Genomic DNA, 72,089 nt, shown 5'->3' with positions numbered 1-72,089 from the left:
AAACTGGAAGGAAGGTTGATTTTCAGAAATAGAGAGGACCCCCCATCACCAGTTTGTTGCCCTACTGCTATCACTGTCACGTCTGGGATTTGGTTGTTCTGGAAGTGGAATTCTACTTGGTCAGATTTTTGTTCAACCATGTGGCAGGTGCCGTTTAAACTAACATGTTTGACACTCTGTTTTAATTTTATGGGTCGGCTAGTCTGGGTCCAGAGGACCTTGTTTACAAAGTCTATTAGGGGTGACAACCTTCGTAGGAGGTCATTCCCTAGTAAACAAGGGGTGCCCTCTGGAGTTACAACTATAACCGGGTGCTTCACCTTCACCGGTACTATAACCGGGTGTCGCCCAATTTTAATGTCCAAATCCGCAGTCCCCTCGACAGGAATTTCCTTCCCGTCAAAGTTCTTAAGTTGTCCAGGAAGAGGGGTGAGAGGAATTTGTTAATCGTCCCCCCGTGTTGAATTCAGTTTATCAAAGGCCTTTTTGGACAGAAGGGTAGCTTGGGATCCAGTGTCCACCAGTGCCAAAATTGTACCCTGCCCCTGTATTTGGACCGGGGCATAGAATCTTCCCTCCTTCTCCTCAAAGGGGCACAGATAATGTACATTTATGGACAACTGGTGGGTTAATTTCCTAGTTTCCGACCCTGATAGGGAGGTGATTTGGGCAGAATATTGTGGGGAGTCTTGGGAATCTGCAAAGAAAAGGTGACAACTAGATATGGGAGAAGTTTTGGGTTCCCCTGGTTCTGGTGCTGGGCTGCCCCACCCCCCCCCCTTTCTGGAGGCAGTCGCCAGGATGGGTTTGAACCAGGGGATTTTCCTGCTGTTGGTTCTGGGGTTGTATGATGGGCGGCGCTAGCTCATTCCCCACATCTATCCAGTCTGGATTTGAATTCTTTGGGACCCGTTTTTCTTTGGGAGGAGTTCCCCCATCTCTAAAGGAGAAGATCCTATTCCCAGAATCCTCCGAGGACCCCTCTCCTTCAAATTGGAAGATTTGTACCTCCTCCTCAAAATGGGTCTGTTTGGGTCCTTTGTTTCTCCTGCCCCCCCTTTGCTCCTTGGGAGGCAGACTTTCAGGGGCAGGATATTTTGGTTCCAGTTCCTGGGTTTCCAGGGTCTTCCTACAAGTGGGGAAGGAAGCTTCCTCCAAGGCTTTACACCCCCCTACCCTTGTGCCTCCTCCCTGGGAACCGGTGGGTTGTCGGGGTTCTGTCCCCGTCATTGCTCTGGAGCACCAGGTCCGGAGTTTGAGGCATTCTACACCGGCATGCTCATCTGAGGATTCCGCTGAGCCCTCAGCATGCAACCCAGAACATGTGCCACATTCTGGGCCTGGCGCTCTAGCTGTGACACCCGCTCAGGCTGATACGGGGTCCTGTTGTCTCCCCTGGGCTGATCCCGGGAAGGGTAGCTATCCCTTCTCTGAAAATACCCTGGGTTTGGAAAATGTTGGTACTCCTCTGCCCTTGGCCTCCCCTCTCCTGGATTGGGTTGTCTGGGCTCAGGAAAGTGGGGAAAGAAGGATGGATGGTTTTGGGGTTGGAAGTTTTGTGGGTACCTGGGGAAGAAGTTCTGTCCAGGATTTGGGGAATTTCTGCCCTCCTGGGGGAAGTGAGGAGGGAAGTTTCCTGGGTTACCTGCTGTTTGGTTGGATCCACCCCTTGGGCTGGAGGAGTCCACACATAACCCAGGATGGGTCGGTTCCCCTTGTAGCGGGGACTTATGTAGTCAGGAGAGTGAGGGATCCCAGTTTTGGGACTACCTCCTTGGCTCCCTGTCTGTGACTTGCCCGAGGGCCTTCTGGGCTTGGGATTATTCTGCTGTGCAGGCAGGTTTTTAGGCCCCCTATCTCCAAATCTAAAACAGGGGCAACCTTCACCTCTGCCACCTTAGCAGCAGCAGGGGTGTTGGTTGGTTTGGGACTTTTAGGATTAGACTTGTTTTCTATGGGCTTTTGGACCTCATAAACTCGTGTGGCCTGTTCAATGACCCAGTCTAGTGATCTTTTCTCATGAAAATCTCTCACTAGCTGGGTCATGATGTACTTTGGTGGAGCGAGGAAAAAAGTATTCACAAATTCTTTGCTGTCCGTCCGCACTCTTCTGGTGATCTGCGCAAAGGCATGTTTTAATTCATGCACAAATTCTTGTGGGGCCTGATCCTCCCCACATTGTAAGTTGTAGGATGCCTTGCGAGCCTCCTGAGGATTTCTGTGCACAGAAAAATGCTTCAAGATGGCTGCCCTATAGGTGGACCATCTAGAATGATTTTGGTCCTCCAGCCCAGCAAAGAAGCTGGAGTATTCTGGTGAGAAGGTCCATTTCACGTATTGAATAGAGCTTTGGCTGTCCTTCAAATGGAAAGTTTCCATCATCTGCTCAAGGAGCTCTAAGTGCTCCCAAACAGAATACTTAGCGTTCTTATGATAGGGCGTGATGACGCTCCTTATTGCTTTGATTTGCTTTAAGAGGTCCTTAAGCAAGGCCCTTTTTGCCTTATTGGCCTTTTTGGTTTGGGTAACCCTGGTCCACTCCTCCTCTGACTCAGAGGCACTGCTCCCAGAGGTGCCTGTCTAGTCTTTTAGGCTCTCCCGGATTCTGCGAGCCTGGGAATGGCTGGCAGAATGTGGGGACCTAGTCTCCTGTGTCCTGGGACGCTCAGAGGAGTCGTCTGATTCCTCCTTGCTCCCAGGATTTGATGGGTACCCCCCTCCCCCTCACTGTCCTAGCTGGCCAGAGGTTTTCAGGATGCCCTTAGTGGGCCTATTCTCATGGAGTTCCCCACTAAATTTCACAGTACCTGGGTACCTATACCCAGATGCCCGCCCATCCATTCCTGGGAGGTGCTGGTCTATGAGCCCCATATTTCTGATTGGATTGAAATCTGCCATCCCCGTGGCCCTTGGCTCATGTGCGCCAGTGGACATGTGGATGGCAGAGTCCAGGGTTTGGAAGAGGTGAAGGCCTCTGGTACTAGGGTTCCTGAGGTAATGCGCAGGTCTTTCCCTTTCCCAGCGAACCTCATCTCTGTCAGCCCCTGCTCCCTGTTGCCATGCAAGAATCTGAGCTTTCTGTTCCTCAATCAAGGCCTTGCTAGTTTCTATCAATCTCTCTTGCATGGCTACCTGCCTGTGGAGCTTGTCTTTGTTCTCACAGAGAGCCTCATTTTCTCTCTGTGCTTCTTGTGTTGTTTTAGAGTACCGGGCCAGTCTTTGCTGCAGGAGGGTTACCTCCTGAGTCCTGTCCATACTGGCCTGGTCCTTCCTTGCTAGAGCATCTTCCACCCTCCTGGTGTGCTCTAACAATTTTTGATGGTCTTTTTGGAGATCACCTAGTCCCTGAAGGGCCAGGTGATTTTCTTCCAGCTTCTCTTTTAAATGACAGACTTCCTGGCCTAAGGTGTCCCTTTCCTGAGCAAGAGCATGCCTCTGTGCCGCCAGGTCGTCCCTCTGTCTTTGAAGCGCACCAGCTTTCTGGCGCTCTTCATCAAATTCTGCCTGGGTGTCCAGGTCTTTCAGGATTGATGTATTACTCTCTTCTTTCTCTCTGTTTAAGTGGCTTGGCAGGGTGACTACCTGCTCTGCGCATGCCCTGTTGAAATGTATTTGTTGCTCCAGCTTTGTCTGGCTCTGCAGTAGGGAGTCCAAACTTTCTTGGTACTCCTTCTGCAGGGCCAGCATTCTGGTATCCTGTTCTGTCTTTTCCTGCTGCAGGATACCCATGTCCTCTTTCATTTTGATTATTTACTGCCTACTTTCATTTTCTGACTCCTGTCTCCTCTGTAGCCTCTGTTCAGAAGAGTCCAGGTCAGTTTGGGCCTTTTCTAATGCCTGCAGTTGCCTGTTTGGCAGATCTTGGCCCTCGGCATATTTATCCTGTATGCCTCCAATATATAGGTATAGATATGCCACTATTTTGGCAATCTTGTTTTGCTCTTCCTTTGCCTTAGGGGCCATATATAGTTCATACAGGGCCATATGTAATGGACCCTGATCTTGCTATATATCTAATCCTGTTGCAGTGATCTGTTCTGTGATTGCCTGCAACCACACATTCTGATCCTGCTCAGTCCATTCACCTCTTACAAATAGTTTATGCAATAGGTGTTCTCTAGCCATATTGCTCTCTACCAAAATTGCCATTCTGGAAATATTGATTTCCTTCCTGACTTACAGAAGTTTATTTTATTTTTGAAAAACAGACCGTTTCCTTAGAGCGTTCCTACTGAAGGGTGCTTTTCACAGTGCAACACAGCGTGGTAGCCCCACAGGGTTTATGTATCCTGTCAGTTAGCACACTGTATTAGACTGTCACAAGTGGTATATCTAATTCAGAAATCCTGCGACGAGCCTCCAATGTTGTAAGTGATTTCAACCCAGCACTCCACCTAAGTCAATGCCTAGCGTGTGATGCACAACTGGAACCCTTAATTATATATTTCTGTCTATAAGTTATTTTATTTCTGAATGATGTACCCTTATATCACGCCCCTCTCTTTGAATCCCCCCCGGTCTCACTGAACCAAGAAGAAGGTTGTTTTGCAAAGTTAAAAGATTTATTTTATGGATATGCACAATATATATATCACACTATTTAATATGTATACAATAATCACCAATGGCTGATATTACAATCAACAATCTCTTTAATCAGTAGGAGTATGGATGGGAAGAATAATCTAGCATAGAATAAAACTTTGTATGGGTTCAGTAAAATGCAATGATAGGGATTTAATGCAGCACAGAAACAATACATTTGTGTGTTCAATCAAATGCAATGTAATCACTCTTTCCCCCTGATACTACTCAATCCCCCCTAAAATGCAATAGAGAGATGGAAGGAGAGAAAACAGGTTTCAGGGATATACAATCAACAAATGCAGTTTCAATCCCAAATCCCCCAGCAAGCAGAGAGAAACAGGAATTATTTCAGAACAGGTCAAATGCTTTTGAATGTGGTTTTGAATGAATGGGAAAAACACTGAAAAATTGATTTAATTCTCTAAATTGGATTCAAAACTAGTGGGAGCCGCTTTGTATAGTTTCAGGTAAACACTAGCAATGATGATTGAATAACTAGCAGATTGAAAACTGAATTCTGAGGTCGGATGCAAAGAATAGCTGTTTTACACGTGATGAAATTGAGCCAAATGCAAATCCGCTACAAAATGTTCAGCTTGCGAGGAACGCGATTACAGAAAAACTACAAGGAGTTAGGAATATATTTGTTAGAAAGCTGGGGATGTCATCTTCAATCTGACACTTAAATTACGTTTCTAGCATGTATGGTTCAGAAGTTATGAAGGCTTTAGTAGAGGTTGATTTTTCAGAAAGAGTCAAGATTTTCAAATGAAAGATGTGCTTTTGAAATTTCAAAAAGGATTTTTCTTTACACAAGGGAGTCTATGAAGCCACAAGCTACACGACAGAACAGCCACCGATCCAGTGACGCCCCCGGATGGTTTCTATCTGCCGAGACGCTTGCCTTTCTCCAGCAAATATATTAGCGCAAAGATTAATTTATCACTACAATTAATAAAGGACTATATGGATGAGGGAAAGATTCAGAAAAGACAAAAGAGATTCTACAATGCAGTTCTGGATATGATAGAATGGTTTTGGAATAGGTCCGTCAAAGATCTGGTCAAAGGTTTTGGACTGGAATTCTGCTAGCCCACCGGACAGGATTCAGGCACCCGGTTCTGCACTCAGCACAGCACTGGGGGCCTCTGTACGGCCTCTGAACTGGATCTGACGGGTTGGTTCTGGGTTACAGCTATCTGGTTACAGCTCTGCTCTACTGGTTTGGATCTCTGGGTTCTAGCAAGAGTTCTTGGCAAGAAAGCAGAAACAGCACAGCCAGGCTGTTCAATTTTGGTGTGCACCTTGGAAATCTGGGGTTAAAATCACGTTGCAAGATTTTAAAGGCTAAGCTGAGAAGGGTTCAGCTTTGGAATTGGGCCTCTTCTGCTTTCAAATTCTGGAGTCTTGGATTTGGGTTCTCCTGCAGAGTGCTTCGCCAGTAAATCAGTTGATGGGTGAATCTGTGTGTCTCTAGGTCCTAAACTGTCCCTCTTTATGTATTTCCCAAAGGGGTGGGTAGGCTACATTATACTAGGCACACCCTCTAGGAACCCTATTGGTTAGATTATTTCCCCTCTACTGATTTGAGAAGGAAATCCAGTGTCATAGTGATGCTGCATTTCACAATCCAGGGAGTACCTCCCCTTTGTTTCAGTACAGTAAATCTATTTTTCATATAAATCATATTTGCAATATCACCAACTTGCTAATAATACATATTCACATCACAGATTTAATAGAGCATGTATCCGTCCGAGTTCCATTTTAGTGAGAGCTTCGGTTCAAATTTTACAGTTTTTCGCGCTTTTGGTGGGGTATCCAGTGTCCGATCTGTCCACATTTGTCTCCATACATGCTGTCATGCCCGCACCACTGGCGCACGCATTGGCAACCATCATGGACTACTTGGTACTCATTTATCCTCCTAATACTCCTTGAACAACTCCTTTTCACGCCTTGGTGTTTTATTTCCATTTGCTCAACTTTGGTTCTTTCTTATTTTATTCAATTAACTACATTTACCATAATGCACCTGGCTGCAGTCCTCAATTCCTGGCTATTCTCATACCTCGTTATTGGGACCACAATCCCCAGAAGCCCTAGCAGCCAGTGCTGCTTCCACCTGCTCAGGACCAGAGAGGGAGGAGGCAGATTGGCTTCAGGTGTTCTGCTACAGGTGCTGTCAATTAGCCTGCATCATTACAGGGCAGGGCTGTATATAAGCAGCTGCCTGCAAGAGCACAGTGTCTTGCATCTTGAGTTCTCCCCGCTCCTGTTTGCCTTGACCCTTTACTTTGTATGCTGTTCCTGTTGCTGCCATACCCTATTTTGTTCCAGTGCGCTTTCCGGGCTCCCTGCCTTGCAGCCGATCACGCTCCGCTGCCTTCTACCTACAGCCCTTATCCTCTGGGCTTCCTGCCTTGCAGCCTATTACAGTCCTCTGCAATCCTCTACAGTCAGCGGCTCTGCACCTCTTCGCTGCCTACCCTGCCTCACTCCGGCTGCCTACAGTCCTTGTCCTCTGGGCTCCCTGCCCTGCAGCCTGCCTCACTCCGGCTGCCTACAATCCTTGTCCTCTGGGCTCCCTGCCCTGCAGCCTGCATCACTCCGGCTGCCTACCGTCCTTGTCTGCTTGGCTCCCTGCCCTGCAGCCTGCCTCACTCCGGCTGCCTACAGCCCTTGTCCTCTGGGCTCCATCCTTGCAGCCTGCTCCCTCTGCTGCCTTCAGCCCGTGTCCTCTGGGCTTCTTCCTTGCAGCCTGTCTCCCTCCGCTGCCTACAGCCCTGCTCCTCTGGGCTCCTTACCTCGCGGCCCTATTCTTTTGGGCTCTCTGTCTGTCGCCTACTACTAATCTCTCTCTGTCCTGTTCTTCTGGACTCCCTGCCTTGCAGCCTACTACAGTCCTCCACCGTCCAATACAGTTTGCCTGCACCTAGTGCCACTCTTGACTGCAGACCTGCTTCCTACTTTGCAGCCCTTCTGTTTTCCTGACTGCTGCTCCTTGTTCTCTTCCTTGAGTCCTCTTAGGTTATCTATTTCAGTCTAACTGCCTTTCCTTCATTTCCTTCTGCTAGATTTCTCATTGACTTCCTTTTCGCTGGATATTTCTGTTCTTGTCTTCTCATGTGTCTTATGTAATCCCTTTGTACAGAGCTTGCCTGTTGGGTTCCAGCAGGCAACCTCTGCCCCTTCCTTTGTCACGTTTTCAGTGTTACAGACACCCACTGCTGTTGTTCCCATCCATGAGCATACAGCGTGGGCCTCTGTTATAGCAATCTGTGCAGAAGGCTGGAGTTTCCTAAGGTTCGTGGAACACTCTTTCCCATTTCAGCATACACCCCAAGAGGGAATCCGGTTTGTTTGTACCTTTGTATCTTTTGCCCCTTTTGGCTCACAGCTACTGTTTCCTACTCTTCTTTCTTGTTGAACTTCCTGCTGTGTGTACTTATCTGCTACCTTTCTTCAGCACAGCCACCCAAACCCTACCTGGGTACCCTGTGCCACTCTTGACAGAGTGCCATTCCTGACAGAATGCAAGACCAAAAAGATTCTTGTTCCGTGGGCAGGAAGGGCACACACAGACCAAAGATGCTTTCTTTTCGGTTCAAGAAACCTCTGCAAAAATCTAAAGTTTTCTTAAGGACTGCAAACAAAAACCATAGTTTAAAAGACAGACTCGCCCTAGTAAACAAAGGTTTACAAGCACAGTACTACACTCACTGGCTCGCTGACCCTTCCATGTGTAACTACTATGACATTTGCAACTATGATCCGCAGTCTCTATCTATAGAAGAGCTACAGCAAGAAAATGAATTCCTGCAGATTTTGTTAGCCCAACCAGTGGAAAACACTCATGTGGTTTCTGGCATTTCTTCTGACACTACATTCGACATTCATCCGGTACACAAACCTTGCATTCCTTTATCCCAGGCTACCCTGCCTCAGGACCAATGTCGTAACACTGATACAGCCAAGGATATTGCACTCATTGTGGCAGACTCTCAACCAGAGTACGCTGTTGCCAAAGTGATATGCTCAAGATCAGCTTGGCAAGCTACACAACCTCCCCTGACTGCTGTAAACACTCATTTAACCGGACAAGGCATTTAGTATCCTGAGGTTAGTGCAGCTGGTCCTGGGTACAAAAGACCAATACTGACCATCGGTTGTCTTAATGCTTCCCCAGTAAAAACTAACCATGATAACTCTAAGGTCAGTCTTCCTATTGCAACACCCGAATTTTCTGATACACCAGATTCTGAAGCTGTAGAACAGGCTAATGGAACATACCTGTTACAAGAACAACTCTTAAGCCTTAAAAGACAAACCAAAGATCTCTATGATGAATTTGTGTATCTGCATTATAAGAATCTAGCTAAGGGACACAATTTATCAGACCATCTGACACTATGTCCAACACCCAACATCCTGTCTTTAAAGTTTAACAGATTAAGGCCTGTACTGCTAACACAGAAGAGGATACAGACTTATACAGAGCAGTTGGAAGACCTGAACTTGGCATATACATACCAGTTAAAGCTTGACACCGCTCATTCACTTACTAGCCACAGTAACACAGGCTGTCGTTCAGATAGTGAATAATGGACTCCTCCAGTGGGCCAGATCGCTCACACGGCCATTACACCAAAGATCAAGTGTAATCATCTGACTAGACATTCCGCTGAGTCAAAGGATTGTTCCATTCTTGCCCTTGATGCCAGTCCTTTACTCCCACTTACAGCCTCTACTGAAGTGACCAGATCTGAGATGTATTCTGCTTCTATGAACATTGGCACTCCTGACCATGAGTCAGATCCTGAAACATACCCAGTACCTGTCTGGAATCCAGCTTTGCCTACTATCAATACCCCATGTATCAACTTGGGCACACAAGACTTTGCAGGCCAGCCTTCGGAAGGCTTACCCTTTCCTGGTCCTACATCCACCATGCTACTTGTTACAAGATCTGCTAGCCCAATCTCTGCTGCTCCCCCTGCTAGTACTCCTGAATCTGCTACTGGTGCCTCATCCCAGATCACTCCTACTGCAGTCGAAGCACCCCCTTCCTCTCTGCCTGCAAGGACAGTACCTGTTGCAAAGCCAGTTAAAAGTTCTCCTATTAAGGCTACAGCTCTGGTAGATCCTGTTGGTGCCTCTGCAGCACCTAAAGTACCAGTCACAACGCCATCCGTCTCAGTTGGGTCCCTGTCGGCTGGTGCTCCTGTGACACCTATACTTCCAGCTGTTACAGCATCTGAACTTCCTACTGCCATTCCTGATCTTCCTGCAACTCATGGTATTCCTGCAACATTTGTTACTCCTGAAGTCTCTGTCGCAAATCTTCATGTTGCCATTGCTGCTTCTGACTATGTGGACAACCGTCCTAGAGCAACCAATTCAGCTGAATCTCTGGTTCCACCTTTCAGCACTGTACCATTGCCAGTCCTAAGGAAGACCACTTCTTTCAAAGCAATATATGCCACGGAGTCTGCAGCACATCTCCACAGTTCCTCAGTTCATGAACGCATTGTTGGTTTTTTGGTCCCTAAGAAGTTGTCTTTTCTGAATTATACCTCAAAGGTTCGAAACATTGGTAATGTCTCCTCCCTTCAAGACTCTCACCTTGCAGCATTAAACAGTTTTTGGTGCTTCATGATGTGCCTTTTTGGTATAAGACTCTCTCGCGGTGTGACAGGCCTTGGACGTGCTCTTCTTGTTGGTCAGTCTTCAGGGGGCCTGGAGAGGGGGATGGAGAGGGGCATACTGTCATGCCCGCGCCGCTGGCACACGCATTGGCAACCATCATGGACTACTTGGTACTCATTTATCCTCCTAATACTCCTTGAACAACTCCTTGTCACGCCTTGGTCTTTTATTTCCATTTGCTCAACTTTGGTTCTTTCTTATTTTATTCAATTAACTACATTTACCATAATGCACCTGGCTGCAGTCCTCAATTCCTGGCTATTCTCATACCTCGTTATTGGGACCACAATCCCCAGAAGCCCTAGCAGCCAATGCTGCTTCCACCTGCTCAGGACCAGAGAGGGAGGAGGCAGATTGGCTTCAGGCGTGCTGCTACAGGTGCTGTCAATTAGCCTGCCTCATTACAGGGCAGGGCTGTATATAAGCAGCTGCCTGCAAGAGCACAGTGTCTTGCATCTTGAGTTCTCCCCGCTCCTGTTTGCCTTGACCCTTTACTTTGTATGCTGTTCCTGTTGCTGCCATATCCTGTTTTGTTCCAGTGCCCTTTCCGGGCTCCCTGCCTTGCAGCCGATCGCGCTCCGCTGCCTTCTACCTACAGCCCTTATCCTCTGGGCTTCCTGCCTTTCAGCCTATTACAGTCCTCTGCAGTCCTCTACAGTCAGCGCCTCTGCACCTCTTCGCTGCCTACCCTGCCTCACTCCGGCTGCCTACAGTCCTTGTCCTCTGGGCTCCCTGCCCTGCAGCCTGCCTCACTCCGGCTGCCTACAGTCCTAATCCTCTGCAGCCCGCCTTGCAGCCTGCCTCACTCCGGCTGCCTACAGTCCTTGTCCTCTGGGCTCCCTGCCCTGGAGCCTGCCTCACTCCGGCTGCCTACAATCCTTGTCCTCTGGGCTCCCTGCCCTGCAGCCTGCCTCACTCCGGCTGCCTACAATCCTTGTCCTCTGGGCTCCCTGCCCTGCAGCCTGCATCACTCCGGCTGCCTACCGTCCTTGTCTGCTTGGCTCCCTGCCCTGCAGCCTGCCTCACTCCGGCTGCCTACAGCCCTTGTCCTCTGGGCTCCTTCCTTGCAGCCTGCTCCCTATGCTGCCTTCAGCCCGTGTCCTCTGGGCTCCTTCCTTGCAGCCTGTCTCCCTCCGCTGCCTACAGCCCTGCTCCTCTGGGCTCCTTACCTCGCGGCCCTATTCTTTTGGGCTCTCTGTCTGTCGCCTACTACTAATCTCTCTCTGTCCTGTTCTTCTGGACTCCCTGCCTTGCAGCCTACTACAGTCCTCTGCCGTCCAATACAGTTTGCAGGCACCTAGTGCGACTCTTGACTGCAGACCTGCTTCCTACTTTGCAGCCCTTTTGTTTTCCTGACTGCTGCTCCTTGTTCTCTTCCTTGAGTCCTCTCAGATTATCTATTTCAGTCTAACTGCCTTTCCTTCATTTCCTTCTGCTAGATTTCTCATTGACTTCCTTTTCGCTGGATATTTCTATTCGTGTCTTCTCATGTGTCTTATGTAATCCCTTTGTACAGAGCTTGCCTGTTGGGTTCCAGCAGGCAACCTCTGCCCCTTCATTTGTCGCGTTTTCAGTGTTACAGACACCCACTGCTGTTGTTCCCAGCCATGAGCATACAGCGTGGTCCTCTGTTATAGCAATCTGTGCAGAAGGCTGGAGTTTCCTAAGGTTCGTGGAACACTCTTTGCCATTTCAGCATACACCCCAAGAGGGAATCCGGTTTGTTTGTACCTTTGTATCTTTTGCCCCTTTTGGCTTACAGCTACTGTTTCCTACTCTTCTTTCTTGTTGAACTTCCTGCTGTGTGTGCTTATCTGCTACCTTTCTTCAGCACAGCCACCCAAACCCTACCTGGGTACCCTGTGCCACTCTTGACAGAGTGCCATTCCTGACACATGCGCATAACATCTGGGTATAATCCTGTGAAGTTTCATATTACTAGCATTATCACACTTGCTATAACATCAACATTTCGGTAGTCCTGTCTCTGAACATCGCACAGTGTTCAGAGTAGTTTCAAACTTTGAGCAGCATTTTCATATTAACAACCTATAAATTACAGATTTTCATAAATTTGGCACAGTTTTCTGAGTCATTTTCAAAAAAGATATTTTCTACAGTTTCAGATACACAAATCTGTCTGGTCCCGCCTCCATGGTTTGCTGGGCCCAGAGCACTCCCAGGCTTTCTTCCTGCTAGCATTTGTTTTCTGTTGACAGTTGAATCCGCATATCTTTTCAATCAAGGGAGTCCTTTGTCTCTCCTCAGAGCAACAGGCCAAAATCTCCTCCCACCTCCATTAACAACTCAATGACAGTTCCTGAGCAGAGATCAGGGGGAAGATGCCTTTGAAGTACTGTGGCTAACATTATTTCACTTTTAAAACCCCTTGTTAAAATTGTCTTTTCTAAATAAACTTACATTTTCAACAAATATACCCACAGATCTCATAATTCCAGTCTTTTTCAAACATAGAGATTGAATTATAGCAACCTATATTGCTTTTGATGGCAAGTCTCTGCTTTTCCACAATTTGATTTTAAGACACAAGTTTTAAACTGCCAGTATAAGTAAATGACAGCCCTGACACAGGCGAGCGGCGCTACTGCGCCCACGTCTGACAGAATTTTCCAGGCAAGCACCCTTTTGAATAGGGATTTTCTTATGATGAAATGTGCTTCTCCTGACATTGTGCTTAGGTGGATTCTTTAAATAAAGTGATGTTTAACACCCAGCAAGGATGTTGGATCTTTTCTGATGTTTGGGGACCATGATTTTGCACTTTCAACCACCAAGGAAAAACGGATTTTAAAGCACTTTGGGGTTTTCCTGTCAATGCAGCCCTGCCTTTTCAGGTAATTCCATTTCACTCTGTGGGCAGCCCAATGACAGGTTTTGGCAGTGTGGTCTCCTGTTTTACCACTGACATAGGCAAAATGGATTGGCGCCCTATTTTCCGGTTTCCCTTGCGCACTTCTCAGAGACTTTTAGCGTACATCAGGCTTTTTGGCAGCCATTCTGTTGTTTCTGATGAAAGCAGCACACAGGGATGTTGCAGGGCAGAGCCTAGTGGGTCAGAACATCCCACAGCAGAAAACTATAGCCTACAATTTAATTGGGTAATCCTTGTTGTCCAGCTGACCCTGACTTCTTTAAGGAGGAGGAATGTCTTTGTTCTTAAATCTGTCCAACCTTTTTTATCTAGCTTCTCCAACACAGGCCTTTCAGTAAGGTGGGTCTGCAATCTAAAACTCCCCAAAGCATTCCAATGTTTCTGTCTGACTTCCCAACATAGACCAAAGCGGGGGTGGGAGGATCTGAAAAACAAACCGATAAATCACCCTGTGCTTATTTTAAACCAAAAGTGTGGGTGAAATCATAATTAACAATCTTGAAATTCTACTACTAGCCTTTTAAGCTGGCAGGAAAATCAAAATCACACAACATTACATGATAATTACCTTCGTTATTGATCAGGGTAATTATTTAATGAAGTGAAATTTTCAGAACGTGAAGAATTGTGATTGTATTCTTTTGAACTGGCTTTTGTGATTTATTTATGCTGAGAGAAATTGATTGTGTTGTGCCAAGTATAAAGTGGTGTTTGACATTTTCATGCTTGTTTTTATTACTTTAATTTAAATAAATATCAATATATGTCCTGTACACTGGCCTGGTTCTTGGCTCATTGTTAGCTCAGATGAGAAGGATCCAAGGGGCATGATATGTGTCTGAGATAGGGCTGAAGAAACAAATTTGTTAAACAGTTAGTTATGTAACCACTTGAGTGGGGAGGGAAGGAACTCCCTGTGTTGAGGGTGGCTTATCAATACACCATTAAAAAGCGCAGGACCGGAACTGTTTCCAAGAGAAGTGCATTGCCCATGGGCTATTATCCTGGCATGCTTTACAAGTTTTGATAAAATTACTAATAATCTTGGTGGATCAACAAACAGATCAATTTGCAGGTTATTTTACCATGAACAGGAGGGAGCCAGCGATGCGGGTGTAGTGTTTGCAATAGATAGTCTTGCATGGGCGAAGAGCATTGACACCAGATATTACATACCTATCCTGGTGGGCTTTGGAACATGAGAACAGTTACACTACAATCACAGGGGGACCCAGCTAGGATTTGCATTGATGCTAAGACAGCGGGTGATCATATATAATGGCCTTTCTTTAAAAGAACGCTGGGGGAATTTAGGCTCGCAGCTAACTTTATATCATGGATGAAGACACTTTGGGATTCACCAAGGGTGCAGGCGGTGTCTGGAATGGGCAGGACAGAGCAATTTGTCTTGTCTCAAAGTTCAAGGCAGGGATTACCTTGGTGACTTCTAATGGTTGAAATGGTGTTTGAACCTTTTGCTTGTACCGTTAGGAATTCCCCTGGGATTCAGGGATTGCGATGGGTGCAAAGCATTGCACGCTAATCTTCTCTGGTGACCTGCAGTCCATGCTATTTGCATTGTAAAATGTTTTATAATTATCAACATAGCCTGGTACGATTTTGAAGTATACAATAATTTGGCACCAGATTCCGTTCTACATCTTTGGAGGATGTTGTGAGAAACTCCCACTTCTATTCACTGGACTTTTGGACTTCTACAGAGGCTCTGCCCCTTTTCCCCCTGAAGCCCTCATAAACAGTGTTGCACGCGCATCGGCACGTGCACGCATCAAGTATGCGCTCTAAGTAGCGCTGTTTGCTGGCACCAGATTCCGTTCTACATCCTTGGAGGACGTTGTGAGAAACTCCCACTTCTATTCACTTGACTTTTGGACTTCTACGGTATTAATAATACTTAAACAAGTATATTGACTGATAGTAATCCTTGCCAATAATTATATATTACTGATATTTGGTATTTCTATACTTGTTTGGGTGGCCCTTTTTTCACAGAAGCCCTCATAAACAGTGTTGCGCATGCATCAAGTATGCACTCTAAGTAGCGCTGTTTGCTGCTTGCTGTTCACTGGCTCGCCTGGCGTGCTAGCTGCCAGCAATGTTATTTACTACTTATTGGCTACCAATATACTTTCATTGTATGTGTACTAATTAGGGGGATATTAGTGCATTGTTTGTGTATGGGAGGACTGGTCCAGGAGACCACCCTCCCATGCCTCTTCTCCCCCGGTGAGGTCCATGGCTCACCGGGTGTCCTTCCTGCCACCGGGGCCCAGGTGGTGGGTGGGGCACTGGCTGAAGACATTGACCAAACCTGCTCAATTTAGCTAGGCCCTGGAAACCATTTTGTCTAATAAAAATGGCTTGAGCCCTGGGCACCGCAGCACGGCCCCCACCCTTGGAGAGTGTCACTTATCCCTGTGGCCACAGCTCCCTGGCAGATCCGCTAAGAGCCCGTTCCCACGAAGAGACGGACATGAGCTAGTGTTAGATACCAACACTGTAACATTTCACCTTCCGCAGTGTATCGCTGTTTCCAGCATGACCCGGCCAGCAGGGCCTGGGTGGAAAAGAACTGTACAATGGTCCCCTGACAAAAACAAAATCCCCAAATACTAATGAGCAAACCACCTGTGAGGAAAGCATTCTCTCCACAACCTCACTGACTAAAAACCTGTAAAATATATGAAAATGGCAGGATGGGTGCTATATGACATTAGGGATGAAGCACCCACATCCCTGTAGCTATGCGCAAATGGTAAAAGTGTCCCGGTGATTTTTCATGTTATGTGTGTTATCGAGAAGACTGCACCCCACAGTCCCGCGCCAAAACTGAACTAATGCTGCTAGAGTGCAAAGGAAGACAAATGCAACCATACTGAGGGCTCATGTAAGGGGTGCAAGAAAATGCACCATATGTGTGTCCGAGCCCACTATGTGCCACTGCCGCCAGTCTCAGTGGCAGGTTGGTCCTGCATGCTCCACCAACCTTACTACTACCTCACTTACCGTGTATGTATAAGCAAATAACAAAATTTTGTAGTTGCTAAAAACGTAGTGTACAAGTAATGTGCTCAAATTGGCCATATGGATGGCACTAGTAATGTCAAAAACGTGAGCTTTGGAAAGACTCACTGAGTATTGTTTATTATATGAATGTTTATGTCTCTTCCTCCTAAAGTCTGCAACACACGAGGAAAATACCTTTGTGAGCACATGCAAGGCCATTCCCCCTTCCTCCCAGTGAAGCCTGCCAGACGAAAAAGCAGAGGCCTGTGCCGTGCTGCTCCACCTCCCCCAATTCGGCTGGAGCCGCTTCAAGCATTTGCATTCCCCCGCAGCACCCAAGGCCACGGCCTGCCACCTGAATTATTTACAACCCAGCAGTAAACCCGGCCTTAAAACACAGATCCAAAGGCGCCCTTTCTTAGACTCCACGACCCGCCGGCCCACCTTAGGTTAATGGCCCCTGTAAAATTAGGACACCCAATATTATGGCAACATTACAAGAACACATCAATACTGACTTCTAACAAGACATGATGACACAGACCGCCTGTCCCATGCCCCAAGACCCAACCCCACGACCTCTGATACCCGGTCAACAGGATGGTGGTAACCATGTATTGACGAATCGCCAACAGACCCCACTCCAGGTGCATTCCTCCTGTGTTGCATTAACCTGTAGAATAACCTATTGGAAGATTTACCAGGGAAGATAATATTGCAATGTTGAATGACTGCGGTGTGCGTGGCCCTAGGGCAGAAAGTCAGGAAAGACATTCACTCTGACACTGATCACGGTTGGCACAACAACACCGCCCGGATGAGCCCATCTGACCTGCCAGGCCCAGCCCAACCCACGAGGGTAACCAGTGACGTCCTCTAGCCGCGGCAAACCACATCGCAGCAGCACCTATAGCTAGTCGTCGCCACCTAATCCCCACGAACTTGTGCCCCCTATAGCATGTAGGTTCTTATGACGTTTTTTGTAAATATATACGCCTGTCTTTGCTATTGTCAGACAGAGCGCTCTCAGAGTTTGCAGAGTTCTTTGCATGCCCTATTTTGATTGATAAACTCCCATTTAAGCTCACCCGCACTTTGTCCTGGCCTTATTCCCATCCTGGGAGAGTCCATTATTGTCTCTCATTGCGGGGAGGATCGTGCTATCTGGGGACGCTTGCCTTCAGTGGTGACCCCGAAAGCGTGATTTTAACTTCTCTCCTAATATATATATATGTATCCCTACCGTCCCCTTTGGCACGAAAATCTCCGGTCGAAAAGGGATATGCACGGTGCGCCGGCTCCGGGAGGCAGCCCGCCAGCGGCAACCGGTACGCTCAGAAGTGCGCACTCACCAGAGAGAGGGTACGGGATCCCGGTTGAAAAATCCCCTTTGAGTACCGCTCGCCGGAGCCGGGACTGACCGTTGAGCAAACGGCAACACTGCCTGGACGGACCCAGTTTCAGAGACTCTCGGTTCAAGACGGGCACGTGAGTATTCAGTGCGAGAGACCTTAAAGGGAGCAGGGGAGGAAATATAGGATGGGGAACAAGGCTGGTTGAAAAGGGGGCACTTTGGGTCTACTAAAGACCATCCTAAACTTTCTTTGCTTTTTCTTTGCATATGGCCATTAGGATTAAGAGGTGAACAGAGATAAAGAGACGGGAACCTAGCTCCGCAAGGGGGTGGAAGGCGGCGCCGCATAGTGCTATCTTGACTAGTACTGGGAATATATGAAGAAGTGGAATATGAGATAAAGGTGTCTGGTAAAGGAAGACACGGAAAATACATTAGTGACTGCTACTATTTCTATTTTTCTCTCTGGGTTTACGGGTAAATAAAAGCGGGTTAGTACAAACAAAGATATAATGTAAGTAGAAAAATAATTTTACATCAAAACTAGAAAGACAAATATATATATATATATCAGATTAAGACGGACAGGGACAGTTGACAAGGGAGGAAAGGGAGGACAAACTGGGCTGTGAATAGAGTGCTGCTTATGAGTGTGTATGCATCGTATATGTCAGAGCATATTTGATACAATAAGTGTGTAAAGGTGGTCAGAAATACGTAATTGTGGTATGGTTACGGTAAGTGTGACCAGGAGAAACATCAGAAAGAAGAGTGTAATGTGGTAAAGTGAGTGTTCATTTCTTTGATCTGCTGGGTTCAATTGTCACAGTTATTGATGGTTTGCTCTTGTACGTGCCCCCTAAAGAGTATAGAATAGAGGCTGTGTGCAGCCATTCTCATACTGTACAGGTGACGGGAAAACGCGCCAATGCTCAATAAGACATAAGTACGAGAGTTCACATGGTGACACTATCATAGTAAGAAACAGACATACATAGGGGATGACTTAGAAGAAGGTGAAAGGCTAAGTGTAGCAATGGGAGGGGGAAGCGAGGAGTTGGATGGCGCATACTCAATGAGAACAATGGACGAGGAATGGACAGGGCGACTAAGGAACAGATTGGGAAAAATGGCGCTATTAGGAAAATCAGGAGTAAAGATGAGTGCAGATACAACGACAAAGGGGAAGCTACAACTCCCATTGATACAAAGAGGAGGAGGGAGGTCGAATTACATACCCTGGGCTCAGATGGACAAGGCCAATTTGCTAAAATTATTGCCCCACTCTATCAGGAGGGGCAAGCAAGTGGATATATGCCTTTGAGAAACACACAGCCGGGGTACCTCTAGCAATAGGTGACGTGAAGAGTTTGCTAGTATCAGCAGTTGGAGATCAAGCTGACAGAGTATGGGTAAAAGCTGGCTTCCCGGGAGTAACGTTAGACTGCGATCGTCATGATGGTGCCTCTTTCAATACAGTACGTGCTAGGGTGTGGGATGCCGTGCGGAAAACGTTCCCAGATACCCCAGATTTACAGTCGGTAATGCAATGTACAATGAATGACGGGGAAGATGCTATGTATTACATTTTTCGAGTCCAAGAGATGTGGAGAACTGAAACGGGCACGCCCTGGTATCAGTCAACATCATTATTCTATTTTATAATAAAGAGGGGGCTCCCAAAAGAGGTGCAAAAAGCACTCGACAAAATAGCAGGTATTGAAGCAAAAGGTTGGCCAGAAATTCAGAGCATAATAGTTCACCACACAGCAGGGCGGGAGATGATGAGGAGGAGGGGCTGGTAGCAATACAAGGAAGGATGGCAACGAATTGGACAGGAGCAGGACAGAGGCAGTGGAACGAGCAGGAGCAGAGTGGAGGTCCGCAGTGGCAAGAGTGGGCCCCTCGAGGGGGACGAGGTGGGTACAGGGGTAGAAGAGGGGGTGGACAAGGGTATGGGGGAATGGGAGGAAACAGATGGCAGGGTCCCAGGGGTGCACAGGGAAGTTGTTGGAACTGCGGGAGGTGGGGGCACTTTTCAAGAGAGTGCAGGAGTAGACCAAACAACGGGTTTCCGGAGGTAGAACACTATGGCCATCCTCATCCGGGGAGCCCATATGGTCTCCCAATGGGACAACAACAAAGGAACCCAGGGCAGGGGTACCCTGAACAACGGCAGGGACACCAATACAGAACACAGAATCACCCGCAAAATAATGACATTATGCACTACACCCCAGGCAACCCTTTCGCGACAACAGCAAATGGAGCCCCAGCACCAGCCCCCTACAGTGGTGTATCAGTAGTATCAGGGAGTGTGTTCAACCAGGGGGGGGCTATGGGACACCCCGCATAGGACAGCCCACAGAGAACACTTGCGTGTCCTGTCCTATCTACCACCTACGATGCAGCAGAGGAACCATTGGTAGGGGCGCAGATAGAAGACAAGCAGTTCATATTCATGGTGGATTCGGGAGCGGAGAAATCATGTATTAGGTAGTGCCGGTTTCCGTTATCTAACCGGAAGTTAGAGACGCAGGGGTTCTCTGGGGCTGTAATTGAAGTTCCTTATACAGAAGCTTTGGATGTGACAGTGGGGGGTAAAACCGTAAAAAACACCCTTACTGTATTATGAACAATCACCAATAAATTTGCTGGGGAGGGACCTTCTTAGCAAGCTTACCATCACAATATCATTCACAGAAAGAGGAATAGTGTGTTGAACACCAGGAATCTGCCCATTACGTGTAATGCTGGTAGTACAGGCTCAAACAACTGCTCCGGAAATACGTGGCCTGCCAGTGGATGAAAGAATGTTTATTGAAGGTTTGAAAACACTGGTCCAAGTAGTTCCTGAGCTAAAAAAGCTGGATTGAAGAATACCCGCCGAATTCATCTTCCACCCAATAGTGCGCCCAGACATAGCACCAGGGTCAGTGGTATCATTAGACTTGCATGCTGTACAGGTATCAGCAAAAAGGATTGCAGTAATTGGGATGGACATAGATGGATGTGAATGGCGCAGTGTGCGTCAACGCCAATATTGCCCTACGAGACTTATCTGATGAGGATCTCTTCTCTGATTCAGACAATGATGGTGAAATAATAATGGAAATAGCAATGCCCTGTGACATTTTGATTCAGGCTAGGGAAATGCCTGTTCAATTGATGGCAGTAGTGGGAACACCACTGTCATTTTTTGACGATGACATGCGACTGGTGCCAAGCAATTTGTGGACAACAGGCCCCCATGATGTGGGGTTGTTGCATGGAGTGACGCCAGTGGTCATAAAACTCAAACAAGGGGCAATCCTGCCCCGAGTAAAGCAATATCCATTGTCCCGCGAGGCGGAGGAAGGAATAAAAGAGACAATACATGCATTATTAGCTCAGGGAATAATAGTGCATTTAAACTCACCATGCAACACCTGTATCTACCCAATTAAAAAAGCAAAGGGAGGGGCTTGGAGGATGATCCAGGATTTACGCCCCTTAAATGACGTCATACAGAAAGAGTTCCCTTTAGTCCCAAACCCTGCTTCAATATTGTGCAGCATCCCAAAAACGGCATCACATTTTACAGTGGTCGATTTGACAAACGCATTCTTCTCCATCCCCTTGGATGAAGAAAGCAGATACCTGACAGCATTCACCTTAGGGGGAAAGAGATACGAACATTGCAGATTACCACAGGGATACTGTGAGAGCCCAAGAATATTCAACCGCACACTACACGAAGACCTGGGTAATTTATCAGTTGAAAGCACAATCATTCAGTATGTAGAGGATCTCCTTGTCTGCGCACAGAATGAAGAAACGTGCAGAAAAGACTCAGTAACACTCCTGTCACTGCTGGCAAACAAGGGGTACAAAGTGGACAAGGAAAAGCTACAATACTGTCAGGAAGAGGTCTTATACTTAGGGCAGCTGATATCGAAAGACGGAAAGAGAATAATCCCTGACAGGGTAGAAGCCATAAGATCAGTAAGAGAACCCGCAACAGTGAAGGAGATGCAGAAATTCATGGGAATGTGCAATTATTGCAGAGCATGGATATTAGATTATGCAGCCTACACGAGACTATTATTGCAAGCACTCAAAGAGGCACAACACGAGAACAGGAGAATAGAATGGTCAGAAGAGATGAGTGACTCATTCAAGTCACTAAAAGAATTGATTTCGAGTGCTCCAGTACTCGCCAACCCTGATTATGAACGCAAGTTTTTTCTATTTTCACATTGTAAGGGAACGCTCATGACCGCTGTACTGACACAAAAGACCTCTCTAGGACACAAACCATTGGGTTACTATAGTGGCACCTTGGATGCGGTGATGCAAGGACAATTCGCGTGCGAGCAATCTCTCGCCGCTGCCGCGTTCGCCATTGAGAAAAGTGCCACAATAGTAATGGGATGCCCTGTCACATTGTTTGTGGAACATTCATTATTTGCAATACTTGAAAGATCAAAAAGTACACTGACCACACAGCGAGCAACTGCCTATGAGATAATATTGTCGAGCGCCAATATCAATGTGGTACGATGCAGGACAGTGAATCCAGCAACATTCATTACAGAAGCATGCACACTGGAGGACATGCAGGAACACAACTGTGCAACTTACACAGGGGAAACAGGGGAGGGCACGGTGGTGTGCGAGAATGCCCTGAGCGAGGGGGAGGTGTACTTTGTGGATGGGTCAGCATCAATAGACATGGACACGGGAGAGAAACATGTGGGGTTGGCGGTGGTGAGGTTGGAAGAAGGTGAGTATGAGACACTAGTGCAGTATCGCCTTCCATCCCATTTCTCAGCACAGGCAGCGGAGCTCATTGCCTTAATAGAAGCACTACATGCCGCTAAAGGTTGTGCAGTAACAATATACACAGATTCAGCTTACATGACGACAACTGTACATGGAGGTCTGGCAAGATGGGGGCGGAGGGGGTTTCGAAGAGCAGATGGGACTCCAGTGCAGCATGCAGAATTGCTGAAGGAGTTAATTGAGGCCCTAAAAGACCCAACAGTGGTAGCAATAGTGAAGTGCCAAGCACATACGTCCAACACAGACGTTGTGTCTTTGGGGAACGCGGCAGCGGACTCTGCTGCCAAGGAAGCTTCATATTTTCAAAAACATGAAACAGGTGAGTACATGCTGCAGCACAAGACAAACGAAGAGCTCCCAGAAGGATACAATGCGATGCTCATATCACAAATACTAGAATTACAGGAAGGAGTAAGTGGCGATGAAAAGATGATATGGGTAAAACGAGGGTGCAGCCAATCAGCAAAATAACTCAGGAAAAGTGGTAATGCCAGTAAAACTATTAGAAATAGCGTTTCAACAATTACACTTCCCAGCACACAACACGAAACAACACATTGCAGCAGAGATACAAGAGGAGTGGTTCGTGCCCTGTCTTCAGGAGCACATATCCAGATTGACAATGGAGTGCACAACATGCCAGATATACAACTCTGGAATGACATTACGTACACTCAGGGGAACAATTCCAAAACCTATTGGGCCATTCAGAGAGCTACACATTGACTACGCAGACATGGGAGAAAGGTGCAATGGGGCACGCTACATGATTGTGGTTGTATGCCCATTTTCGAGGTGGGTGGAAGCAGGCCCATGTGCACGACCTGTTGCTAAAAGCGCTGCAAAGTTCCTAGTAAGGGAAGTATTCCCGCGCTGGGGGATTTGTGACGTAGTTCGCTCAGACAACGGCACTCACTTTGTGAACGAGCTCTTCAAAGAAGTAATGACACTATTGGGAATAAAACATAAATTGTGCTCGATTTATCATCCTCAAAGTAATGGCGTGGTAGAAAAGATGAACGGCCTGTTGAAAGGAAGATTATCAAAATTATGCTTCTCATTAAAGAATAACTGGATTTACTGTTTGCCCCTTGCGCTGTTTGAGCTGAGAAATCAGCCAAGCAAGGACCACCATTTGTCCCTGCACGAAATAGTGACCGGGAGACGAATGCACACAGCACACTCCCCACTGCACCAACACTCAGACACGCACAGAAGCGCTGCAATATTGGGAGATGAGTTCACAGACTACCTGAAAAAGCTAACTAGGGCAGCGCGCGCAATATCAAAACAGCTCTCCCCACCATTCACAAGGGAAGAAGGGAATACAACGGAGTCCCTTACGGAACCTGAAACACCGGTACAACTGATGCTGGGAGAGTTCATTTATGTCCGGAGCTTTGTGCGCCGGTGGAATGCACCACAGTTCCACGGACCATACACAGTGGTATTTTGTACTCCTACGGCTGTAAAAGTGAAGGGCCTTAAGTACTGGATACATTTGACGGATGTGCGAAGGGCATATAATAGTGTGCGGGAGGAGGTGGATGAGGGAGCACAGACAACAGCAAACAATACAAATGGAAATAATGAGTGAACGTGTTGATTGAGAAAGTTGATGACGAGAACGATTACATTTAAGGGTATCCATAACGATGAAAAGATTGAAAATATATATATATATATATATATATATATATATATATATATATATATATATATATATATATATATATATATATATGGACTTATGTGTAAATAATAATGTGACAAAAGTGTATAGTGTCTGCTCCCTTGTCTGTACCTCCCCAACCCCACTCCCCTACCCACTTCCATTCCCCTTCCATGATATCTTGGCACTAGTAGTGCCAACAAAATGTTTACATGCATGCACTTAATGCACTTTAATATCCCAAACAGGAAATACCATGGCAACTAACGGGCAGCCTGCAACGGATAGATTTATTAGATATAGAGAATTTTTAGCTGAGAGATGTAGATATTCGTATGAGTGTGGATTGTCGATATGCATTACATTATTTTTTAAAATGATGTTTGGCCTGGTTACGTATTGGTTCATAGCGTTCATCTCTATCGAGATGAACGAGGGGGGAGGGATTAACGGGACTAATGTGACAAACGAAACAGCAATTGTAAATACTAAAGAAGGTGATTTTTTGGTATGGGATGGAATTAAACTGGTATGGGGATATTACACGACACCATCCAATGTTGCTATCTCGCATAATGTCTGCAGGGAAAAATACAAAACAGCACAATTTCCCCGCCAAAGGTATCTAATTACAATGCCCGCAGTCTAAATGATCGTAACCCCTCTGCTATATCCTGGTTATATAACACCCCCACCAGCAGGCCCACTCCCGTAACCAAAAACACACTGCCAGATAGCATAAAGAAGGAGAATGAAGAAATGACAGCGAGATATGAACTATTATATGATAATTGGGCAAAGGGGGGGAGAGGGAGACAGGGGGGCCCACACTGTCCATCGCCCATGAAGCCGGGAGATACCTTAGAAAAAGGAATAACAGGCGGAGAAGGGAGGCGGGGAGGAGGAAATATGATGAATATTATGGGTTAGGATTAGACAAAATGGAAGACCCACGACACCCCACCAGACAAATAAATGGCATGAGTGCAACGGCTAAGCAAACAACGAACGAGAGCTGTTATGTCTGCTCCCTCATTCCCCATGCTTCAGGTACACCCAAAGTATTGTTACCGAAAGAGTTGCCTATTGTCGATGCCCAGTGTCTCCTTCATCTCACGTTGTGCAGAATTAAGAACACATTCCAGGCACATGAGGTAACTTTCAGGATGCTGCAGAACGAAAAGATCTGTTACCCAAAGGCAGTAGGAGTGGTCTGGTTGGAGGAGCCATTTTTTATAATACAAGGGACACTTTTTTCGGACAACAATTGGAAGGACGAAGAAATAATGTGCAAGGCTGAAGCATTGCGGGGTGTGGCACCAGAGAAACTGCAATGGATAGAAGAGACATGCACACCCATATGGAAGGAACACATCTCAAAATTGACATGGGTAACGGCCATCGAAAAACCCTTCAAGCTGCAGAAAGAAATAAACTATGAACTGTGTTTCAAGGGAGACGGGAGAACCACCATGGGGGCAAACAAGAACTGTAACAAGACCCTCACCATCCCGGATATGAGAAAAGGGACAGCGGCTCTAATGGATACCTATTGGGTATGTGGCAACCAAGCATACCTGCACCTCCCACAATCCTGGGGTGGCAGCTGTTTATTGGCCACCCTGCACTCTGCGCTAATGGTAATACCGGAAAGCCACATTTATGGGGGCAAGGAGATGCGAGGAAAATCTCAACAGAGTGGGGCCCCACCAACTGCAGAATCACAAGTATATGTCCTGTCCTTCGGAAACAAGGAAGGGGCGCTGTCCCGAAACAGACGGTCATCGAACTACATATCAAAAGCATCATCAGAACTGCTGGCACAGATCCCGGATAGATATCGATTATTCAGCTCTGCAGAAACGTTCTTCGCCTCACTCATCCCAAGCATCCAGGCGCAAGCAAACGCAAAGTGGCTCCAAATCACACGCTGGGAACTGATCCAATTGGCAAATGATACTGAAGAAGGGTTTAACGTAATAAAAGTAGAACTACGAGCACTGCAGCTAATGACCATGCAGAACAGGTATGTCTTGGACCTGTTGACAGCAATGGACGGAGGTGCTTGCCAAAAAATTGGAAGTGCCTGCTGCACTTTCGTACCTTCTGAAGATGCAGATAACGGCTCCCTGTCCCATGTGGTCAAAGCAGTACATAGCCTAGGAGAAAGAATGAGAATGGAAGGTGGAGCAGAAGAAAGTACATGGTTCGACAATATCTTCTCCTGGGTCCCATCATGGCTGAGAATGACTGTCAAGTTTTTGATGCCAGCTGTAGTGTTCCTCCTTTTCATTTTCTGCCTATGCCAGGTGGGTCTTCGATGTTGTGCCAACGCAGTACCGAATGGTGCAATGATGATGGTGACAATGGGCAACGCCCGTGGTGCAATACAAACTATGCAGGAAACACAGGTACAAACGGGTACAGATTACACGTCAAGATTCCAGATGGTGCCCATGTAGCATGACAATGATATAGTAGATAAGCTATGGCACACTACAATTAAAGAGCCCCGGGTACTCGAATGGTACGAGGAAGTGTGGGTGGACCTAGAAGGGGATAGCGGTTGTATATACCTGACCTGTACCCCAGATGAATATGCTAGGAGAGGTGAAAGCCTGCGAGGGGTATGCAGGGCATGGATGCCCATAAAAAGCTGACGAGGAAGAGTGCAGGAGGTTGAAGGATTTAAAGTATTCGTTACTTAAGTAAAGAAAGGGGGGAAATGTATGGGAGACCCCCCTCCCATGCCTCTTCTCCCCCAGTGAGGGCCATGGCACACCGGGTGTCCTTCCTGCCACCAGGGCCCAGGTGGTGGGTGGGGCACTGGCTGAAGACATTGACCAAATCTGCTCACTTTAGCTAGGCCCTGGAAACCATTTTGTCTAATAAAAATGGCTTGAGTCCTGGGCACCGCAGCACGGCCCCCACCCTTGGAGAGTGTCACTTATCCCTGTGGCCACAGCTCCCTGGCAGATTCGCTAAGAGCCCGTTCCCACGAGCAGACGGACATGAGCTAGTGTTAGATACCAACACTGTAACATTTCACCTTCCGCAGTGTATCGCTGTTTCCAGCATGACCCGGCCAGCAGGGCCTGGGTGGAAAAGAACTGTACAATGGTCCCCTGACAAAAACAAAATCCCCAAATACTAATGAGCAAACCACCTGTGATGAAAGTGTTCTCTCCACAACCTCACTGACTAAAAACCTGTAAAATATATGAAAATGGCAGGATGGGTGCTCATATGACATTAGGGATGAAGCACCCACATCCCTGTAGCTATGCGCAAATGGTAAAAGCGTCCCAGTGATTTTTCATGTTATGTGGGTTATCGAGAAGACTGCACCCCACAGTCCCGCGCCAAAACTGAACTAATGCTGCTAGAGTGCAAAGGAAGACAAATGCAACCATACTGAGGGCTCATGTAAGGGGTGACGAAAATGCACCATATGTGTGTCCGAGCCCACTATGTGCCACTGCCGCCAGTCTCAGTGGCGGGTTGTTCCTGCATCCTCCACCAAACTTACTACTACCTCACTTACCGTGTATGTATAAGAAAATAACAAAATGTTGTAGTTGCTAAAAACATAGTGTACAAGTAATGTGCTCAAATTGGCCATATGGATGGCACTAGTAATGTCAAAAACGTGAGCTTTTGAAAGACTCACTGAGTATTGTGTATTATATGAATGTTTATGTCTCTTCCTCCTAAAGTCTGCAACACACGAGGAAAATACCTTTGTGAGCGCATGCAAGGCCATTCCCCCTTCCTCCCAGTGAAGCCTGCCAGACGAAAAAGCAGAGGCCTGTGCCGCGCTGCTCCACCTCCCCCAATTCGGCTGGAGCCGCTTCAAGCATTTACATTCCCCCGCAGCACCCAAGGCCACGGCCTGCCACCTGAATTATTTACAACCCAGCAGTAAACCCCGGCCTTAAAACACAGATCCAAAGGCGCCCTTTCTTGGACTCCACGACCCGCCGGCCCACCTTAGGTTAATGGCCCCTGTAAAATTAGGACACCCAATATTATGGCAACATTACAAGAACACATCCATACTGACTTCTAACAAGACATGATGACACAGACCGCCTGTCCCATGCCCCGAGACCCAACCCCACGACCTCTGATACCCGGTCAACAGGATGGTGGTAATCATGTATTGACGAATCGCCAACAGACCCCACTCCAGGTGCATTCCTCCTCTGTTGCATTAACCTGTAGAATAACCTATTGGAAGATTTACCAGGGAAGATAATATTGCAATGTTGAATGACTGCGGTGTGCGTGGCCCTAGGGCAGAAAGTCAGGAAAGACATTCATCTCTGACACTGATCACGGTTGGCACAACAACACCGCCCAGATGAGCCCAGCTGACCTGCCAGGCCCAGCCCAACCCACGAGGGTAACCAGTGACGTCCTCCAGCCGCGACAAACCACATCGCAGCAGCACCTATAGCTAGTCGTCGCCACCCAATCCCCACGAACTTGTGCCCCCTATAGCATGTAGGTTCTTATGACGTTTTTTGTAAATATATACGCCTGTCTTTGCTATTGTCAGACAGAGCGCTCTCAGAGTTTGCAGAGTTCTTTGCATGCCCTATTTTGATTGATAAACTCCCATTTAAGCTCACCCGCACTTTGTCCTGGCCTTATTCCCATCCTGGGAGAGTCCATTATTGTCTCTCATTGCGGGGAGAATCGTGCTATCTGGGGACGCTTGCCTTCAGTGGTGACCCCGAAAGCGTGATTTTAACTTCTCTCCTAATATATATATATGTATCCCTACCGTCAGCTTTGGCACAAAAATCTCCGGTCGAAAAGGGATATGCACGGTGCGCCGGCTCCGGGAGGCAGCCCGCCAGCGGCAACCGGTAAGCTCAGAAGTGCGCACTCACCAGAGAGAGGGTACGGGATCCCGGTTGAAAAATCCCCTTTGAGTACCGCTCGCCGGAGCCAGGGCTGACCGTTGAGCAAACGGCAACACTGCCTGGACGGACCCAGTTTCAGAGACTCTCGGTTCAAGACGGGCACGTGAGTATTCAGTGCGAGAGACCTTAAAGGGAGCAGGGGAGGAAATATAGGATGGGGAACACGGCTGGTTGAAAAGGGGGCACTTTGGGTCTACTAAAGACCATCCTAAACTTTCTTTGCTTTTTCTTTGCATATGGCCATTAGGATTAAGAGGTGAACAGAGATAAAGAGACGGGAACCTAGCTCCGCAAGGGGGTGGAAGGCGGCGCCGCATAGTGCTATCTTGACTAGTACTGGGAATATATGAAGAAGTGGAATATGAGATAAAGGTGTCTGGTAAAGGAAGACACGGAAAATACATTAGTGACTGCTACTATTTCTATTTTTCTCTCTGGGTTTACGGGTAAATAAAAGCGGGTTAGTACAAACAAAGATATAATGTAAGTAGAAAAATAATTTTACATCAAAACTAGAAAGACAAATATATATATATATATATCAGATTAAGACGGACAGGGACAGTTGACAAGGGAGGAAAGGGAGGACAAACTGGGCTGTGAATAGAGTGCTGCTTATGAGTGTGTATGCATCATATATGTCAGAGCATATTTGATACAATAAGTGTGTAAAGGTGGTCAGAAATACGTAATTGTGGTATGGTTACGGTAAGTGTGAACAGGAGAAACATCAGAAAGAAGAGTGTAATGTGGTAAAGTGAGTGTTCATTTCTTTGATCTGCTGGGTTCAATTGTCACAGTTATTGATGGTTTGCTCTTGTACGTGCCCCCTAAAGAGTATAGAATAGAGGCTGTGTGCAGCCATTCTCATACTGTACAGGTGACGGGAAAACGCGCCAATGCTCAATAAGACATAAGTACGAGAGTTCACATGGTGACACTATCATAGTAAGAAACAGACATACATAGGGGATGACTTAGAAGAAGGTGAAAGGCTAAGTGTAGCAATGGGAGGGGGAAGCGAGGAGTTGGATGGCGCATACTCAATGAGAACAATGGACGAGGAATGGACAGGGCGACTAAGGAACAGATTGGGAAAAATGGCGCCATTAGGAAAATCAGGAGTACAGATGAGTGCAGATACAACGACAAAGGGGAAGCTACAACTCCCATTGATACAAAGAGGAGGAGGGAGGTCGAATTACATACCCTGGGCTCAGATGGACAAGGCCAATTTGCTAAAATTATTGCCCCACTCTATCAGGAGGGGCAAGCAAGTGGATATATGCCTTTGAGAAACACACAGCCGGGGTACCTCTAGCAATAGGTGACGTGAAGAGTTTGCTAGTATCAGCAGTTGGAGATCAAGCTGACAGAGTATGGGTAAAAGCTGGCTTCCCGGGAGTAACGTTAGACTGCGATCGTCATGATGGTGCCTCTTTCAATACAGTACGTGCCAGGGTGTGGGATGCCGTGCGGGAAACGTTCCCAGATACCCCAGATTTACAGTCGGTAATGCAATGTACAATGAATGACGGGGAAGATGCTATGTATTACATTTTTCGAGTCCAAGAGATGTGGAGAACTGAAACGGGCACGCCCTGGTATCAGTCAACATCATTATTCTATTTTATAATAAAGAGGGGGCTCCCAAAAGAGGTGCAAAAAGCACTCGACAAAATAGCAGGTATTGAAGCAAAAGGTTGGCCCGAAATTCAGAGCATAATAGTTCACCACACAGCAGGGAGGGAGATGATGAGGAGGAGGGGCTGGTAGCAATACAAGGAAGGATGGCAACGAATTGGACAGGAGCAGGACAGAGGCAGTGGAACGAGCAGGAGCAGAGTGGAGGTCCGCAGTGGCAAGAGTGGGCCCCTCGAGGGGGACGAGGTGGGTACAGGGGTCGAAGAGGGGGTGGACAAGGGTATGGGGGAATGGGAGGAAACAGATGGCAGGGTCCCAGGGGTGCACAGGGAAGTTGTTGGAACTGCGGGAGGTGGGGGCACTTTTCAAGAGAGTGCAGGAGTAGACCAAACAACGGGTTTCCGGAGGTAGAACACTATGGCCATCCTCATCCGGGGAGCCCATATGGTCTCCCAATGGGACAACAACAAAGGAACCCAGGGCAGGGGTACCCTGAACAACGGCAGGGACACCAATACAGAACACAGAATTACCCGCAAAATAATGACATTATGCACTACACCCCAGGCAACCCTTTCGCGACAACAGCAAATGGAGCCCCAGCACCAGCCCCCTATAGTGGTGTATCAGTAGTATCAGGGAGTGTGTTCAACCAGGGGGGGGGCTATGGGACACCCCGCATAGGACAGCCCACAGAGAACACTTGCGTGTCCTGTCCTATCTACCACCTATGATGCAGCAGAGGAACCATTGGTAGGGGCGCAGATAGGAGACAAGCAGTTCATATTCATGGTGGATTCGGGAGCGGAGAAATCATGTATTAGGGAGTGCCGGTTTCCGTTATCTAACCGGAAGTTAGAGACGCAGGGGTTCTCTGGGGCTGTAATTGAAGTTCCTTATACAGAAGCTTTGGATGTGACAGTGGGGGGTAAAACCGTAAAAAACACCCTTACTGTATTATGAACAATCGCCAATAAACTTGCTGGGGAGGGACCTTCTTAGCAAGCTTAACATGACAATATCATTCACAGAAAGAGGAATAGTGTGTTCAACACCAGGAATCTGCCCATTACGTGTAATGCTGGTAGTACAGGCTCAAACAACTGCTCCGGAAATACGTGGCCTGCCAGTGGATGAAAGAATGTTTATTGAAGGTTTGAAAACACTGGTCCAAGTAGTTCCTGAGCTAAAAAAGCTGGATTGAAGAATACCCGCCGAATTCATCTTCCACCCAATAGTGCGCCCAGACATAGCACCAGGGTCAGTGGTATCATTAGACTTGCATGCTGTACAGGTATCAGCAAAAAGGATTGCAGTAATTGGGATGGACATAGATGGATGTGAATGGCGCGGTGTGAGTCAACGCCAATATTGCCCTACGAGACTTATCTGATGAGGATCTCTTCTCTGATTCAGACAATGATGGTGAAATAATAATGGAAATAGCAATGCCCTGTGACATTTTGATTCAGGCTAGGGAAATTCCTGTTCAATTGATGGCAGTAGTGGGAACACCACCGTCATTTTTTGACGATGACATGCGACTGGTGCCAGGCAATTTGTGGACAACAGGCCCCCATGATGTGGGGTTGTTGCATGGAGTGACGCCAGTGGTCATAAAACTCAAACAAGGGGCAATCCTGCCCCGAGTAAAGTAATATCCATTGTCCCGCGAGGCGGAGGAAGGAATAAAAGAGACAATACATGCATTATTAGCTCAGGGAATAATAGTGCATTTAAACTCACCATGCAACACCTGTATCTACCCAATTAAAAAAGCAAAGGGAGGGGCTTGGAGGATGATCCAGGATTTACGCCCCTTAAATGACGTCATACAGAAAGAGTTCCCTTTAGTCCCAAACCCTGCTTCAATATTGTGCAGCATCCCAAAAACGGCATCACATTTTACAGTGGTCGATTTGACAAACGCATTCTTCTCCATCCCCTTGGATGAAGAAAGCAGATACCTGACAGCATTCACCTTAGGGGGAAAGAGATACGAACATTGCAGATTACCACAGGGATACTGTGAGAGCCCAAGAATATTCAACCGCACACTACACGAAGACCTGGGTAATTTATCAGTTGAAAGCACAATCATTCAGTATGTAGAGGATCTCCTTGTCTGCGCACAGAATGAAGAAACGTGCAGAAAAGACTCAGTAACACTCCTGTCACTGCTGGCAAACAAGGGGTACAAAGTGGACAAGGAAAAGCTACAATACTGTCAGGAAGAGGTCTTATACTTAGGGCAGCTGATATCGAAAGACGGAAAGAGAATAATCCCTGACAGGGTAGAAGCCATAAGATCAGTAAGAGAACCCGCAACAGTGAAGGAGATGCAGAAATTCATGGGAATGTGCAATTATTGCAGAGCATGGATATTAGATTATGCAGCCTACACGAGACTATTACTGCAAGCACTCAAAGAGGCACAACACGAGAACAGGGGAATAGAATGGTCAGAAGAGATGAGTGACTCATTCAAGTCACTAAAAGAATTGATTTCGAGTGCTCCAGTACTCGCCAACCCTGATTATGAACGCAAGTTTTTTCTATTTTCACATTGTAAGGGAACGCTCATGACCGCTGTACTGACACAAAAGACCTCTCTAGGACACAAACCATTGGCTTACTATAGTGGCACCTTGGATGCGGTGATGCAAGGACACTTTGCGTGCGAGCAATCTCTCGCCGCTGCCGCGTTCGCCATTGAGAAAAGTGCCACAATAGTAATGGGATGCCCTGTCACATTGTTTGTGGAACATTCATTATTTGCAATACTTGAAAGATCAAAAAGTACACTGACCACACAGCGAGCAACTGCCTATGAGATAATATTGTCGAGCGCCAATATCAATGTGGTACGATGCAGGACAGTGAATCCAGCAACATTCATTACAGAAGCATGCACACTGGAGGACATGCAGGAACACAACTGTGCAACTTACACAGGGGAAACAGGGGAGGGCACGGTGGTGTGCGAGAATGCCCTGAGCGAGGGGGAGGTGTACTTTGTGGATGGGTCAGCATCAATAGACATGGACACGGGAGAGAAACATGTGGGGTTGGCGGTGGTGAGGTTGGAAGAAGGTGAGTATGAGACACTAGTGCAGTATCGCCTTCCATCCCATTTCTCAGCACAGGCAGCGGAGCTCATTGCCTTAATAGAAGCACTACATGCCGCTAAAGGTTGTGCAGTAACAATATACACAGATTCAGCTTACATGACGACAACAGTACATGGAGGTCTGGCAAGATGGGGGCGGAGGGGGTTTCGAAGAGCAGATGGGACTCCAGTGCAGCATGCAGAATTGCTGAAGGAGTTAATTGAGGCCCTAAAAGACCCAACAGTGGTAGCAATAGTGAAGTGCCAAGCACATACGTCCAACACAGACGTTGTGTCTTTGGGGAACGCGGCAGCGGACTCTGCTGCCAAGGAAGCTTCATACTTTCAAAAACATGAAACAGGTGAGTACATGCTGCAGCACAAGACAAACGAAGAGCTCCCAGAAGGATACAATGCGATGCCCATATCACAAATACTAGAATTACAGGAAGGAGTAAGTGGCGATGAAAAGATGATATGGGTAAAACGAGGGTGCAGCCAATCAGCAAAATAACTCAGGAAAAGTGGTAATGCCAGTAAAACTATTAGCAATCGCGTTTCAACAATTACACTTCCCAGCACACAACACGAAACAACACATTGCAGCAGAGATACAAGAGGAGTGGTTCGTGCCCTGTCTTCAGGAGCACATATCCAGATTGACAATGGAGTGCACAACATGCCAGATATACAACTCTGGAATGACATTACGTACACTCAGGGGAACAATTCCAAAACCTATTGGGCCATTCAGAGAGCTACACATTGACTACGCAGACATGGGAGAAAGGTGCAATGGGGCACGCTACATGATTGTGGTTGTATGCCCATTTTCGAGGTGGGTGGAAGCAGGCCCATGTGCACGACCTGTTGCTAAAAGCGCTGCAAAGTTCCTAGTAAGGGAAGTATTCCCGCGCTGGGGGATTTGTGACGTAGTTCGTTCAGACAACGGCACTCACTTTGTGAACGAGCTCTTCAAAGAAGTAACAACACTATTGGGAATAAAACATAAATTGTGCTCGATTTATCATCCTCAAAGTAATGGCGTGGTAGAAAAGATGAACGGCCTGTTGAAAGGAAGATCATCAAAATTATGCTTCTCATTAAAGAATAACTGGATTTACTGTTTGCCCCTTGCGCTGTTTGAGCTGAGAAATCAGCCAAGCAAGGACCACCATTTGTCCCTGCACGAAATAGTGACCGGGAGACGAATGCACACAGCACACTCCCCACTGCACCAACACTCAGACAGGCACAGAAGCGCTGCAATATTGGGAGATGAGTTCACAGACTACCTGAAAAAGCTAACTAGGGCAGCGCGCGCAATATCAAAACAGCTCTCCCCACCATTCACAAGGGAAGAAGGGAATACAACGGAGTCCCTTAAGGAACCTGAAACACCGGTACAACTGATGCTGGGAGAGTTCATTTATGTCTGGAGCTTTGTGCGCCGGTGGAATGCACCACAGTTCCACGGACCATACACAGTGGTATTTTGTACTCCTACGGCTGTAAAAGTGAAGGGCCTTAAGTACTGGATACATTTGACGGATGTGCGAAGGGCATATAATAGTGTGCGGGAGGAGGTGGATGAGGGAGCACAGACAACAGCAAACAATACAAATGGAAATAATGAGTGAACGTGTTGATTGAGAAAGTTGATGACGAGAACGATTACATTTAAGGGTATCCATAACGATGAAAAGATTGAAAATATATATATATATATATGGACTTATGTGTAAATAATAATGTGACAAAAATGTATAGTGTCTGCTCCCTTGTCTGTACCTCCCCAACCCCACTCCCCTACCCACTTCCATTCCCCTTCCATGATATCTTGGCACTAGTAGTGCCAACAAAATGTTTACATGCATGCACTTAATGCACTTTAATATCCCAAACAGGAAATACCATGGCAACTAACGGGCAGCCTGCAACGGATAGATTTATTAGATATAGAGAATTTTTAGCTGAGAGATGTAGATATTCGTATGAGTGTGGATTGTCGATATGCATTACATTATTTTTTAAAATGATGTTTGGCCTGGTTACGTATTGGTTCATAGCGTTCATCTCTATCGAGATGAACGAGGGGGGAGGGATTAACGGGACTAATGTGACAAACGAAACAGCAATTGTAAATACTAAAGAAGGTGATTTTTTGGTATGGGATGGAATTAAACTGGTATGGGGATATTACACGACACCATCCAATGTTGCTATCTCGCATAATGTCTGCAGGGAAAAATACAAAACAGCACAATTTCCCCGCCAAAGGTATCTAATTACAATGCCCGCAGTCTAAATGATCGTAACCCCTCTGCTATATCCTGGTTATATAACACCCCCACCAGCAGGCCCACTCCCGTAACCAAAAACACACTGCCAGATAGCATAAAGAAGGAGAATGAAGAAATGACAGCGAGATATGAACTATTATATGATAATTGGGCAAAGGGGGGGAGAGGGAGACAGGGGGGCCCACACTGTCCATCGCCCATGAAGCCGGGAGATACCTTAGAAAAAGGAATAACAGGCGGAGAAGGGAGGCGGGGAGGAGGAAATATGATGAATATTATGGGTTAGGATTAGACAAAATGGAAGACCCACGACACCTCCACCAGACAAATAAATGGCATGAGTGCAACGGCTAAGCAAACAACGAACGAGAGCTGTTATGTCTGCTCCCTCATTCCCCATGCTTCAGGTACACCCAAAGTATTGTTACCGAAAGAGTTGCCTATTGTCGATGCCCAGTGTCTCCTTCATCTCACGTTGTGCAGAATTAAGAACACACATTCCAGGCACATGAGGTAACTTTCAGGATGCTGCAGAACGAAAAGATCTGTTACCCAAAGGCAGTAGGAGTGGTCTGGTTGGAGGAGCCATTTTTTATAATACAAGGGACACTTTTTTCGGACAACAATTGGAAGGACGAAGAAATAATGTGCAAGGCTGAAGCACTGCGGGGTGTGGCACCAGAGAAACTGCAATGGATAGAAGAGACATGCACACCCATATGGAAGGAACACATCTCAAAATTGACATGGGTAACGGCCATCGAAAAACCCTTCAAGCTGCAGAAAGAAATAAACTATGAACTGTGTTTCAAGGGAGACGGGAGAACCACCATGGGGGCAAACAAGAACTGTAACAAGACCCTCACCATCCCGGATATGAGAAAAGGGACAGCGGCTCTAATGGATACCTATTGGGTATGTGGCAACCAAGCATACCTGCACCTCCCACAATCCTGGGGTGGCAGCTGTTCATTGGCCACCCTGCTAATGGTAATACCGGAAAGCCACATTGATGGGGGCAAGGAGATGCGAGGAAAATCTCAACAGAGTGGGGCCCCACCAACTGCAGAATCACAAGTATATGTCCTGTCCTTCGGAAACAAGGAAGGGGCGCTGTCCCGAAACAGACGGTCATCGAACTACATATCAAAAGCATCATCAGAACTGCTGGCTCAGATCCCGGATAGATATCGATTATTCAGCTCTGCAGAAACGTTCTTCGCCTCACTCATCCCAAGCATCCAGGCGCAAGCAAACGCAAAGTGGCTCCAAATCACACGCTGGGAACTGATCCAATTGGCAAATGATACTGAAGAAGGGTTTAACGTAATAAAAGTAGAACTACGAGCACTGCAGCTAATGACCATGCAGAACAGGTATGTCTTGGACCTGTTGACAGCAATGGACGGAGGTGCTTGCCGAAAAATTGGAAGTGCCTGCTGCACTTTCGTACCTTCTGAAGACGCAGATAACGGCTCCCTGTCCCATGTGGTCAAAGCAGTACATAGCCTAGGAGAAAGAATGAGAATGGAAGGTGGAGCAGAAGAAAGTACATGGTTCGACAATATCTTCTCCTGGGTCCCATCATGGCTGAGAATGACTGTCAAGTTTTTGATGCCAGCTGTAGTGTTCCTCCTTTTCATTTTCTGCCTATGCCAGGTGGGTCTTCGATGTTGTGCCAACGCAGTACCGAATGGTGCAATGATGATGGTGACAATGGGCAACGCCAGTGGTGCAATACAAACTATGCAGGAAACACAGGTACAAACGGGTACAGATTACACGTCAAGATTCCAGATGGTGCCCATGTAGCATGACAATGATATAGTAGATAAGCTATGGCACACTACAATTAAAGAGCCCCGGGTACTCGAATGGTACGAGGAAGTGTGGGTGGACCTAGAAGGGGATAGCGGTTGTATATACCTGACCTGTACCCCAGATGAATATGCTAGGAGAGGTGAAAGCCTGCGAGGGGTATGCAGGGCATGGATGCCCATAAAAAGCTGACGAGGAAGAGTGCAGGAGGTTGAAGGATTTAAAGTATTCGTTACTTAAGTAAAGAAAGGGGGGAAATGTATGGGAGACCCCACTCCCATGCCTCTTCTCCCCCAGTGAGGGCCATGGCACACCGGGTGTCCTTCCTGCCACCAGGGCCCAGGTGGTGGGTGGGGCACTGGCTGAAGACATTGACCAAATCTGCTCACTTTAGCTAGGCCCTGGAAACCATTTTGTCTAATAAAAATGGCTTGAGTCCTGGGCACCGCAGCACGGCCCCCACCCTTGGAGAGTGTCACTTATCCCTGTGGCCACAGCTCCCTGGCAGATCCGCTAAGAGCCCGTTCCCACGAGCAGACGGACATGAGCTAGTGTTAGATACCAACACTGTAACATTTCAGCTTCCGCAGTGTATCGCTGTTTCCAGCATGACTCGGCCAGCAGGGCCTGGGTGGAAAAGAACTGTACAATGGTCCCCTGACAAAAACAAAATCCCCAAATACTAATGAGCAAACCACCTGTGATGAAAGTGTTACAACCTCACTGACTAAAAACCTGTAAAATATATGAAAATGGCAGGATGGGTGCTCATATGACATTAGGGATGAAGCACCCACATCCCTGTAGCTATGCGCAAATGGTAAAAGCGTCCCAGTGATTTTTCATGTTATGTGGGTTATCGAGAAGACTGCACCCCACAGTCCCGCGCCAAAACTGAACTAATGCTGCTAGAGTGCAAAGGAAGACAAATGCAACCATACTGAGGGCTCATGTAAGGGGTGACGAAAATGCACCATATGTGTGTCCGAGCCCACTATGTGCCACTGCCGCCAGTCTCAGTGGCGGGTTGTTCCTGCATCCTCCACCAACCTTACTACTACCTCACTTACCGTGTATGTATAAGAAAATAACAAAATGTTGTAGTTGCTAAAAACGTAGTGTACAAGTAATGTGCTCAAATTGGCCATATGGATGGCACTAGTAATGTCAAAAACGTGAGCTTTTGAAAGACTCACTGAGTATTGTATATTATATGAATGTTTATGTCTCTTCCTCCTAAAGTCTGCAACACACGAGGAAAATACCTTTGTGAGCGCATGCAAGGCCATTCCCCCTTCCTCCCAGTGAAGCCTGCCAGACGAAAAAGCAGAGGCCTGTGCCGCGCTGCTCCACCTCCCCCAATTCGGCTGGAGCCGCTTCAAGCATTTACATTCCCCCGCAGCACCCAAGGCCACGGCCTGCCACCTGAATTATTTACAACCCAGCAGTAAACCCCGGCCTTAAAACACAGATCCAAAGGCGCCCTTTCTTGGACTCCACGACCCGCCGGCCCACCTTAGGTTAATGGCCCCTGTAAAATTAGGACACCCAATATTATGGCAACATTACAAGAACACATCCATACTGACTTCTAACAAGACATGATGACACAGACCGCCTGTCCCATGCCCCGAGATCCAACCCCACGACCTCTGATACCCGGTCAACAGGATGGTGGTAATCATGTATTGACGAATCGCCAACAGACCCCACTCCAGGTGCATTCCTCCTCTGTTGCATTAACCTGTAGAATAACCTATTGGAAGATTTACCAGGGAAGATAATATTGCAATGTTGAATGACTGCGGTGTGCATGGCCCTAGGGCAGAAAGTCAAGAAAGACATTCATCTCTGACACTGATCACGGTTGGCACAACAATACCGCCCGGATGAGCCCAGCTGACCTGCCAGGCCCAGCCCAACCCACGAGGGTAACCAGTGACGTCCTCCAGCCGCGACAAACCACATCGCAGCAGCACCTATAGCTAGTCGTCGCCACCCAATCCCCACGAACTTGTGCCCCCTATAGCATGTAGGTTCTTATGACGTTTTTTGTAAATATATACGCCTGTCTTTGCTATTGTCAGACAGAGCGCTCTCGGAGTTTGCAGAGTTCTTTGCATACCCTATTTTGTTTGATAAACTCCCATTTAAGCTCACCCGCACTTTGTCCTGGCCTTATTCCCATCCTGGGAGAGTCCATTATTGTCTCTCATTGCGGGGAGGATCGTGCTATCTGGGGACGCTTGCCTTCATTTGTAAGGTGAGTTGACACCCAGCTGTTGCTTATTGTTTCTTATTGGATAGTTGTTGAAGACAGGTCCAATAATCCAACAGGTTTTAAGCGAGCATTGCAATTAGTCGCCTTACCCTAACACTTATAACATTTACTGATATTTGATGTCTATTACCGTTACATTTCCCGCTGACGCCCATGTTGTTAAGAATATGGCAATTGGATTACGGAGCAGGCGTTGTAATGATTTAACACCAGCTGCTTTATCATCTACAAGTATTGGTTCACTTATATGTCCTGGACGGACTTCATATATCGAACTGGCTGTGTTAGAGACGCTTATTCCGAGTACTTCCAAAGACACCACAAATCATACTAGCCTTTCAACTCATGCGGACTAATACATGCTATAGAACTGACCGGCACTTCTGTCTCTGTATTATCAGAATCTTTTACACACAGGAATATATTGAGCCCAGAAGACCGGAGACCAGGCAAAGTATTTAGTACTTGCTCAGAATCACCGGCTGCCTGTATACGAGCCAAAGAACAGTTTAATATTTCAATGAGGAATATGGCGGCTCTTGATGAACAGGTAAGCCGCTCAATAGGTATGCTAACGCCTTTGGTCTTTGGCTCACTTAAAGGGAACATTTTGTTAACACCTCAATCTCCGAGCACCTATAGGTATTCTAATGAGATAAACAAAGACTTAGTTGTGGATATAAATAAGGAATTGCCACCGCCTCACCTGTTATATTCCCCAGAAGCGGCTGATGTACAGATTAAGCCATCACAATCTGGCTCTTTTGGGGGTTCCAGTCCAATAAAAAACAATGAAGCTGATTCCCCAGAAACATTCCCAGTGATAATTAAAATATTAGATATTCTTGACAAACGGCATGATCTAACTCATTTAGAATTGATAGAAATAAAAGCGATGTTGCATCATATGTGCTCCAAAATGGACAGGATGGAAGGGTTTATTATGGCTGCCGATACCTTAAGAACTATTAAGGATGAATTTCTCAAAAATCAGACCATAAAAACACCATCATCTCCGAACAAAAAAACCACACAATGTTGCTTTGATACATCGAGTTTATCCAACACAATTATTCCCACCTCACCTGTACTTCCCACACAGCCGACAACTATTCCACCTGCTTTGAAGACTTGCAATTGTAATATAGAACTGAAAGAACTTAAAGCATCAGTCGATGAGATAAATATAACAAATGCTTACCAACTTTCAAAATTAGTACAATCTACCGATCGCCCGCACAGTCCATCGGTTCTGGTAAAAGCCTTAGATCAGTTGAAAAAAGACGAAAAAGTATGTCCTCAAACCAATGATAATCCTGGTTTTCTGTCTCGTCTGTCTAAAAGGACTCATCTACGAGCTGTGAAACGATACTCGAAAAGACGAAAAGATGCACTTCTAAAAGAGAAAAAAATCAACATAGATCTTAATAAGTCCCAGGGTACTATGAGCTAGGTCTCAGATGTATCTAACTTAGAAGCAACTATAGAAATCACTGACGAAGATCATATAGACTTGCATCAATTCACAAAAGAAAGCCAAGAGGCTCTGATACCCACTCCAAAGGTTAAACTTAAAGAATTGCCAATAAACAACAAGAATAAGATCCCACGCATTAAGATACTGGGATCCGATAATAATGAAAATTGAAAAAATAATTCTATATTCAAAAATCTGAAAAAAGTACCTGAAACTCCTAAGGAGCCTTTAAAAAGAAATGATTCGAAAATCTTAGAAGTTACTACACTGACAAATACACAAAAATCTACTTCCCTGTATGTGGTAGAAGGTGTACTACCAGAGTGGGAGCCACTACTACTGGCTCTTCTAGAGGGAACACTACGAACATGTCTACATGGACATCATATAGTGAAGCATGCCTTGATGAACCCCAATCAAAGGTGCCAAGTCCCAAAGATACTGTCCCAATTGATAAAAAAAGTTCAATCATAGTGAATGGTGGGAGCAAAACAAGAACTTTATCTAATGACCCACCCTTGCTATTAACGGGCAATGCGGCAGCCCAATTGGGATCTGACATCAGCCCTGCAAATCCTATCCTCGATAATAAACGCACATCAGTACATGGGTCGGGGATAAGCAGGTCTCTACCAGAAGGTCCGATTAAGATTGATTCTAGGAACAATCACCATGAAACCTTGGAAATACTGAGAAAAGCCATATACGACGGATCCATTAATGCGGAAATGATAACAAAGGCTATGCCAATAAATGCCTCTGTGATGACACACCTTCCTGAGACAGGGATATCAGCTGCCCCTGAATTATTGCATAATAATCAATCTATAAATAATAAATTATACATAATTGGACTTGAAGGTCATTTGGCCTCTTTGGGTAACTCGTGCATTAATCGTGCATTTTTTATGACATTACTCTCACAAATACCTCAACTAAGGATGGTGAAATCAGATGACATTTTGAGAGTATCTCTTGCAACAACAAATAATTACAGGGCGATATGTTATCTTAACTCGGAGGCCATAATGAAATTTCTATGGTTTAGTCGTGCAGAAATAAAAGATGAAGGGCTCAATTTAAGTACCTTTGAAGATGAGTTAAAGGCAAAAGAATTTCTTTTGTACTCATGTCCTCTTGCTGGAGAGAATTTGGAGACTGTAGCATTAGGGCATAACAATCAATCTGGTGGCGACCGCGCGGTTCATGAACTACTGAACATAGTAGCCAACACAAAAGGTATACCCTGGCTTGACCCCATGCTTAACTCAATCCTTAAGTTTAAAGAACCATCACACATGACATAGCTATCCAATGGCACTGAACTAAAGGTCCTTTCATGGAATTCATGCGGTTATCTCAACCTAATGAAATGGCATTCGACATTACCACTTATTAATCGGCCAGCTATAATATTATTGCAGGAATCCATGAAAATGGATACTTTTATAATGTCTGGATATACGATGTATTGTTCCCCTGCAATAAGACCCTTTCAAGGATGTCCTTTGGGGGGAACTGGCGATTGCAGTTAATAACTCCCTAAAATTGCACTGTAAGTTGATATGGGAGTCTGTGAGTCTTTTGGGAATACTGTTGAATATAAATACTCATAATTACTTTATATTGGAACCCCACCACTACACCAATTGATGTTATATATGATGAAGTTGATAATTGTTTAGAAACTTTATCAAATGAACATCAAGCCTTGGAAATAATAATTGGTGGGGATTTCAATTCTGACTGCAGAAACAAAATTGAGTTGGGAGTAACGAAATGCAATACATTGTCCTGCATCAGAGGAGCCAAGTGGAGAGAGTTCTTAAGGGACTGGGACATGGATATGGTAGAGACCAACTACACAAAGTTAAAAATCACATGGAAAAGGGGTTTGAATAGCTCAATGATAGATTTTATATTTGTAACTCATAATTTATTAGTACACACTGCGCCATTAGCGATCAGTCAAATATTATATGGCGACCATGCTCAAATAACTACCTCTTTAAAATTGGAATGTCGATTGCTTGAGACAGATGCTTCTTTAGCACTCCCAGAAGTAGATCGCCACCAACTATCTATTAGATGGAGCCATGGCCTTGGTAAGCAATTTGTTGAATACATCACAGGACGGATAGAGTGGATGAAATATGACAAAAGAAACTCAGTAACAGAAATAGTTGGTTCATGTTCAGAAGTAATAAAAACTGCTTTAGAACATTTTAGCATTAAATACCGAAATAAGAAACATTTACTTCCCTATGACCCTACCTGTAAGCTTCTGAAACAAGAACAAAATAAAGCGTTGAGGCAATCGAGAAACAAAACTGTAAAAGTAGAGAATTATCAAATATTATGCAAACGAATATTGTGCATATATAAGCAGAATCTCAAGCATGCTCGCATCCTGATGTATAATAAAGCAAATTGTACATTCATTATAGCAATAACGTCACATGATACGAGAACAATCTGACGTACAATTAAAAGTGATGCCAATCGTGTGACATTAGCAATGCCAAATTGTATTGCAGAACATGTATGGCAAGACTACATTGCAGATAAATTTCAGCTTCCGCCAAAATTTAGAAATGAATCAGAAGTAGTTCTACATTACAGCGAGATCCGCCGTTTGGATTGGTCATTAGACGACATTAAATGGGCCACATCTAGACTAGCCTACTCTAAATCAGCAGGGCCTGATGGATTCCCCCCATGCTTGTATAAAACTGATCCAGATCTGTGGGCGGCAATCTTAAAAATGTAATTTCAATCTATTATTAGTTCAGGAACTATTCCTTGTTCTTGGCTAACTTCTAATATTGTACCTATATTTAAAAAAGGGGATCCCGCTCTACCAAAGAACTATCGGCCTGTCTCGTTAATTGACACAGAAGCAAAATTGTTTGCGATTCTGCTTTTATATGATCTTGAAAAGTTCATTGAAATCAAAGGTCTTCATTCGAGATACCAAACTGGATTCCGGAAAGGCATGAGCACCTCATTAAATGCCACAATTATGGCACATGTAATAGCGGGGACAAAAGCTAAGAATTCGTATCCTGCCTACATTGCCCGAATTGACATGACATCTCGATTTGATAATGTAGTCTGTAACCTTCTTTGGAACAAAATGTTTAACATGGGAATTCTGCATGTCTTGCTTTATTGGTTTATTAAACTACATACCAATACTTAATACAAAATAAAAATGCCTATTAGTACATATTTAGGTTTAAAACAAGAATGCAATCTAGCAGCTACATTATTCAATTTATATCTCTCTGATTTAGACAACAACTGGGCCACAAAAAATCTATTTTCAGTGAAGTTTGGCGCTTTACGTATTAAATGGATTGCATTTGCTGATGATATTATCATCTTTGATCCCACTCCAGCAGGGTTCCAAATAAAATTACAGCTCTTTGAAGAATTTGCCAACGTGGATAATTTAGCTCCAAATCCTGCAAAAACTGCCATTATGAAATTTGGTCCTAAGCAAAAGCATGGAGGTTACCATTGGCAGCTTATGAAGACCACGATACCTTGCATTACCAACACAATCTATCTTGGGTATTATCTTTTGTAACAAAATTCAATCAAGGCATGGACTGATTTACTACAACGTAAGAGTAGACCCCCCTTGTCTCAATTGAAAATGATACATGCGCAATATTGTACATTTTCATTAGTCCCAATGATTGATTTCATAACATTGAAGATTGAAAGTGTATTATTATACTCATTAGCTATCTGTTTATGTGATATGAGTATAATTTTAGATCGCTTACAAGGTACCTTGTTAAAATCTGCTATGCACTTTCCAATGTCTGTACCTAACTCTGTAATGGGGCTTGTGGCTCTATCTGGACGTTGGAAATGGAGACAATTAACAAGCTATGCAAGAATACATTTTCCGCCAATTAATTCCCTGTATGTTGACATGAAAAACAGTCTCGATTTAACCTGTTCTTCTTCGAATACTCAATATCATTCTAATATGCTAGCGATACTGAATGATCTGAATATCACGGTGGATGATTTGCATTACCGTCCAGGTTACGCTAAGAAAAAGCTATTTGAAAAAGATTGGTACCTAACTATAGAACAAATAGCAAAATATAAAATGTATAAAGAATACTATGCGCACATTAAAAAACACACCACTAGATATGATTATATCAATTTATTTCCATGTAATCACATCAGAAGAGCATTCTTATGGTTTAAATTTAATTTATATTACACAAGAGAAAGGACTAAATATTGGAATGAAACTAAAGAATTAAAAAATAGTAGTAAATATCGCTTTCCTTTTTGTATTGAACCAAATGAGACCATGAAACAGCTGATTCTCGATTGTCCTCATTTTAAGAATAAGAGAACAATCCTACTGATGAAATTTGTGAACATTGATTACGAGGATTGTTTGCATTTTTTGTGGGCGAGAATGATACAGGGTATCCACAAACCATTAATATATGCCCTAGTAACGCTTTGTAAATATATAGAAAACGAACTTGTGACATATGCTAATAACTGAATACTTGTTTTTATTAAAAATGTATATGTTGTAAATAGGCTTTTTTATGTCTTGTATTTTTGTAAAGGTTCTACTTTTGTATTTGAACCAAGAACAAATAAAACATATAAAAATAAATTGGAACTTAATAGAATGTCTGCATCAGAATTTCAAGAATTGTGATAGACTTGATAGTTCTGTAAACAAATAGGTATGCCACCACCATGTAATTATAGCCCACTAATGCGTGGACAAGCGAGATCCCTGAGATGGCCAATTGTTTCCCTCTTCACCCTCCTGCCAGAACCCAAGCCTTTCCCAACCACTCCCCTGCATCCCAAGCAACAGTGAATGCCCCGATTGGCCATGAGGGTCATGTGACCTGTCCTGTGCCCACGTCTCCACATTACTATTTGAAGGTCCTGAGATAGATCTGCCCCCTGGTAACTCCGAAAAATTGTGAGAAGCTAGTTCAAGCCATTGTTTTACCCATTAGACTTCATTATTGCAACTCACTGCCAGGCGGGGCAAGCAAGGAATGCCTGGGTAAGCTACTAATGATGCGGTGCAAGCTGTCTGTAACATCCCTCTGAGAGAGCCGGTATCTGGGGCAAGCTGTCTGTAACATCCCTCTGAGAGAGCCGGTATCTGGGCCCCGCAGGCAACTCCACTGGTTTCCTGTTGCCGCCAGGGTCCAATTTAGGATACGTTGGGCCACAAATGCCTGTGGGGAACTGTGCAATCTTACCTCAAGGAGAAATTGAAAGTTTGCAAACCAGTCGTAACCTCCAGTCTTCTGATGCACATGGCCTCATCATTCTCAGCTTCAAGAGAAGTAGGGGAAATGGCCGCTCTTTCCCTATCCTGATTGCACAAGCTTGGAATGAGCTACCTGAGACTTCGAAAAATGAATCAAACTACCTTGTATTCAGAAAAAACTTGAAAACTAGCCTATTTTCCTAGGAAGGTTTCCTCGTTTTTTTGTCTCTTGCGGTCTCATAATTATATGTTTGTCTTACGTTATCAGTGTAGCTCCCTGATGCCTAAGGGCTTAGGCACTTAACAAATATACAGAAATAGAAATAGAAGAAATCCCTCTGCTCTGAGTTTTCTCCGGTCATTCCACTTACTCCACCGGCAGGATGACCAGCGAGATCCCTGAAAGCAAGGTTTTCGCCTTGTTACTTTGATTTGGTGGATTTACACCCTCTTCCCACGTGCACCTGGATCCTCCCGAACACCTTAATAGCATCGCAAATGATAGCGAAGTTGCCAATTGGGCCTGAGGGTCACGGAACCTGCCCTTAGCACAGGCCTTCTCAATCCACCTCCCCAAGACATCACCAGCCACTCCACTTTCCCTGCCAGCAGAGGACAGGCGGGATCACTTGTGACAAAATGAATACTACTCTGCAGGAGTAAAGGTATGATAAGTGGATTCTAAACTCCTACTCAGCCCCACAATACTACCAAACCAGCAGCGATCCAATCCTAATGTTGAAACAGGCACAAGATGAAAAGTCCACATCCTTCACATCTTTAAAGTAGCATGGGGGGAGGGCAGGCTATGCGCCTAAAAAGGGTTGAAAGTCAGCAAGGAATCATCCCAATAACAACTGTTGTCTGGTACCAAAATAAAATAAATATCCAACCATGGTTCTATACAAAATACAAAACTTTAATCTATAAGGACAAAAAAACGAATAATAAAAACATCAAAAACCCACCTCTGCAACGAAATATTGAGAATATGCAGACGTTTGGTTGAAAGTGCACTCTCCATTAGGCAGGGATATGTAGGCAATTGTGTTTGCAGCAATGTTAATTTTTTAAGTCTATGCTTTTCAAAAAGGTAAAGGGTAGGGTCCTAATTGTCAGTAGAGTCAATAGAACAAGGCCTGGGGGAAAGAACCACTGTACAAACCACAATATCTTTTTTCTGGGCCTTGCCATTGTCAAGCTGTCTTCTCAGGTCTCTCTGGTGTGTCAAAATGGGTTTGTAGGGGTTGAACTGGTGCTATGATATTCAGCAACACAGCGCATTTCAACAAGGGCCAATGTCCCTTGGCTTGAAGAAGCTTGGTGCAGGCAGGCAATGTTGGGTCAGCTCAGCTTGAAAGCACTTGAAGTGGTTTGAAATTGCAGCGTTTCACAGGCAGCTTCTTTTGTTCTTGAGGTGCTCTGAGATACCGTCCATAGTCTCAGCGGATCAGGTAAATCCTTTTCCTGCCCTTCCCAGCCAGCAAGGTTGCCAGAGAGCACTTGTAGGGCTGCCTCATCTAGTAGACAGGATCCCTGGTATCAGTGTATCAGCAGCAGGTAGGCCTTGTTTAGCCGCATGTCTTTGGTGTTCTGTGAGACCTTGTCCAGAGTCTCAGAGGAAATGTGAGTCCTTCTACCCTTCCAAAGCCAGGGCATGTGCCAAAGACACTTGAAAGGTTTGCCACTTCAGTAGGCAGAATTCTGGGCACCACTGTCCAAGTAGTAGGAAGGAGTTTTCCAACAGCACGTCACTTCAATTGTTCCTCTGATGGGGTTGAGCAAACGTTTTGACTCCCTCTTTGTAAACCTTTATCTGCACTCGAATGGCTGAGAACATTGGGAATATTGCATCCAAATGAAGTTCCAGTGAAATACATCTTCTTGACTCCTCCTTCTTGTGTCAAGGGAGGATTCATCTAAGTGGGGGCTCTAAACCCCCTATTTAATAGGTTTGCCACACTGTAGTGGTCCATTTCAAGCCTCCTGTAAGGGCGTGTCCTTGCTCCTGTAGCATGAATCTTGCCAGCTAATGCCAGTTTCCCGAATGCCTTGTCTGAAGGAGGTTGGGAGGATTCACAGAAGGTGTGTGTGGTCTAAGAATTTCTCAAATGCTGGGACAATTCTCATGGGTTCAACTCCACTACTGGGCTACAATAAACTTCCCCCTCTCCATGTTTGCCTGACATCAAAAAGGCTACAGACATTATCCCCCCTTCACTGAGATGTCCCCATTCTGCTGGCAGAACACCATTTGAAGCAGTGGCCCCCTCCCGACACCCTTTGGGTATTTCATGTTTCCTTGGGATGCTGTCAAGCCATCCCGGCAGAGAGCAAATGGAGCCTCCAGGGGTGGCCCCAGCATCCTATTGTTGGTGAACCACAACCCCAGAAAGTCATATAGAATGCTCTGACAATTGCAGGCGCCACTGGAAAGCCAGGTGAATAAAAAGACATTAAATGAGCGTTGGCAATTTGTAACTGAATCTCTTCATATGCCACTATCTGAAAACAGATCTAGCTTTAATATTATATTTAAGCAAATTGCCACCAGGCCCTGGAGATGTACAGTTATATTGAAACTTATGTGTTTACCATCAAAGAGATTCCTGTTTTTATTCCCAAAAAGGTCACTTCGAAATTTTGAATAACTTTGGTTGTTTGCCTATCAGCAATAAATCCTCTGGAGTCCCCTTTCCTGATAAAGTCAGCCATGTACCTTCCAATTTGAGACTGATGGCACATTTGTAGCAGGATTGCTACTCAAAAACAGGTTTACACTTTTTAGTGATCAAATCGGCTTGGGCACTTTCAATATTTTCATCCTAATGACTTCACCCACCGTCTCGCAACTAAGCCCACCTCCACAACTTTCCAGCATCAAAAGCGACAGCCCCAATTTCCTTTGAAGGTCACGTGACCTGCTCTCCTCCCAAAATCCCAGGGCCCCATAGGCCCACCATGCTCAGAAAGTGGAAAAGGTTGATTCCTGTTTGCTGGCTCACCCAAGCCCTGCATTTCAAGACATACTGAAATCCAGGATGCAGACCACACATCTGTAAGGTAGGCAATGCCTCCCTAAAGGGTCCCCTGGCGCCTGTATCACCCAAAATTATTTATTCAAGTTGCAATGTCATATTTGCTTGCTGCTATTTGCCCTGTGGTATCTCCTCTTGGTAGCCATACATTGATGTTTGCCCTCTTTTATTACTACTGTGATGCCTGTTCCTTGGTAGAGAGCACCATAATACTTTCCACTGTGGTCCCTGTTATTTGCATTGTACCCTTCTGAATTGTTCAGTTTTCCACCAAAAAGTATATCAGATCACAAATCACCACTCTGCTCACCACTCACCACGCCACTTAACATTTTACACTAAACACAACGACCAGAACCACTACATGCACAAACTGATGCAAACCACAACAAAACCCAAGTTTGACACAAAGACACTTGTGACTAGCTCTGAGATCACCCCACATGACCGTAATGCTAAACAACATTGTCACAGACATTGACAAGCTGCATATCCACCTTAGGATGCATACAGGCCATGTCCTAATGGTCCGTTCACCCAAACCCCAGAAAAGCATACCTGCATATAGAGCTAATTCCCTCATGATCTACATGCATCAACACATCAGCAGAGCAGTCATTCTGAACTCCCTCTGTTCCCGTTCACTATAAATGTTCCTGCAACGCCCAAAGCACCAGGGCACCATGAAAGTGGAAGTAGTTGCATTATATAAACCCCAATAACATATTTAACTCTTATTCTGTTTATCCTTTCCACATGTCAGTTGGCCTTGGGGTGATGATGATGGGATAGATGCAGCGAGTTGTATATTTCCTAGTAAACGTCTTGCTTTGTACCGTGGCTTGGTTACAAATTATCCCTCTCATGTTATCGTGCCACCATCAAATACCTCTGTCAAATTTGAATTTTTCCAATTTTTGCTCTTTCCTTTTTTTCCCGTAGGTACATGCCATTACTAGAGTAATGGATGAACGGGGATCTGTCAAAAGGTCTGTTTCCTGACTAATCTTCAAGTACACATCATTTTTTCCTCCCCTTATCCTTATCCATAAACTGCTAAATCCGTCTCTTCATTGCTCTTCATTAGCTCATCATCCTTCTGCTATAACATGTTGACCCTACTTCTTTACTCGACTCTGCATACCTCTGCTAAATACTGCATTTTATTGCCTTAGTTCTTACACTTGCACCCTATTTCACTGTACCTCCGATGTGATGCTAAATGCTGGGACGAACCACACATGTAGCGCCTATATCCTAGTCAGTCACATGCGCTTTTGTAGTCTGTGGCCTGTAATTTTCTTCCTCATCTACTCCTTAGTTTCACTACCTCTGTTCATGCCATGTACCTCTACTGTGGTTAGCATTTGTTACTAAGTCTCATTAACAACATAAAAGACGGACTAGCGTTGGAAAGTAAATCTTAAAAGCAGTTCATTGAAACACAATATGGAGTCTGTATCCAGTAACTCAGTAGCCTCTCTGAACTGGATTCAAGTGGCATCCTTTGCCTCCCCCTTCCTCCCACAACACTACCACAATTGGTAACAGCCTTCTCCACCTTTTTATAAAGTCTCTGGATTTGTCAGTCAGTCACTCATAGACTTGTGTCCTGTACTTCCTTTTCACCTCCAGTTTTCTAGTTTCGACTGCTTATGAATAGTTGACTCACTATTACAGTACTTGCGTGTGATAGTCCTTCAATCATCCTTTAGTTGGACTTTGCTTTCAGCAGGACTTTGCTTTCGCAGTAATTGACAGTCTTTGGATAGATTACTCAGGATGTATTTCCTCTCCCAGTATGCATCACATTGTATTCCCTCATTGAAAGGTGGACTTTGTCTCTCAGCGTGCATTTCATTGGATTCTTGCAGCAAAGGTTAGGTTAGAATGGACTTTGTTCCTCAGCATGCATTAAATTCGATTTTTTCCAAGAAATATTAGATTTGAAATGTACTTTGTTCTCCCAGCATGCCTTACACTGTTAAAGATAGACTTAGAATAGAAATATTTTCAGGATACATCACACGGTATCCCTTCAAATGATATTAAACTTAGCATACACTTTGTTTCCAAGTGTTACAAATATTCAAGTCTCTACTTTCCCCCACATGGTTCACTGATGGAGCTTCTTTCACATTTCATATTCTTGATTGGTCTATGGACTAGCACTCTCCATAGGAAGAGCATTTTTTCAGTTGCCCATAACTTTGGCGCTGTTCTATGAAACTTCACAAAACGTTTCCCCAAAAATATACATCTGAATTTTGAAAGTTTCAAGAAGTTCTTATCAAGGTTGTGGGGGGTGGAGGGACGCTAAAGAGGGTCCCCAAATATTGCATTCCTCATAGAAAACCCCATAGGGAATTTTAGTTCTCTGCTACAAAAAAGCGCTGGACACCAAATCTGCTCGGGGAGCTGGAGTCTGGTCCCACTCGTGATCTTCACTCGTCTGGTGAAAATCTTTCGAGACTAGGTCTGGTGCTTGACCATGCCCAGAGAGGGTGGGGATCCCCTCCAATCTGGGGTAGGCAACCTACCAGGGCATATGACAGTGTTGGTCCTCCGCCATAGGTGCAGTGGAGGAGTTGGGCCCCCTACTCCCTAAACCCTCTGAATGTGCCTGGCATGGTGTTCATACTGGATCCACTGTGTGTTGCACCATGGCGTCCAGTCTCTTGTCTGGACAGAATAATGTTCTTCTAGTTACAGGTCCATGGGCTCTGGTATCCAATCCCGCAGAGAACACTGCAAGAGAATGAATCTGAGGTACATTTTACATACACTTGGCAAGAACACCATCTCGTAGGGGGCTGCAGGAAGAAGACAAACAATTCAGACATCAATTTATTTATTTATTTCAATTCTTGATTACGTGCCATATCGCCCATAGGCCTCAAGGCGCACATGAAACAAACAAACAGAAAGAGAGTAAACGGTTGGCAGAGAATCAAAGACCAAGGGAGTTGGCAGGAAATGAAGGAACAGGCTTAGATAGCCTTAAAAAGGTAGATTGGCCAATGCGACTGGGCCACAGGGGCCCCACAAATACCAGCAAACATGAAGAGGCGAGGCCAAGCAGGGGTTTTCAACCGTTTTGTCAATGTAACCCGGCACCCGGGAAAAGCCTAGCTATAGATTGGTCCCAGCAATAGGGTGAATAGGGACTAATGGGAAGGGGGAGAAAGCCTCAAAGAAGGAGGACACAGGTGTTTGGGTGAGGTCAGGAGGAGAGTTGGTGGACCGAGCAGCGTGAGTGACAGAATGGAGTGATTGGTTTGAGAGTGGGTATTAAAACATATGATAATAGAGAGAGGAGGTGTGGGAGATAGGAGAGAGTATTAGTACAGTGTGATTAGAAGGCGAGACTTTTGATGGCAGAGACGTAGTGAAGGAAAGAGTGGAAGTGAGGGGGAAGCATGGAGAGAAGACGGGTATAGAGGAGGAGGTTGGAGAGTAGAAAGAAGCAGAAGGAGAGAAAAAGAAGGGAGGAAAGTGCAAAAGATAAGACATAGAGAGGGAGAGGGAAGATACAGCAGGTAGTAATAGGAGGGAGTGAGCGATAGAGAGAAGGAGAGGAAGAGAGAGAGGATACAGAGGGAAGACAGGAGAGACCAAGGAGGGAGTGGGGGAAGAATAGAGAGAGAGAAAAACCACAACCTGAAAATAATGATTTGCTGACAGCATCCAAGTAGAGTTTCTGTTAGAAAAACCACAGAGGGAGTGGCATAGAAAAGGCTGCAGCCTTTAGGCTCACACTTGGAGTGCAGGATAGATATAAATAGCAGGGATCACCTGACACTAGTCTTTATGACAGGCTGGGGAGTAGGGAAGCCTGGGCTATGGTGCAAAAATCCACAGGAAGTTGATGATTAGACATGGGATTCCTCTTAGTCTGGCATTCCTGCAGTCTTCTGCAAGGAAAATTGAAATTTCTGCTAAGAAAACATTTGAACAATCTGAGCGAATCCTTGACATGCTAATGCCATCTCCGGCACTTACCAGTGTTTTGTATTGACACAAACAGACAAAATCATGTTCGGGATATTCTGAGCATGTGAAGCTAGCAGCAGGCCTCCATGTCGCTGTTGCAGAATACTATTGGCTGATTTGAGTCAGCAGTCTTGTAACCATCTGGAGCTTTAGTAAAAAGCAATTTGAAAGAGGGCATATAGAAACCTTCTTGAGTATTCTCCCAGTCTTAGCAGGGTTAAGGTGTGCTTTAGAGATGTAGAATGTGGCACCTTTCAATAGAAAACAAGCATATTTAGTGAATTGGTACGTTGACTTAAACTGGGGGTCTGTGGATTTCATGCTAACGTAAAACTGAAAAAGAGCAAATGGAAGTCATCTGGGGCATGGTTAGTGGGTGCGCTGAGAGAGGTAGAATCTGCCTCTTTTCAATGAAAACAAATGGGCGATTTGGAGGTTTTGTCCATGGGCTCAATCCTGATACTAGCAGGGAATCAATAATCTTTCTGGATGTGTTTGTGAAACCAGAACAAGGAGAGATAATTGTGGAATTGTATCTCACACTTGTTCCAATTTGACGCTCTTCGCCAGCATCAACCATCCTCTGATGCTAAAGTGGAGTATACCTTTTGCTGAGTTCTTCAGAATAAGGTGGAACTGTACGAAGGTGGAAAGTTTTGACAGACATTGTTGAACCACAGCTCAGAACCTTCATTACCAAAGGTACCCGAAGGGCATTTTTGAACGAGCCTACATAAAAATACGGGGGCTTGATAGAAATCTTCTTCTACATTCTTACAAACAATCCAAAACCGCTCAGCAAATGGACACAATAAGAATAATTGTTATATATGGTGCTCATTCCAACCTAACTCGCCAAATATGACATCGTCATTGGCATGTTTTAGAATTGGACGCAAACCTATCCCCTAATATCGGAGAAAGAGTCAACATAATTTACAGAAAATCCACTTCTTTGAAAGACCTTTTAGTCTCCAGTTATATGCTACCTGAGAGATCTAGGGACAGGAAACAGTTGAATCAGTGGCCTACAGGATTGTACAAATGCAAGGCCTGTCAGTTTGCACAAAACAAAACGAGTTACATACAACCGGTTCTTCGGAGGAAGGTGCAGATTATGTAAAGAATATCCTGCAACACAGAAAGTGTTGTTTGTATCCTCACATGCCCCTGCAACCTATGGTATGTTGGAAGTATGACTGGGAAACTGGAATTGGGATTCTCCAACACATGTGAGCCATTAAAAACGGTGACCGTGCATATACTATGGCACTACATTTCAGCAATAAACATGGCAGTACAATTGAGAGTTTTAGGTTTTTTGCAATCCACAGCATTAAGAGACCATGCAGAGGAGCTAATTGGGAAATTATGTTGCAGCAACTGGAGACAAATTGTATTTTGGATCTGGAAACGAAGAAGCCCAAAGGACATAATCTAGATGAAGAACTCTATACATTCCTCAGAATATAATAATTAGGCCTAGGCCTTTTTTTGTCTGTTGGTAGTTTCTACCCTGTTGTTTTTCAGTTTGCTGTACAATTCCCTAATTTCATTGATTTGTGACTCATTCAATGTTAACTTTGAAATTAATGTTTCTGTGTTTGCTCGATAGTTCAGTATTAGGAATCATACACAGTACGGTTTTGGTTTTGTCATTATCTTATATGTTTTGCATGTTTTTAGAGTTGGAGTTGCCTTTACGACTCTCTTTGTTTAATTTAATCTGAACTTGTATTCCTCTGCATCACAACTGCCCATCAGGTTTGCAACACATGTTTCCTGTGTAAGTTCTTGTCTGGCAACATAAGGCTATGTCCAGTTGCTCTTTTTGCATTTTTACCATCTAGTCTGGTCCCGCCCAGATCACTTGGTCTGATTTCTTGCAGTATTCACATATGCACTTAGCACTTTCGATACGGGCAAGTTGCAACATCAGATAATTTTTACATTATGCTTAGATTTGGCTTTTACCTAGGCATATGCACTTAGCACTTTACCTACGGGCAAATTGCAATATTAGATTATGCTTAAATTATGCTTAGATCTGGTTTTACCTAGGCACTATGCACTTTAGTTACAGGATCTCATATCAGACCTGACTGCCTATTCTGTTTTTATCTAAGGCATTATGCTCTTTAGACACAGGACCATATACAAAATGTTACTGCCTAATCTGGGCTCACTTTATGCACTATGCACTTTAGTTATAGGTCAGTCGGAGGGTTGCATATTAGATACAAGTAAGTTGCAATACTCAATCGTGTATTGTAGCTTATGAATGGTTATATACATACTGTGACTGCCCAATGTGTTCCTATCAAGGCACTATGCACTTGAAACATAGCACAGTTGAAAGGGTCTTTCGTGCATATTTCATACCCACCTGCTTGGGTTTCTGGCTGACAAGTATCTATTTAGGCAAGTACAATGTACTTTTTTTTTAAGGAAACATACATATTTTTTACATGGATTCAATTAAATGCAATCTGGTTTTAGATAGTTGGGTTACTTGATTGTTAATGAATAGACACATTGTTGTAATTGCATTACCATCTGTACTGGTTTTGTGGATGCAGTGGCTAATCAATGTGCAGTCGATTTTTCTGTTATAGAGTCAAACTCCAACACTTTTTCTTTTTTCCCTTGTGTAGCTTTCTTTAGTTTTCTGCATGCACTGAGTGTTGGTGTTTTGTGTGTTTATCAGCATTGTTACTTTTCTTGGAAGGCAGTAGCGCTTTGTGATTACACTACCACTATGAATACATTGTTCTGGTGGATCCAGTGGACGCGGTCCTTAGTTTCGAGGAGGTGAGGCCATTAAGATTAATCGTTAATCGAACAGCAGTCATGGTGCACTATGCACGTGCACACGTTTGCTAAACAAATAAGCTTTCAGAGACTCGCCTTTAAGATGTCCCCAATGGCCGCCGCATTCAGTAGTTTCTTCTCACTCCAATATGCTAGTTATAAACTCCTCGAGACAAAGGAAGGACTACGTCCACGGGTACCATAGAGCTTTTGCCTGCCGATCTTCCATCTCCACTTCCCTTTTTAAACTCGATTTGTGCACTTGGTGTATTATACATGAGCAAGCAACCAATCGGTTGCGAAACGCGTGGTATTTCTCTTACTTTGTCTCTTGAGACGCCGCTAATAAACTGGAATTTGTAATCTGAACTAATATTGCTGATGAGTTTATTTTTGGCACCAGGCGGTGAGCCCCTTTTTTAATTATATGCTTTTTTGGGGTCAGGTAAGTAAAAAAAAGGGGTAAAATAAAAAAAAAATGAAAAAAAGGGGGGTTGGGGGGAACAAAAAACGTCATTAAAAAAAAAATTCGCCTTTTTTTCGACCTTTTCATTTCGAGATTTTTTTTTTCGGGATTTGTTTTTTCGGTTTTATGACTATAAACCGGCACCAATACCCCATTTCGATATCCTGGAGGCGCCTGCAAGTCTGAGGTCCCGGTGGGCGGCCTGAGTGGAGAACCTGGAACTATACTTCGCTGCGGTGGAGATCAAGGATGCAGCTAAGCGCCCGACGCTCCTGTACTCCGCCGGACTGGCTGTTCAGAAGTTAAGACACTAAGGCCAGCGGATGAGTCCTACGGCGCTGCCATCACGGCCCTGAACGGGTACTTCTGACCCATGGTCAACCGGGACTACAAACAGTTCAGCATGAGGTGTGCCAGGCAGGACGAAGGGGAGAGCCTTGATGCGTTCCATGGCAAGTTGCGTGGCATTGCGCTGTCCTGCAATCTGGGAAACTTCGAGGAAGACGAGGTCAGAGCGCAGATCATCTACGGCTGCAGCTCCACCAAACTGCGCAAGCAGGTTCTGAGGGACCCAGCGCTGACCCTCGATCGAATACTGGAGCTTGGCCGGGCCCAGGAACTGGCAGAGGTGCGGGCCTCGGCCATGGATTCCTCTAGACCCCACCTAAAGATGGAGGTCCCCACGCAGCAAGTGAAGGTTGAGGAGGTGGCGGCTGTCGGCAGGTGGCCAGGAGGAAGAGTGATGAGGAGGGGAGACTGGCCTAAGAGAGACCCCAATGCCACAATATGTCATCAGTGTGGGTGGGATCTGCCACACCCGCGGGACTGCCCGGCGATGGGACAAATCTGTGGAAGGTGCGGGAAAGGAGACCATTTTGCACGGTTGTGTCTCGCTCCAGCCCCAGCCTGCATGGCAGGGGCATCAGGGGGGAGTGAGGTGAAGGGGAGAAGGACCCCCAAGGTGGTGGCGGTCCAGGTGGCAGAGAGTCCCTGAGAAGCACCGTATGATATGGGGGAGGAGTACGAAGAGAATATATTCTTCTTGTCCTGCAGCGGCGCCGGGGGCCAGTTTGATCCCGGGATTTTCTGAGTTGTAGGACCCCGTCATAGGGCCGCATGGTGTGGGGACTGGAATACACCTTTTTGTTTTGCAGTGTCAAAAAAATGTTTGGGTTTGAGTAGCGGTTAGGTGGTGCGCAGACTGGAATGCACCAAATGTTTGAGTAGCGGTTAGGTGGTGTGCGGACTGGAATGCACCAAATGTTTGTGGTGGGTTTTGTTTGATTTTTGTTTGGTTATAATAAAGGAGGGATGTTGTGTGGGGGTCTAGTTGTGTGGGTAACGTGAGCGCCGTGACTGCGTCATGACGCTCACGTGCTCCTTTAATAAAAGGGGCTCTGCTGGCGCTGCGAGGGCAGAGCAGCAGAGCCCCAGGAAGCGGCAACTCGTGTCTGTGTTTCCTTGTGTGTGGGCCTTCCACATGGACGTGGCCTCTTGTGTACCGCGGCCCGAGTGCCCTCGGAGCCGCAGCTGTGGCGACTGGGGGTGACACCCTCGCACTGTGAGTCTTGCGCCCGGTGACACCGGGCGCCATAGGGTGCTCCCATACGCAAGGTTCACCGGCTGATACCCGGTGCACCTCTCGTATCGGGTGATCCCGACACCATTGTTGGTCTGCCCCGGAGACCGGAGGCAGCCCACAACAACTATTGGGCTTCAGAGTCTTTAGGGCGGCACATGTTGCTAAGCATCCACAAGAAGGAGATGGAACTCTAACGTTGAGGCAATTGGAAACTGGACTTATTATTGACTTTCAAAATGAAAGCCCCTGCAGGACACACCATCGATGAAGAACTATACACATTCATCTGTGTTTAACTGCTTATGTCATTGGAGCTCCCTGTTTTCCTTTGTCAGATTTAGACATCTTGGCCTATTCTTTAAGTTTGATTTATTCATTCATTGTTGAGACCCTGTAACACTTTTTGCTCCCCGGACTGCTTACCCATATATGGTTCTTGTCTCTTGATTTTGATTCTGATGTTTCTCCCTCTTTTTCTCCAGATTCATGGCGTTGTACACTTGGGGGCAGTTCTATGTCTTTACATTGCACTGCCTCTGTCAAGTTTTGGCTTCATCTAGTTTTTTTCAGAACTTCTGTTACTTATTTATATATTTTTTTGTAATACAGATATATCCTTTGTATTACTGTATTGATGATAGTTTTTCGTCTCTCCTCTTCATTTTCTTTTTTTTCCTGTGTCTTCCACATTCCACAATCATGTGATGGGTATTTCGCTTGTTTAAGGGTGTCCATGTATGTTATATTTCTTTGTTGAATCTATTTATCTTGGTTGATCTGTAGTGATCCTCCCTGTGGTCTGACTATCCATTGAACGTCCATTTTATTTGTTGGTAAACCAATTGATATATAGCTGAGCTGTAAATGCAATTGAGGTTCTTGGTTTTAATGTGCCCATTCTCCTTTTATTGTCACCATGATTGGATTTTTGCATTAAATGAGGGATTCAGAGATGTAATAATTATGCAGTATTGTGGAATTTGCATTGCAATTAGCACTTTATGCATTTTGCACTTTATTGTAATGTTTACCATGCACATTGTCACTTTGATTGTGTACTGTATGAAATGTTGTGTCTACTTTAAGAGTGCATATCGTGTTAATTGTCACCCTTGTGACTTCTAACTGTCTACCCAACATTGTCTTAAAACATCTAGGCAGGATCAGCATAAACCAATGTTGCTTCTGTGATGTGGACGTGGTTTTCTATTTCAGTTGGCTTTTACTAATTAAGACAGAACTCATGTTTTGGTATGAATGGTTTTGAGTGCACTATGCATTTATGAATTTCAGCATCAACTTGCTGATACATTAGTTTCATCTTGAGTCCTTGTGTTGTTTTACATACACAGCGGGGATTCAACCTTCCATGGACTTGCACCAGTTATATATGGCTGTTATTTCACTATGAGTCGTGTTGGTGCTTCACAGACTATAGAGTCTGAGAGCACCTTTTAAACATGTCATGTGCACAGGGTCTGTTGATTGAGTATGATCAAGTTCCTAGAAGGGCACGAAACGCGTTGTTAGCTGCCTCCTAGCCTGATTTTTTTACTAAAACACTAATAAAGATGTTTACTTGACGGATCCCGTCTTCATTTTTGCCTGCATTTTGTTGCCTATCCAGTGCGACCCTGATATATATATATATATATATATTTGTATAAATATTCTATTCTTTTTATATGTAAGGTCCGTTTTCTTTGAGGGAATCTCATGCACATGCTTCATAAATTGTCTGCTTTGTATTGGACTGTCTGTATCGGACCCCAGCCTCTTGTAGTCTATATATAGTCTTGGTTTTAGCATTCCTTATCCCCAAGGCGGATTTCCTATCATGTTTGTATTAGGTGTCCTATTGTAATGTGATTATAGGCTTTCGTGAATGTATGTGAATGATTTCATGTATGCAAATGGCACTTTTCCATATTGCCATTTGCACATATAGAATGCATCCAGTATGCCTTAGAATATGTTATACTCTGTATTTCTGTCAACCCACATTTTCAATTTGTGTTTGGGTCCAGGCATTTTTAAACTGTCCTTTTTGCATTAGACATTTTATTCCAAGCACCTAGCACTTTATAATGCTGCGATTTCGCTTACATGTAAGCACTATGCTTAGATGTACATACATCACACTTCATTGCTTATTTGCATATAGATTATGTATTATGCTTCAGATCTAAAGCTACATGTTGATACTATAACGTCATTTTTGTATAACAATACCTATTATCAAGGTAGGTTGTTCGAGTGGCTGAATTGGATGTTGACATTTATTTGTATTCATTGCATATCATTTTAATGCACTAAACACTTTATACCGTTGCTGGTTTGCATTGCATTCGACACCTTTGCATAGTTTTGCATATTATGCACTCTTTGGGACTTTATTGCTTATTTGCACAAGTTATGCAATCCACATCTTGTATTAGGTTGTACAATTATGACAGAAAACACTGTGCATGACATAGTAACAGAGACTGCTGGTTCTGCCGCCTGTCAGGTTGGTTCATTTTCTTCATTGATCCATCTGCTCTCATAGACAGATGGTTTAAAGTCAGTCCGCCATTAGTGTAGGATTATATTTCAACTTACCTGTTATGATCGAGAGAGCGACCGGCTATAAATACATACAGAGGTATATGGCAAGTATGTGACACATATTATATCTTTCATGCAGCGCGTTTGCAAGTGTATTTTTATGCTCACGCTTGCACTTATTAGGTCTCTGATTACATTTGTATTGCAGTGCTTTCCCTTTTACTGCTTCTATCAGCGCAAGATCATAGGGTGATCACGACTTCTTCCACGAATTCAGCCATTATTAGATGTCTGACGATTGCAACCCAAACAATGTATACACCATAGAGGCTATGGGAATCCTATAAGCATAGAGATGTGATAATATACGTAAGTCCTTTATTTGTGTTGCTTCCCTCAAATGTGATCAAGTGGTTTGTTTGGCTTTCTTTTCTTTCCACAGCACTTATAATAAAGGAAATGTTGTTGCTGTGGACAGCGTGGTGTTTTTATCTTGCAGTCCAGTTAATTCCACTGTTCTGCTGCGCTTAGGAGTACAGTCCATTTACATAACTAGGTACGCAGTTTTTTGCATATATATATATATATATATACGGATTTCCAAGGTTTTGGCCCCCCCTCTATAATGTTGCACTGCCTCTTGATGAAACCACACAAAACTTTGCAAAATCATTCCGAGGTGGCCATAAACTTATTTTGCAAAGTTTAATGCAAATACGTCAAACAACACCAAAGTTATAAGCCGCCCAAAAACTGCCCTTCCTATGGGTTGAGCAACTTAACCATAAGTACATAAATACAGGGCTGCTACTGCAGGCCCTGTGATATAAGTGAAACGTGGAGTAGCTGTATGTGTTAGCATTTTGCAGAATCAACAAACACTATGTAGGTAAGGCCAGTAGATAATATATTTGTTTGTACAGGGCTGTCAGTTAAGTTTCCTTATCTCAGTTGACCATCTAGTGTTGACTTTCATGAAGAGTGGTGATACTTAAAGAATTGACAGCTGAATGCCAACTTTGGGTTTCAAGTGTATTATTACTGTCAATCAGTATCCATCCCATCTTGATGTTTCAGCTGTAATTAGATGTGTTGAAGTGGTTTTGAGTATGGAATGAACTTGAGGGATACTGTAATGTAAACATAGCAAGCGCACAAAGCAGGTCAAGCGTTGTTGGATACTTGTGTAGATAACAACAACACCCAGGAAATATGAAAAACAAATTTCAGCGTGATAAAGCTGTGTCACAAAAAGAATGTATTCCACTAAGGGGTAAACAACAGGAGCAAATGTCAAGTTGTGTATGAGGCCGTTCGATAACCACAAGGTGATATACACTATGCTGTTGCAAAGTACCAAGGATGGGGTCTTGCTAGGACTGTAAAATATCCGGGTCTACGCTAATGTCAGGATTCTCAGGACTCCTGGTAGCTAGCGATTTGCTTGTAGACCTTGAGCTTCTATCTGGGGTTACAACCAAAAGACTATTGCCCTCCCATACAAGTAGTCCCCCTCCTAGCAACGCTCTGTATCTATGTATAGTTTTTGGTTGTGTATGGCCACTCCTGTGCCCCTTTTCCAACTTGGAACTGCCCGCATTGGCCATTATAATTATAATTGTTCTTTTATAACACGCTTAATAACAGAGAGTGGTTTCTAAGCACAGGATCGGGAATCGAACATGTGTTGTGCTTTGTTTTCTTGCTTCCAAACGCGTAGCCCCTGAGCTATCCTTCCTCCCCACCTACCTTCTGTGCAGGAGTTAGTGATAGAAAGCCTGAGAGAAGCCTATGTATGGTGATGGACAGAATATGTGTTTTTCTGCCACACCCCACCACCTCCCGCCCTCCCTCTTCATTACCTCAACATAACTAAATACCTTGGCTTCAGCAGCCTCCCACATCTCATGGCATTGCTCATGACACAGCAGGAGCCATGGCTTTGTTATAGTAACATGCCTGCTGTTTCTGACCTATATGGCCATGTCGAGGCAGTAGGGATCTATGTGATATTTTCTAATAAAAAAATCCAACTGCCAAAAATATCGTTTTTTCCTTTGCGCATATTTCAACGAGCTTATATGCGAGGGGGGGGGGGGCAGGGGAGACCCCCGCAGCTCCGCCATAGTCTCATCACAATATTTATTACCCTAGCCCATCCCCCATATATAAATCCCTTGAAATGTGCATTTCTAAATTCGGCATTTTCGGACGTGGGATTTTCGGCCGCAATATTTTGGGGGGAGATACCGACAGCAGTTGGGCTGTTACACTGACATGCCTACTTGCTTGGCTCAGCAGTGCTGAGCTCCCTGACAGGGCAGCACGTGCCGCGGGGCTCTTACAGTGACAGGCTCACTGCTCCCCTTCCAAGGGCCAGCACCGGGCAGGGCGGCTGCAGAGTGCAGTGCAGGCCCGGGGCCCGTTCTCATCTTCCCCTCTGCTTCCCTTGGTTCCGTGGAGTCGTGGAGAACCACGCAGGCAGGGGAAATGCGCTCTTCCTTTGCCATGATCTCACGCCAGTTAAATAAAGCGGACCTTGGCCCCTGGCCTGATGTCACAGCAGGGGATATGCTATTTCGAAGAAAAAAAAGAAGCTATTGCTGCTAATGACTTAACCCATGCACAATGCTATCTTTGTTAGTGCGGATGTTCAACTTAGCCTTAAACATTGAATACAAACAAACACACGCATTTAGACAATCGGTTGTCTGTGTGCGAGCCTGATTGGGAGTTGTCTATGTCCCAGGGCTCCCAGATGGTTTAGTTCAATTCTCTGGGCTATCTGCACCTATGAATCAAGGGCCCATAGCAGGGCCCGCCATTGCAGCTGCAGACACAGGACAACAATGATGAAAATAACAGGGTGCCAGAGAATGACTCCGAGCAATTTAATGACCCCCGTCCCCAAATCCCCAAACAATAATGTATTCATTATAGAGGAGATGAACCCCAGTGTTTGTCCAAAAACAAAACAGTCCCAACCCACACTCTGGGACAGAAAACTTTACCACAATGTTTTTTCTTTTTCGATAATTGTAATAAAGCAGAGAAACATATGTGCTGCACATCCAAGGCCTACTTAATATTTTCCTTGTTGAACCAAACGCGTATTTCATGAAACAGTCTAATGCCGTACAATGTTGCACATTTATTTAAAAAAACTTGATTCATCGAATAATTAAACAAGCACACGTATAATTTACAGGGACACCTTCTACCCTGATTGTAATGAATTCTCTCATATTTGGAAAATACGGATAGCCTTTCCGAATAATGCTTTTGTATGCAGCCTTTCTTGAATCTAAAGGACTTGTTGCAGTATTCAGGAGGGCATTCAACTTGTTTTCTTTTTTTTTTAAAGCAAAGTTGTTCTTGTTTTATTGGCAAGGAGATCAAGTCGCCAGTCCAAGAAAAGTGTAACATTAAAAGCTTCCCAGCATATAGAAAGCATGTTCTCCCTCAGCATGTACAAGTATCAAGTCTAAAGCACGGGCATGGTAAGGTTTCAGCACAAACTGCACCCCCCTCCCCATTGTGCCCCATTCTACCTCCCTCTACGCCCATCATTAAGAGTACAGTCAGTCCGAGTAGAATCTAGGAAGGAGTCCCAGACATCTTGAAACACTTCATCTCCATTTCTCAATCTCATTGTAAACCTCTCCATGGTGGCTGGTGTTTCACACTCTTCCATCCATTGATCCACTTTCAGATACTTGTTCACCTCCAAAGTCTCAAAACAATCCTTGGCCCTATTCATTGCACTTTGTTTATCCACAGCATGTCAGGAACCTGGATGTGAGTGTGTTGCTTCCGCAGGATGTTACATATTGAAAGCATTGAACCTAGAGTAACATTTTGAGTTAGGTTAATCCGGTCTAGTATTTCAGCCCAAAGTTTTCACTAGATGCCTCTGGTTTTATTGCATCTCCAAAATGTGTCAGTGTCCACCAGGTGAGGTTTGTGCATTTTCACCACTGTTGAAAGCATTCTGTAAAGTATTATCTGATGGCACCAGCAGTGCTGTAAATTGACATGGATTTTAGGGATTTTTCTGGATGGACTGGCACAGACCATGGGATTCCTAGTTCAGTCGACCAGTCTGTCCTGCACCTCTATGAAAGATTTATGTTGTCAATTGAGATTCCATATTGGATTTGTGAAGTTGTGCGACCTGTTCCTTTCCCAGAGATAATCCGGGATAGAGTCTTGGATGATTCTGTCCCAGGAATTGATGGGAATTGGCATAAAGTTTCTATCGCTAGTCTAGCTAGTCACAAAATGCAGATTTGAGGACTTTTCATGTCCCTTCCATTTTCAGCAGCTGACATTTCCTGATTCTGGCTACTTTCCGTAGCACCTTACGTGCTATGCACATACACATAAGCAGCGACATTTTAAGATTAGCCCCAAATGGCAGGGCCGTTTCAAGTTAAACTGAGGCCGGCCAAGCTTGATTTGGTTAGGCCCAAAGAATGCTGCTCCAGGATTAAGCTATGATAGGATTCTTCCAGGTTATGCAATCTGAAAACTCATTACGCTACTGGGGTTTGCAGCGTCTTCATAGAGAACCCACTTTTCTTTCTGTCCAGAGTAAAGCCCAACAGTATCTTGTTAATTTCCATGAACTGTGCTTTGCGTATAGGAGATAGAAGGTTGCTAAGAACATACAGATTGTGTGCCAGGACCATCATCTGGATCACATTTATGTTACCCAGTAGATCAAGTTTTAAAGCTGCCAAGCCCTCCAGAGTTTGGGTCATTTCAGAGACCAGGAAGGTCACATTCAATGACATAGTTCAGCCCATATATTACTCAGGAAGGAGATTCCCAGGTATTCCATGGTGGTTCTGTTGATTGGGACAAGGACTCAGGTATGTTCCAGTTTGTAGGGCAGTCCCAGATAGGCCTAATTACTGATTTTCCATAGTTAATTCATACCCTGTCAGCCTAACTATGCCATTTTGTGACTCCAGTATTTAAGGAATCTTTGCCACTGCATCTCCTGGGAAAAGGAGCATGGCGTATGCATGCAGGGGGCTATTTGCCTTACGTTGATGTTTTAGGAGACCTGTAAAAGCAGTGCCTTCTCTGAGATCTCAGGTGAAGGTCGATGAGCAGTGGGGAGAGGGGGAGACCTGTGTTTTATGCCAGATTGTATCCAGATCTTTTCTGATAGGGTGTTGTTGACTTTAACCTAAACCATTGAGCCCTCATAAATTCCTTTCAGTAGCCTCACAACCTTTTCATCAAAGTTCAATCATCAAGAGTCTTGAAGAGAAAATCCAATCCCAGTTCGAATTGTTGAATGCTTTTTCTGCATCGACAGTGAGGAGCATGTAATGTCTTAGATTTCCCGAAGTAATAGATGATGCCCGCAAGGTAGCTGTGATGATACTGGGCTCTAGGTGTCTTCACAAACCCTGCTTGATAGGGATGTAATAGCTTCACCATCAAATTCCCAACTCACCCCATCAAGATACCTGTTAAGAATTTACTGTCTATATTGATCAGTGATATTGGGCTATAGTTGCCACATAACTCTAGGATTCTGCCAGGTTTGAAGATTAATTAATTATGCACACTTTATAAACACCAAGAGTCTATGCTGGCGGAGATGGATAATGAGAGGGATTTAAAGAATTTGTAATGTTTGGAGTGATGGGTAGATGATTTCTTTAGAATACATTTTGATTTGCGGCACAGGGAATTAAAAAGGTATACTGACTTAGACTCTCTTCTGTCACAAAGACAAGGGATGTTAAATGGGCCAATGAGATCTAAACCGATGGCCCCTGTGCATGGTATCAACGTTCCTTGGGATGATGCCTACTCTTTTGCTGCCTCCTGGGAAAGATTGCAACATGCATGGATAAAAGAATTGGGAATGGACATTCCTTTCATGGAATGGGATAGTATATTGAGGGTGGCAACAGAGTCAGAAGATGGATTTGAGTTTGTGGTTTATTCATCAGAAGATTCTAAGCCGTCTGTACTGGACTTCGGTGCAGATGCTTGAGTTAGGTATGATAAATGATGAGTCCTGTTTGGGCTGTGGTCAAGGGGGAGGCAACTTGTTGCACAAGCTGTGGGACTGCCCAAGAGTGATTGAGTTTTGGAGGGAGGTCCTGGACAGGTTAGACACGATTTTGGGTGTGGTGTTTCTGAGGTCACCTTGTTCGGTGATCATGCTTTCAGTTTCTGGAAGATGTAATGTGGCTCAGGGTTACGGCAGTTGGATAGATAAAGTTCTAGTGGTGGCAGCTAAGCAAATCTTGAGAGTATGAGAGTATGGAAAACAACGAAAAAGCCGATGGTGGAGGGTTGGATATCAGATTTGCAGACTTTGTCCAGCTATGAGAAATTTATGATCAAAAGCTAAAATGTGACGATGATTATTTGGAGATGTGCGGACCATTCAATGAACTGTATGGCTGAGGTTAGTTTTTCTTGAAATGGTTGTGGGAATGGAGTGGAGTGCGTGCTTTGTGAAGTTGCAGGTGTATGAGGTAGTTGGATGTGCGTATGAGTGTGATTTGTGTCATGTTGTCTCTTTATGTTTGTATAGGTCTCTATCTGATTAATGACTTTGCATAGGGTTGATTGCAAATAGTAGTTTTAAGATGTGTGATATCATAATAAGGATTTTTAAATACTCCATGTTGTTCTACTTTTGCCAAAGTATCCATTTGAACTGTTATGACGCTATGTTTGTATTGAGTTATCTTTTTGTTTTTATGAAAATGATAAAGAGTTTAAAAAAAAACACCAGGAAAGTGGCCTGATGACATGCCATCATTATAAATGGCAGTATCAAGATTGGGGAGGAAGCGAATCAGCAGGAGAATTCCAATAGGAGGACATCAGGGCTTGTACGTGTGTTCTCTCTATATGAAAAATCAACCTGTACACCTCTTACAAAGTTATTGGGGCATCAGTTGCCTTCCTTTCCTGGAGCGTCAATGTGTTCTACATCATTTAAATTCCCTGAATTGTTGCAATATAATATCTGGTAGTCATTTGTAAATTGTTTTGATATCTTCTTGCAGCAAAGTAGTTGTCTGCTGCTCTTATCTCTAATCGTCATGATGTCATTTTTTGTTGAATATTTATTCAGGTCGTAGACTAATAATTGGCCAAAATGTTCCCTGATGTCCCAATATCTTTGCCTAAAGGAAGAATAGATACTGCTCATCATATCTAGTATGTCATTTTATCATTTGATATTTGTGATTGGCACATTTTTGTCCTCAATTGCTCATCTGGTTTTTGGTTGCATATTTTTTGTTACTTCCAATCCGTTCACAGCCTCCCTTGTTAATTATGATTATTATACCTTTCCTTTTTAGCTGTGAGGACTATAAAACCACTGCACATGAATGGTTTTCTGGCTTTCAACTTGGTTTCCTATTGTTACATTTACAGAATACCATATTGGCAAGGAAAATTATCAATTTAACTTATGCATAGAATTTTAAGTCAACTCAAACTTCAATTGTTAAAAATGTGTGTTTTCCGAATGTGTTAAAATTAATGACATTTGGCCCATAGGGGTCCAGGGTCTCGTACAATGTTACAGTTGAACCAGAGGTAGATAGGTCTCTAAAGGGAGTATCTGAAGTGGGTGGATCTGGACACCCTGGAAAATGAGGATGTGTAAATGTTAGAAAGACCAATAAAGACTGACGAAGTGACAGAAGTTTTGAGGGGGTAGGAGATCAATAAATCACCTGGACCAGACAGGTTCCCCACATAATTCTGCTGGAAAATGCATACTTGTGTATTGCTGATCCTCTCTGCAGTGTACAATGAGATATTAGTGAGGAACAGAGGAGTTGCTAGGGGGGTAAGGGGGCTATAGCCCCTAGTCTTCCGGTTCTAGCCCCGGATAGAATCTCAGGAGCTACCACCAAAAGGCTAGCTAGCCCCCAATCCCGACAGTTCTGACATTAGCTTAGCCCCAGGTCTTTTCCAGACCTAGCAACACCCCTGGTGAGGAAAGTATAACTGTGGTCAGTGGAAAAAGCTTTCATAACTGTAATCCGAAAAAGAAAGACAGATAAAACATGTGGAAATTATTGGCCAATATCATTCCTAAACCATGACCTGAAAATGTTTACAAACATCATGGCAAATCATGCTGCTGACTTAATGCCTAGGCTGGAACACCATGTGCAATCAGACCTTATATGGGGAAATCACAGACCTGAGGGATTGGTGGCCATCAGTCTGGAAGGTGACAAATCCTTCAACCGGCTCAGTTGGACATTCCTTAAGGAATGTTCGATAAATTAGGGTTTCCTAAATTCTTTTGCAGATTCCATAAACATGAAATATGTTGATGCCTGGGTGGTAAATAATGGAGTAGGTGCAGATGAATTGCATTTACAGTGCAGGACATGGTAGGGTTGCCCCATGTCCTTGTTGTATGATCAATCGCTTGAACTATTTGTGTGTTCAGTTCAATAAGATGATAGATTCCCTACAGCGGTCTGAGCTGTAAACTACTTGCCCATGCAGATGATGTTCTGCTACTGCTACTCTGAAGTTGTACATGAGTATGGCGAAGGCTGTGGCTTTAGATGGAGTTACGATGGAGTATAGATGGGTTTACATGTCTAGGGATTTAAATCAGGATGGACCCAATGATAATCGTGCTACAAAATATAATGCTGTTCTTGGAAGGTTTTAAGACTGATGGTCCTGCAAGGGTTCAAGTGGTGAGCCCTGAGCTTTAATCTCTAGGGGAAAGAGAGCATTATCAAAATAAGCGTTCTACCCGAGATACTACTGTACACATTTAAGTGTAGCCCATTTAGAATTTGCAATACATTGGGCCTGATCACGACCTCGGCGGTAACGCTAACGCTATTAGCGCGGGGGCTATTAGCGCAACTGCCATAGCCCCCGGCGCTAATACGCGGGATCACGAGTTGGGCGGACTTGGAAGTCCCCATTCCCCATTGAGCTCATTCGGGAATGCCCCATTCCCCATTGGGCTCAATGGGGAAAATTCGCGCTCTTACCGCCGGCGGATTTCCCGCCGGTGGTAATAGCGCACATTTTCGGCGGATTTCCCCCCAGCCAAGAGCTGGGACGAAATCCGCCAAAGCCCTGATTCGGCGGACCCTTAAATCCGGCGGTAATAGTGCTACCGCTGGATTTAAGGGTTACCGCCGAGGTCGTGATCAGGCCCATTGAATGGTACACTTCACAAAGAGATGTGCAACTTTCTGTAGGGGCAGGTAGGTTTTCTATGGCAACTCTAAAGGATAAAAGTGAATTTGGGTTTCCAGATTTATTGCTGCGTAATCAGGCTTGTATCTTATGTCATCTCTCTAATTGAATGTATATTTGGGAACCTAACACCTGAATGAATATTGAAAAAGATATGTGGGAACCATTAGATATGAGGGGGACCATGTTGACAGGGGGTTACTGTTGGGGCATAGGATACTCAAGACTACCAAGAGTGACATTGATGTCCTAACTGGTAGAGAGACTCCCAGAACCCCTCTAAGTTACTTCGGTAATTCAGCACCCCATCCTCAAGGAGCTACACTGGCCAAACCTTCAAGCATGCATCATATTTAAGATAGCCTGCATGGCCTAAAAACCAGTCACAACCAAAACACTATCTTAACAGACCAAGGTAATGACAATTTCCTGAGGCCAGTGTACCAACAGGGGCACCCTGGAAAGAAAGAACTGTAAAAGGGAAGATGACAGGAAACACACATTTTCCTGCTACACACCCTGCTCTGAAACAAATTACAAATGCAGATCAAACTTGTCCACCATATGAGGCAATAGGCTGTTCAATGCTAATGGGAGAAATATCTTATGTAAGTCCTGGATTTGATGGGGTGTGTTTTCAATAGACCAATAGTTACACAACAATTTTATGCTGAGCTACTTGAAGATTGTCTGACTTCCGTCCTGTTTATAATGCAGGCCCTGTACAGGGGGAACCAGGACTGCTCTTTATTCTCAGCCTAGAAATGATTGTGCAACTTTATAGCATGTTGATAATGGCTAGGCTCAAGGGGAAACAAGATACTGGTGATTATTCAGCAGTGAAATGAGTGGGACACACTGACCTAAGTATTTTAGGATGTTGGTAAGATGCATGCACGTATAACTGAACATTTAGTCAAAACTAGAAATTATAATAGGCAGATCATTCATTCTGATCTGCCCAATGGTGACCTTACTATGGGGGATAAAGAATTTGGAAATTAATATAGGTCTACGGGAACTTGTGGTGAGGCCACTAGTGGTTGCAAAAAGGTTGAACTTTGCCAAAGGTTGACTATTGGGTTCAGACATGGTACTAGTTTGCTTGCATATGGAAGGTGATGTTTGACACTCCCAGACGTTTCTCCTTTGCTCAGAGAATATGGAAGCACTTTTTGGATTGGGCTTGTTGTCTCTCTTAATACGAAGACATACAGTAGTGGATGGGTTTGTAGCTGTGTGATGTCTGCACAATGATCTCCTATACACGGAACTTCACCTCCCATTTCCCCCCTCTCCTCCCTCAACACCCTCTTGTGTCCTGTGTTCTGTCTTTCTTAGAACAGTTCTCTCTGTAAATTCTCGATCCTATGGAATATGCCTCCTGGGATTCTTACTGGGGTATTTTGGAGCACATAAAGAAATAAAGCAGTTTCGGTAGAGTCATTATTTTGAAAAGGTTCACTCTACCAATAAGCGATATGGGTAGGGCTGACCAGTGT

The sequence above is a fragment of the Ambystoma mexicanum genome, chromosome 6p (assembly GCF_040938575.1).
Source record: "Ambystoma mexicanum isolate Mex_15411 chromosome 6p, UKY_AmexF1_1, whole genome shotgun sequence".
Classification (NCBI taxonomy): domain Eukaryota; kingdom Metazoa; phylum Chordata; class Amphibia; order Caudata; family Ambystomatidae; genus Ambystoma; species Ambystoma mexicanum.
The sequence above is the reverse complement of the archived record's forward strand: the minus strand, read 5'-3'. Positions refer to the sequence as shown.